Source organism: Rhipicephalus microplus, unplaced genomic scaffold (genome assembly GCF_043290135.1).
Source record: "Rhipicephalus microplus isolate Deutch F79 unplaced genomic scaffold, USDA_Rmic scaffold_12, whole genome shotgun sequence".
Classification (NCBI taxonomy): domain Eukaryota; kingdom Metazoa; phylum Arthropoda; class Arachnida; order Ixodida; family Ixodidae; genus Rhipicephalus; species Rhipicephalus microplus.
Genome location: NW_027464585.1, coordinates 11,284,133 through 11,353,582, shown reverse-complemented (window position 1 = coordinate 11,353,582; position 69,450 = coordinate 11,284,133).

Sequence of the window (69,450 nt, the reverse complement as noted above, 5' to 3'; positions counted from 1 at the left end):
ACCGAAAAGTTAGTGGTTCGAGCCCACCCGGGGGTGGTGCGGCTCTTTTTTTTCTTTGGGCTGATAGCTTTGAAGATATGTTCTGATGGTGGTGAAAGTGGGGCATGACTGTCTCCGTGGCGCAATGGGCTTGCACGATCGGCTGTTAACCGAAAGGTTGGAGGTTCGAGCCCACCCGGTGGTGGTGCGGCGCTTTTTTTTCTTTGGGCTGATAGCTCTGAAGAAATGTTCTGACGGTGGTGAGAGTGGAGCACGACTGTCTCCGTGGCGCAAATGGCTAGCGCGATCGGCTGTTAACCGAAAGGATGGAGGTTCGAGCCCACACGGTGGTCGGGCGGCGCTTTTTTTTCTTTGGGCTGATAGCTTTGAAGATATGTTCTTATGGCAGTGAGAGTGGAGCAGGACTGTCTCCGTGGGGCAATTGGCTAGCGCGATCGGCTGTTAACCGAAAGGTTGGAGTTTCGAGCCCACCCGGTGATAGTGCGGCGCTTTTTTTTCTTTTGGCTGATAGCTTTGAAGTTATGTTCTGATGGTGGTGAGAATGGAGCAGGACTGTCTCCGTGGCGCAATTGGCTAGCGCGATCGGCTGTTAACCGAACCGTTGGAGGTTCGAGCCCACCCGGTGGTGGTGCGGCGCTTTTTTTCTTTGGGCTGATAGCTTTGAAGATATGTTCTGATGGTGGTGAGAGTGGAGCAAGACTGTCTCTGTTGCGCAATTGACTAGCTGAATCGGCTGTCTACCGAAAGGTTGGAGTTTCGAGCCCTCCCTGGAGTGGTGTGTTGCTTTTTTCTTTGCGCTGATAGCTTTAAAGATATGTTCTGGTGGTGGTGAGTGTGGAGCACGACTGTCTCCATGGCGCAATTAGCTAGCGCTATCGGCTGTTAACTGAAAGGTTGGAGGTTCGAGCCGACCCGGTGGTGGTTCGGCGCTTTTTATTTTTTGGGCTGATAGCTTTGAAGATATGTTCTGATGGTGGTGAGAGTGGAGCAGGACTGTCTCCGTGGCGCAATAGGCTAGCGCGATCGGCTGTTAACCGAAAGGTTGGAGTTTCGAGCCCACCCAGTGGTAGTGCGGCGCTTTTTTTTCTTTGGGCTGATAGCTTTGAAGTTATGTTCTGATGGTGGTGAGAATGGAGCAGGACTGTCTCCGTGCCGCAAATGGCTAGCGCGATCGGCTCTTAACCGAAAGGTTGGAGGTTCGAGCCCACCCGGTGGTGGTGCGGCGCTTTTTTTTCTTTGGGCTGATAGCTCTGAAGAAATGTTGTGACGGTGGTGAGAGTGGAGCACGACTGTCTCCGTGGCGCAAAAGGCTAGCGCGATCGGCTGTTAACCGAAAGGTTGGAGGTTCGAGCCCACATGGTGGTCGGGCGGCGCTTTTTTTTCTTTGGGCTGATAGCTTTGAAGATATGTTCTTATGGCAGTGAGAGTGGAGCAGGACTGTCTCCGTGGGGCAATTGGCTAGCGCGATCGGCTGTTAACCGTAAAGTTGGAGGCTGGAGCCCTCCCGAGAGTGGTGTGTTGCTTTTTTCTTTGCGCTGATAGCTTTGAAGATATGTTCTGATGGTGGTGAAAGTGGAGCACGACTGTCTCCGTGGCGCAATTAGCTAGCGCGATCGGCTTTTAACCGAAAAGTTTGAGGTTCGAGCTTTCCTGGGAGTGGTGTGTTGCTTTTTTTTCTTTGGGCTGATAGCTTTGAAGATATGTTATGATGGTGGTGAGAGTGGAGCAAGACTGTCTCTGTTGCGCAATTGACTAGCTGAATCGGCTGTCCACCGAAAGGTTGGAGTTTCGAGCCCTCCCTGGAGTGGTGTGTTGCTTTTTTCTTTGCGCTGATAGCTTTAAAGATATGTTCTGGTGGTGGTTAGTGTGGAGCACGACTGTCTCCATGGCGCAATTAGCTAGCGCTATCGGCTGTTAACTGAAAGGTTGGAGGTTCGAGCCCACCCGGTGGTGGTGCGGCGCTTTTTATTTTTTGGGCTGATAGCTTTGAAGATATGTTCTGATGGTGGTGAGAGTGGAGCAGGACTGTCTCCGTGGCGCAATTGGCTAACGTGATCGGCTGTTAACCGAAAGGTTGGAGGTTCGAGCTCACCCAGTGGTGGTGCGGCGCTTTTTTTTCTTTGGGCTGATAGCTTTGAAGATATGTTCTGATGGTGGTGAGAGTGGAGCAGGACTGTCTCCGTGGCGCAGTTGGCTAGCGTGATCGGCTGTTATCAAAAAGGTCGGAGTTTCGAGCCCACCCGGTGGTGGTGCGGCGCTTTTTTTTTCTTTGGGCTGATAGCTTTGAAGCTATGTCCTAATGGTGGTGAGAGTGGAGCAGGACTGTCTCGGTGGCGCAATTGGCTAGCGCGATCGGCTGTTAACCGAAAGGTTGGAGTTTCAAGACCTCCAGGGAGTGGTTTGTTGCTTTTTTCTTTGTACTGATAGCTTTGAAGATATGTTTTGATGGTGGGGAGACCGGAGCACGACTGTCTCCGTGGGGCAATTGGCTAGCGCGATCGGCTGTTAACCAAAAGGTTGGAGGTTCGAGCCCACCCGGTGGTGGTGCGGCGCTTTTATTTTCTTTAGGCTCATAGCTTTGAAGATATGTTTTGATGGTGGTGAGAGTGGAGCAGGACTGTCTCCGTGGCGCAAATGGCTAGCGCGATCGGCTCTTAACCGAAAAATTGGAGGTTCGAGCCCACAAAGTGGTGGTGCGGTGCTTTTTTTTTGGGCTGATAGGTTTGAAGATATGTTCTGATAGTGGGGAGAGAGGAGCAGGACTGTCTCCGTGGCGCAATTGGCTAGCGCGATCGGCTTTTAACGGAAAGGTTGGAGGTTCGAGCCCACCCGGTGGTGGTGCGGCGCTTTTTTTCTTTGCGCTGATAGCTTTGAAGATATGTTCTGATGGTGGTGAGAGTGGAGCACGACTGTCTCCGTGGCGCAATTGGCTAGCACGATCGGTTGTTAACCGAAAAGTTAGTGGTTCGAGCCCACCCGGGGTGGTGCGGCTCTTTTTTTTCTTTGGGCTGATAGCTTTGAAGATATGTTCTGATGGTGGTGAAAGTGGGGCATGACTGTCTCCGTGGCGCAATGGCCTTGCACGATCGGCTGTTAACCGAAAGGTTGGAGGTTCGAGCCCACCCGGTGGTGGTGCGGCGCTTTTTTTTCTTTGGGCTGATAGCTCTGAAGAAATGTTCTGACGGTGGTGAGAGTGGAGCACGACTGTCTCCGTGGCGCAAATGGCTAGCGCGATCGGCTGTTAACCGAAAGGATGGAGGTTGGAGCCCACACGGTGGTCGGGCGGCGCTTTTTTTTCTTTGGGCTGATAGCTTTGAAGATATGTTCTTATGGCAGTGAGAGTGGAGCAGGACTGTCTCCGTGGGGCAATTGGCTAGCGCGATCGGCTGTTAACCGAAAGGTTGGAGTTTCGAGCCCACCCGGTGATAGTGCGGCGCTTTTTTTTTCTTTTGGCTGATAGCTTTGAAGTTATGTTCTGATGGTGGTGAGAATGGAGCAGGACTGTCTCCGTGGCGCAATTGGCTAGCGCGATCGGCTGTTAACCGAACGGTTGGAGGTTCGAGCCCACCCGGTGGTGGTGCGGCGCTTTTTTTCTTTGGGCTGATAGCTTTGAAGATATGTTCTGATGGTGGTGAGAGTGGAGCAAGACTGTCTCTGTTGCGCAATTGACTAGCTGAATCGGCTGTCCACCGAAAGGTTGGAGTTTCGAGCCCTCCCTGGAGTGGTGTGTTGCTTTTTTCTTTGCGCTGATAGCTTTAAAGATATGTTCTGGTGGTGGTGAGTGTGGAGCACGACTGTCTCCATGGCGCAATTAGCTAGCGCTATCGGCTGTTAACTGAAAGGTTGGAGGTTCGAGCCCACCCGGTGGTGGTTCGGCGCTTTTTATTTTTTGGGCTGACAGCTTTGAAGATATGTTCTGATGGTGGTGAGAGTGGAGCAGGACTGTCTCCGTGGCGCAATAGGCTAGCGCGATCGGCTGTTAACCGAAAGGTTGGAGTTTCGAGCCCACCCAGTGGTAGTGCGGCGCTTTTTTTTCTTTGGGCTGATAGCTTTGAAGTTATGTTCTGATGGTGGTGAGAATGGAGCAGGACTGTCTCCGTGCCGCAAATGGCTAGCGCGATCGGCTCTTAACCGAAAGGTTGGAGGTTCGAGCCCACCCGGTGGTGGTGCGGCGCTTTTTTTTCTTTGGGCTGATAGCTCTGAAGAAATGTTGTGACGGTGGTGAGAGTGGAGCACGACTGTCTCCGTGGCGCAAAAGGCTAGCGCGATCGGCTGTTAACCGAAAGGTTGGAGGTTCGAGCCCACATGGTGGTCGGGCGGCGCTTTTTTTTCTTTGGGCTGATAGCTTTGAAGATATGTTCTTATGGCAGTGAGAGTGGAGCAGGACTGTCTCCGTGGGGCAATTGGCTAGCGCGATCGGCTGTTAACCGTAAAGTTGGAGGTTGGAGCCCTCCCGAGAGTGGTGTGTTGCTTTTTTCTTTGCGCTGATAGCTTTGAAGATATGTTCTGATGGTGGTGAAAGTGGAGCACGACTGTCTCCGTGGCGCAATTAGCTAGCGCGATCGGCTTTTAACCGAAAAGTTTGAGGTTCGAGCTTTCCTGGGAGTGGTGTGTTGCTTTTTTTTCTTTGGGCTGATAGCTTTGAAGATATGTTATGATGGTGGTGAGAGTGGAGCAAGACTGTCTCTGTTGCGCAATTGACTAGCTGAATCGGCTGTCCACCGAAAGGTTGGAGTTTCGAGCCCTCCCTGGAGTGGTGTGTTGCTTTTTTCTTTGCGCTGATAGCTTTAAAGATATGTTCTGGTGGTGGTGAGTGTGGAGCACGACTGTCTCCATGGCGCAATTAGCTAGCGCTATCGGCTGTTAACTGAAAGGTTGGAGGTTCGAGCCCACCCGGTGGTGGTGCGGCGCTTTTTATTTTTTAGGCTGATAGCTTTGAAGATATGTTCTGATGGTGGTGAGAGTGGAGCAGGACTGTCTCCGTGGCGCAATTGGCTAACGTGATCGGCTGTTAACCGAAAGGTTGGAGGTTCGAGCTCACCCAGTGGTGGTGCGGCGCTTTTTTTTCTTTGGGCTGATAGCTTTGAAGATATGTTCTGATGGTGGTGAGAGTGGAGCAGGACTGTCTCCGTGGCGCAGTTGGCTAGCGTGATCGGCTGTTATCAAAAAGGTCGGAGTTTCGAGCCCACCCGGTGGTGGTGCGGCGCTTTTTTTTTCTTTGGGCTGATAGCTTTGAAGCTATGTCCTAATGGTGGTGAGAGTGGAGCAGGACTGTCTCGGTGGCGCAATTGGCTAGCGCGATCGGCTGTTAACCGAAAGGTTGGAGTTTCAAGACCTCCAGGGAGTGGTTTGTTGCTTTTTTCTTTGCACTGATAGCTTTGAAGATATGTTTTGATGGTGGGGAGACCGGAGCACGACTGTCTCCGTGGGGCAATTGGCTAGCGCGATCGGCTGTTAACCAAAAGGTTGGAGGTTCGAGCCCACCCGGTGGTGGTGCGGCGCTTTTATTTTCTTTAGGCTCATAGCTTTGAAGATATGTTCTGATGGTGGTGAGAGTGGAGCAGGACTGTCTCCGTGGCGCAAATGGCTAGCGCGATCGGCTCTTAACCGAAAAATTGGAGGTTCGAGCCCACAAAGTGGTGGTGCGGTGCTTTTTTTTGGGCTGATAGGTTTGAAGATATGTTCTGATAGTGGGGAGAGAGGAGCAGGACTGTCTCCGTGGCGCAATTGGCTAGCGCGATCGGCTTTTAACGGAAAGGTTGGAGGTTCGAGCCCACCCGGTGGTGGTGCGGCGCTTTTTTTCTTTGCGCTGATAGCTTTGAAGATATGTTCTGATGGTGGTGAGAGTGGAGCACGACTGTCTCCGTGGCGCAATTGGCTAGCGCGATCGGTTGTTAACCGAAAAGTTAGTGGTTCGAGCCCACCCGGGGTGGTGCGGCTCTTTTTTTTCTTTGGGCTGATAGCTTTGAAGATATGTTCTGATGGTGGTGAAAGTGGGGCATGACTGTCTCCGTGGCGCAATGGGCTTGCACGATCGGCTGTTAACCGAAAGGTTGGAGGTTCGAGCCCACCCGGTGGTGGTGCGGCGCTTTTTTTTCTTTGGGCTGATAGCTCTGAAGAAATGTTCTGACGGTGGTGAGAGTGGAGCACGACTGTCTCCGTGGCGCAAATGGCTAGCGCGATCGGCTGTTAACCGAAAGGATGGAGGTTGGAGCCCACACGGTGGTCGGGCGGCGCTTTTTTTTCTTTGGGCTGATAGCTTTGAAGATATGTTCTTATGGCAGTGAGTGTGGAGCACGACTGTCTCCATGGCGCAATTAGCTAGCGCTATCGGCTGTTAACTGAAAGGTGGGAGGTTCGAGCCCACCCCGTGGTGGTGCGGCGCTTTTTATTTTTTGGGCTGATAGCTTTGAAGATATGTTCTGATGGTGGTGAGAGTGGAGCAGGACTGTCTCCGTGGCGCAATTGGCTAGCGCGATCGGCTGTTAACCGAAAGGTTGGAGGTTCGAGCTCACCCAGTGGTGGTGCGGCGCTTTTTTTTCTTTGGGCTGATAGCTTTGAAGATATGTTCTGATGGTGGTGAGAGTGGAGCAGGACTGTCTCCGTGGCGCAGTTGGCTAGCGTGATCGGCTGTTATCAAAAAGGTCGGAGTTTCGAGCCCACCCGGTGGTGGTGCGGCGCTTTTTTTTTCTTTGGGCTGATAGCTTTGAAGCTATGTCCTAATGGTGGTGAGAGTGGAGCAGGACTGTCTCGGTGGCGCAATTGGCTAGCGCGATCGGCTGTTAACCGAAAGGTTGGAGTTTCAAGACCTCCAGGGAGTGGTTTGTTGCTTTTTTCTTTGCACTGATAGCTTTGAAGATATGTTTTGATGGTGGGGAGACCGGAGCACGACTGTCTCCGTGGGGCAATTGGCTGGCGCGATCGGCTGTTAACCAAAAGGTTGGAGGTTCGAGCCCACCCGGTGGTGGTGCGGTGCTTTTATTTTCTTTAGGCTCATAGCTTTGAAGATATGTTCTGATGGTGGTGAGAGTGGAGCAGGACTGTCTCCGTGGCGCAATTGGCTAGCGCGATCGGCTGTTAACCGAAAAATTGGAGGTTCGAGCCCACCCGGTGGTGTTGCGGCGCTTTTTTTTCTTTGGGCTGATAGCTTTGAAATTATGTTCTGATGGTGGTGAAAATGGAGCAGGACTGTCTCCGTGCCGCAAATGGCTAGCGCGATCGGCTCTTAACCGAAAAATTGGAGGTTCGAGCCCACAAAGTGGTGGTGCGGTGCTTTTTTTTGGGCTGATAGGTTTGAAGATATGTTCTGATAGTGGGGAGAGAGGAGCAGGACTGTCTCCGTGGCGCAATTGGCTAGCGCGATCGGCCTTTAACGGAAAGGTTGGAGGTTCGAGCCCACCCGGTGGTGGTGCGGCGCTTTTTTTCTTTGCGCTGATAGCTTTGAAGATATGTTCTGATGGTGGTGAGAGTGGAGAACGACTGTCTCCGTGGCGCAATTGGCTAGCGCGATCGGTTGTTAACCGAAAAGTTAGTGGTTCGAGCCCACCCGGGGGTGGTGCGGCTCTTTTTTTTCTTTGGGCTGATAGCTTTGAAGATATGTTCTGATGGTGGTGAAAGTGGGGCATGACTGTCTCCGTGGCGCAATGGGCTTGCACGATCGGCTGTTAACCGAAAGGTTGGAGGTTCGAGCCCACCCGGTGGTGGTGCGGCGCTTTTTTTTCTTTGGGCTGATAGCTCTGAAGAAATGTTCTGACGGTGGTGAGAGTGGAGCACGACTGTCTCCGTGGCGCAAATGGCTAGCGCGATCGGCTGTTAACCGAAAGGATGGAGGTTCGAGCCCACACGGTGGTCGGGCGGCGCTTTTTTTTCTTTGGGCTGATAGCTTTGAAGATATGTTCTTATGGCAGTGAGAGTGGAGCAGGACTGTCTCCGTGGGGCAATTGGCTAGCGCGATCGGCTGTTAACCGAAAGGTTGGAGTTTCGAGCCCACCCGGTGATAGTGCGGCGCTTTTTTTTTCTTTTGGCTGATAGCTTTGAAGTTATGTTCTGATGGTGGTGAGAATGGAGCAGGACTGTCTCCGTGGCGCAATTGGCTAGCGCGATCGGCTGTTAACCGAAGGGTTGGAGGTTCGAGCCCACCCGGTGGTGGTGCGGCGCTTTTTTTCTTTGCGCTGATAGCTTTGAAGATATGTTCTGATGGTGGTGAGAGTGGAGCACGACTGTCTACGTGGCGGAATTGGCTAGCGCGATCGGTTGTTAACCGAAAAGTTGGAGGTTCGAGCCCACCCGGTGGTGGTGCGGCTCTTTTTTTTCTTTGGGCTGATAGCTTTGAAGATATGTTCTGATGGTGGTGAAAGTGGGGCATGACTGTCTCCGTGGTGCAATTGGCTTGCATGATCGGCTGTTAACCGAAAGGTTGGAGGTTCGAGCCCACCCGGCGGTGGTGCGGCGCTTTTTTTTTCTTTGGGCTGATAGCTCTGAAGAAATGTTCTGACTGTGGTGAGAGTGGAGCACGACTGTCTCCGTGGCGCAAATGGCTAGCGCGATCGGCTGTTAACCGAAAGGTTGGAGGTACGAGCCCACACGGTGGTCGGGCGGCGCTTTTTTTTGGGCTGATAGCTTTGAAGATATGTTCTTATGGCAGTGAGAGTGGAGAAGGACTGTCTCCGTGGGGCAATTGGCTAGCGCGAACGGCTGTTAACCGTAAAGTTGGAGGTTGGAGCCCTCCCGAGAGTGGTGTGTTTCTTTTTTCTTTGCGCTGTTAGCTTTGAAGATATGTTCTAATGGTGGTGAGTGTGGAGCACGACTGTCTCCGTGGCGCGATTGGCTTGCGCGATCGGCTGTTAACCGAAAGGTTGGAGGTTCGAGCCCACCCGGTGGTTGTGTGGCTTTTTTTTCTTTGGGCTGATAGCTTTGAAGATATGTTCTGATGGTGGTGAAAGTGGAGCACGACTGTCTCCGTGGCGCAATTAGCTAGTGCGATCGGCTTTTAACCGAAAAGTTTGAGGTTCGAGCTTTCCCGGGAGTGGTGTGTTGCTTTTTTTTTCTTTGGGCTGATAGCTTTGAAGATATGTTCTGATGGTGGTGAGAGTGGAGCAAGACTGTCTCTTTTGCGCAATTAACTAGCTGAATCGGCTGTCAACCGAAAGGTTGGAGTTTCGAGCCCTCCCTGGAGTGGTGTGATGCTTTTTTCTTTGCGCTGATAGTTTTAAAGATATGTTCTGATGGTGGTGAGTGTGGAGCACGACTGTCTCCATGGCGCAATTAGCTAGCGCGATCGGCTGTTAACTGAAAGGTTGGAGGTTTGAGCCCATCCGGTGGTGGTGCGGCGCTTTTTATTTTTTGGGCTGATAGCTTTGAAGATATTGTACAGAAGCCGCCGAACACTGAAGTGGGTCGAACTCTTATGTGCTTTCTAGTGGGGCTGCCCAAAGAGAACGCCGCTCGCGCGGAGACCCCGTGTTTTGGCCGTTACTGTCGCCATTGTGTAGACTCGCTGTGTGCCGGCTAATAAACGCCATAACAAATTGGTGGAGAGTGCTACGATCCCCTTCGATGCCCTTGGAACTACGCTCACGTACGCTTCAATCTACCATGTCCCACGACGCCTCTCAGCAAACGCCTCCTCCCATGCCACCCCCTTGTCCCGGTGTCCCCAGGATCCGCGATCCACCCATCTTCACGGGCGCCGATGGCACTGACGTGGAGGACTGGCTCGCCATTTACGAGCGCGTGAGCGTCCCCAACAAATGGGACGAGGACGGCAAGTTGACAAACTTGGTGTTCTACCTTGCGGGCGTTGCAAGTTTGTGGTACACCAACCACGCGTCCGAGTTTGCAACCTGGTCCGGTTTCAAGACTGCTATCACCAACGTTTTTGGCCGCCCTGCCGTTCGCAAGCTGCAAGCCGAGCAGCGCTTACGCGAACGCGCTCAGCAGGCCGGTGAGTCATTCACCAGTTACATTGAAGATGTCCTGGACTTGTGCAAGAAGTCGAACGACAGCATGTCCGAATCAGACAAGATCCGGAACGTCATGAAGGGCATTGACGATGATGCCTTCACGATGCTGCTTGCCAAAAACCCAGGCACAGTAGCTGAGGTCATCACGCTGTGCCAGAGCTACGAGAAGCTCCGCCGGCAGCGTTCGATGACCCGTCGCTCCACATCACGAGATGCAGGGCTTGCAGGCTTGGAAGCGAGCTGTGATCAGGTGGCACTGCTGGCAGAACTCAAGTCCTTCATACGTGAGGAAATCGCGCGGCAGTTCTCTCTCCTGCCCTTTGCCCACCCACCGGCTGCTCAACAATCGGCCCCTACCATTCTTCCACCCATCCGCCGAGCGATTGAGCAGGAGATAGCGGAGGTCATGCCTGCGTACCACCCACAACAACTTCCGGCCCCTGCACCCCCAAGTTACGCCCAAGTGGTCGCAAGGCCGCCTCCAGTCGTTCAAGCGCCTGCACCAGTGACTTACGCCGAAGCTGCCGCACGACCTCCGTCCTTTGCAGCGGGTATGCCGGCTGCATATGTTGGCGCAACCCCTCAGCCTCATTTTCAGCCAACCATGCAGCCTTTCCAGACACCGTTCCGGGCGAGACCCACCCCGGCAAACCGATGGCGCACACCCGACAACCGGCCCATCTGCTTTGTTTGCGGTTACGCCGGTCACGTAGCCCGTTATTGCTCTCGACTACAGCCGGCTCCCACTTCTCCTGTTGCTGGCCACCTTAGCCGTTCCTATAACGAGGAACTGCCGTCTGTGCCACTGTCGTCTCGCCCAGGTCCGTCTGCTCGAAGGTCGCCGTCTCCACGACGTCAGTCTCTGTCCCCCATGTGGCCAAGTTCTTCTGCTCATGAGCGGGAAAACTAGTCGTCGCAGTCCCAGAGGCAAGGACTGCGACGCTATCGCATTGTGAAAGCCCTCAGAGCCGCCCATCTAATGTCATTGACGTGCTTGTGGACGGTGTTCATGCATCTGCTCTTATTGACACTGGAGCTGCGGTATCAGTTATGAGCGAAAACCTTTGCCGCTTGCTTCGAAAAGTGACGACGCCGATTTCTGGACTGTCCCTTCGTACCGCTAGCTCACATCGTATTAATCCTACAGCAGGCTGCACAGCTCGCGTTGTCGTTCAGGACGTTCTCTATGTCGCCCAATTCATCATCATTCCTGCATGCTCTCATGACGTCATCTTGGGATGGGATTTTCTCTCCCGCAACGACGCCGTCATTCATTGTGCCGCCGCCGAAATTGAACTCTCGCCCTTCTCGCATTTGACGCCAGAAGATGGTCCCTCGACACTGAACAAGATTCTTGTGAAAGACGATACTATAGTGCCTCCAAGCTCGACGATGGGCGTATCGGTCTACTGCACCGGTCTCTCCGACACAATTGCACTTGTTTCGCCATCTTACCGTGCTTCCAGGAGGAAAGGGTTGCTAGTACCTTTCGCGACCGTGCAAATCACCCAAGGCAACGCCGCTATTTTTGTGACCAACCCATCCCCGTACACTGTTACCTTGGTTCAAGGGGAATGTCTCGGCAGAGTGGAAGCAGTCGACGACGCACAAGTCCTGGACGTACCCGAAAACTCGCGTTGTCCCGATTCACATACCATCAGTGCTGTTTCTACTTCTGACCCATCATCTCCTGATGTATTTGGCCCATTCATTGATGACAACCTTACGTCAGTGCAGCGTTCCCAGCTTCTAGACCTGTTGCAAGAATACCGTTCTTCTTTCGATGTCGGGCGAAGTTCTCTCGGTCGCGCGTCCACTGTTACGCATCGTATTGACACTGGTGCCCATCCACCATTACGGCAACGTCCATACCGCGTGTCGCCTGCTGAACGCCGGCAAATTAACGAGCAGGTTGACGATATGCTCCGACGCGACGTCATTCGGCCCTCGGACAGTCCATGGGCATCTCCTGTTGTTCTTGTTGCGAAGAAAGATGGTTCTGTGCGGTTCTGTGTGGACTACAGACGGCTCAATAAGATCACTCGCAAGGATGTCTACCCACTGCCGCGCATCGACGACGCAATTGACAGCCTTCATGGAGCCCAATTTTTTTCTTCTCTCGATCTGCGCTCGGGGTACTGGCAAGTACCCCTGGCTGATGACGCTCGACCGAAGACTGCCTTCATCACACCCGACGGCTTGTACGAATTCAACGTCATGCCGTTTGGTCTGTGTAATGCACCTGCGACATTTGAGCGCATGATGGACACCGTACTGCGCAACTTGAAATGGCACACGTTCTTGTGTTACCTCGATGACGGTGTTGTCTTCGCTCCAGATTTCTCCACCCATCTCCAACGTCTAAAACAAGTTTTCGCACGTGTGAGCAATGCCGGCTTGCAACTAAATCTGAAGAAGTGCCGCTTTGCAGCACGCCAACTCACCATCCTAGGGTACGTCGTGTCCAAGGATGGCATTCTTCCTGACCCAGCCAAGCTTCGGGCCGTGGCCGAATCCCCAAAACCTGCGTCCGTCAAAGAACTGCGTAGTTTCGTGGGCCTGTGCTCATACTTCCGACGCTTTATACGAAACTTCGCCACGATTATATCACCGCTGACGAAGCTTCTCGGAGGTAACGGGCCCCTCAATTCGTGGTCGTGAGAGTGCGACAACGCGTTCTTGAAGCTCCGCCAATTGTTGACGTCTCCTCCCATTCTCCGCCACTATGACCCTACGGCCCCAACAGAAGTGCACACGGACGCCAGTGGTGTAGGCCTCGGCGCTGTCCTGGCGCAGCGCAAACCCGGGTTCCCTGATTATGTTGTGGCATATGCAAGCCGTACGCTCACAAGAGCCGAGACAAACTACACCGTCACGGAAAAAGAGTGCCTGGCGATCGTCTGGGCTCTTACAAAGTTTCGACCTTATTTGTATGGTCGCCCATTCGATGTCGTCACTGACCATCATGCACTATGCTGGCTGTCATCATTGAAGGATTTCTCAGGCCGCCTCGCCCGTTGGGCTCTTCGCTTACAAGATTACGACATCCGCGTCCTCTACCGCAACGGACGCCAGCATGCTGACGCCGACGCCCTCTCGCGCTCCCCTCTGCCTGAAGCTAACGTGCTCTGCTCAGTATCCTCGGTTGTTGTTTCTGCCATTGATGTTGACATCATCGCTACCGAACAGCGAAAGGATAATTGGATCGCCCAACTGATCGACTTGCTCTCTGAACCGTCCGCAACGCCATCCACGCGTGCCTTGCGTCGTCGAGCTCACCATTTCGCCATTCGTGACGGCCTCCTACACCGACGCAATTAAGACGCCGATGGCCGGCAGTGGCTACTCGTGATACCCCACAGTCTGCGGTCGGAGATATGTGAATCCTTCCATTCTGATCCACAGTGCGCGCACTCTGGGGTATTCAAAACCTACCATCGCATTAGACAACGCTACTTCTGGCGCGGGATGTACCGCTACGTCCAGCAGTTCGTTCGCTCCTGTCTCGCTTGCCAACGCCGCAAACCGTCCGCACACATGTCACCAGCCGGTCTGCAACCGCTACCTTGCCCTGACCGTCCGTTTGGGCGCATAGGTATCGATTTGTACGGACCACTTCCTCTGACGTCCACTGGCAACCGCTGGGCCATCGTCGCCGTAGATCATTTAACGCGATACGCCGAAACCGCCGCTCTCCCTGCGGCTACTGCGCGTGATGTTGCGTCCTTCCTACTACATCGATTTATATTGCGCCACGCTCCACCCCAGGAGCTTCTCAGCGACCGAGGCCGTGTCTTCTTGTCAGAAGTCGTCGATGCCATTCTCACTGAGTGCCATTCTGTCCATCGCAAAACTACTGCTTACCACCCGCAGACGAATGGTCTGACAGAACGCTTTAACCGCACCCTCGGCGACATGCTGTCGATGTACGTCGCCGCCAACCACACGAATTGGGATACCATACTGCCCTTCGTCACTTACGCCTACAACACCGCCCCTCAGAGCACGACTGGTTTTTCACCTTTCTTTTTGCTGTACGGAAGGCACCCGTCACACACAATCGACACGATACTCCCGTACACGCCGGATCCATCTGAGTGTACACCTATTTCCGAGACCGCCAGGCTTGCTGAAGAGTGTCGCGAGCTTGCCAAGACTTTTACGACGCATGAGCAAGAGCGGCAGAAGAGTATTCGTGATGGCTCCGCCACTTCTGAGCCCACCTTCCTTCCTGGTTCCCTTGTATGGCTTTCAATCCCGACCTCTGTAGCTGGCCTTTCTTCCAAACTACTCCCGAAATATGAAGGTCCCTACCGTGTGATCGAGCGCACATCTCCGGTCAACTATCTTATCGAGCCAATTGAACAATCTTCGGACATGCGCCGCCGCGGGCGCGACATAGTCAACGTGGAGCGCCTGAAGGCTTACTATGACCCGCTCGTAGTGACAAGCTGTTAGGTCGCCAGGCGGCTCCCTCTTCGACCCCGGGGTAATTGTACAGAAGCCGCCGAACACTGAAGTGGGTCGAACTCTTATGTGCTTTCTAGTGGGGCTGCCCAAAGAGAACGCCGCTCGCGCGGAGACCCCGTGTTTTGGCCGTTACTGTCGCCATTGTGTAGACTCGCTGTGTGCCGGCTAATAAACGCCATAACAATATGTTCTGATGGTGGTGAGAGTGGAGCAGGACTGTCTCCGTGGCGCAATTGGCAAGCGCGATCGGCTGTTAACCGAAAGGTTGGAGGTTCGAGCTCACCCGGTGGTGGTGCGGCGCTTTTTTTTCTTTGGGCTGATAGCTTTGAAGATATGTTCTGATGGTGGTGAGAGTGGAGCACGACTGTCTCCGTGGCGCAATTAGCTAGCGCGATCGGCTTTAACCGAAAAGTTGGAGTTTCGAGCCCTCCCTGGAGTGGAGTGTTGCTTTTTTCTTTGCGCTGATAGCTTTAAAGATGTGTTCTGATGGTGGTGAGTGTGGAGCACGACTGTCTCCATGGCGCAATTAGCTAGCGCGATCGGCTGTTAACTGAAAGGTTGGAGGTTCGAGCCCACCCGGTGGTGGTGCGGCGCTTTTTATTTTTTGGGCTGATAGCTTTGAAGATATGTTCTGATGGTGGTGAGAGTGGAGCAGGACTGTCTCCGTGGCGCAATTGGCTAGCGCGATCGGCTGGTAACCGAAAGGTTGGAGGTTCGAGCTCACCCGGTGGTGGTGCGGCGCTTTTTTTTCTTTGCGCTGATAGCTTTGAAGATATGTTCTTATGGTGGTGAGAATGGAGCAGGACTTTCTCCGTGGCGCAATTGGCTAGCGTGATCGGCTGTTAACCTAAAGGTCGGAGTTTCGAGCCCACCCGGTGGTGGTGCGGCGCTTTTTTTTTTCTTTGGGCTGATAGCTTTGAAGCTATGTCCTAATAGTGGTGAGAGTGGAGCAGGACTGTCTCGGTGGCGCAATTGGCTAGCGCGATCGGCTGTTGACCGAAAGGTTGGAGTTTCGAGACCTCCAGGGAGTGGTTTGTTGCTTTTTTCTTTGCACTGATAGATTTGAAGATATGTTTTGATGGTGGGGAGAGTGGAGCACGACTGTCTCCGTGGCGCAATTGGCTAGCGCAATCGGCTGTTAACCAAAAGGTTGGAGGTTCGAGCCCACCCGGTGGTGGTGCGGCGCTTTTATTTTCTTTAGGCTGATAGCTTTAAGATATGTTCTGATGGTGGTGAGAGTGGAGCAGGACTGTCTCCGTGGCGCAATTGGCTAGCGCGATCGGCTGGTAACCGAAAAATTGGAGGTTCGAGCCCACCCGGTGGTGGTGCGGCGCTTTTTTTTTCTTTGCGCTGATAGCTTTGAAGCTATGTCCTAATAGTGGTGAGAGTGGAGCAGGACTGTCTCGGTGGCGCAATTGGCTAGCGCGATCGGCTGTTGACCGAAAGGTTGGAGTTTCGAGACCTCCAGGGAGTGGTTTGTTGCTTTTTTCTTTGCACTGATAGATTTGAAGATATGTTTTGATGGTGGGGAGAGTGGAGCACGACTGTCTCCGTGGCGCAATTGGCTAGCGCAATCGGCTGTTAACCAAAAGGTTGGAGGTTCGAGCCCACCCGGTGGTGGTGCGGCGCTTTCATTTTCTTTAGGCTGATAGCTTTGAAGATATGTTCTGATGGTGGTGAGAGTGGAGCAGGACTGTCTCCGTGGCGCAATTGGCTAGCGCGATCGGCTGTTAACCGAAAAATTGGAGGTTCGAGCCCACCCGGTGGTGGTGCGGCGCTTTTTTTTCTTTTCGCTGATAGCTTTGAAGATATGTTCCGATGGTGGTGAAAGTGGGGCACGACTGTCTCCGTGACGCAATTGGCTAGCGCGATCGGCTGTTAACCGAAAGGTTGGAGGTTCGAGCCCACCCGGTGGTGGTGCGGCGCTTTTTTTTTGGGCTGATAGCTTTGAAGATATGTTCTGATGGTGGTGAGAGTGGAGCAGGGCTGTCTCCGTGGCGCAATTGGCTAGCGCGATCAGCTGTTAACCGAAAGGTTGGAGTTTCGAGCCCACCCGGTGGTAGTGCGGCGCTTTTTTTTCTTTGGGCTGATAGCTTTGAAGATATGTTCTGATGGTGGTGAGAGTGGAGCAGGACTGCCTCGGTGGCGCAATTGGCTAGCGCGATCGGCTGTTAACGGAAAGGTTGGAGTTTCGAGCCCACCCGGTGGTAGTGGGGCGCTTTTTTTTCTTTGGGCTGATAGCTTTGAAGCTATGTCCTAATGGTGGTGAGAGTGGAGCAGGACTGTCTCGGTGGCGCAATTGGCTAGCGCGATCGGCTGTTAACCGAAAGGTTGGAGTTTCGAGACCTCCAGGGAGTGGTTTGTTGCTTTTTTCTTTGCACTGATAGATTTGAAGATATGTTTTGATGGTGGGGAGAGTGGAGCACGACTGTCTCCGTGGCGCAATTGGGTAGCGCGATCGGTTGTTAACCAAAAAGTTGGAGGTTCGAGCCCACCCGTGGTGGTGCGGCGCTTTTATTTTCTTTAGGCTGATAGCTTTGAAGATATGTTCTGATGGTGGTGAGAGTGGAGCAGGACTGTCTCCGTGGCGCAATTGGCTAGCGCGATCGGCTGTTAACCGAAAAATTGGAGGTTCGAGCCCACCCGGTGGTGGTGCGGCGCTTTTTTTTCTTTTCGCTGATAGCTTTGAAGATATGTTCTGATGGTGGTGAGAGTGGAGCACGACTGTCTCCGTGGCGCAATTGGGTAGCGCGATCGGTTGTTAACCAAAATGTTGGAGGTTCGAGCCCACAGGATGGTGGTGCGGCGCTTTTTTTTGTTTGGGCTGATAGCTTTGAAGATATGTTCTGATGGTGGTGAAAGTGGGGCACGACTGTCTCCGTGACGCAATTGGCTAGCGCGATCGGCTGTTAACTGAAAGGTTGGAGGTTCGAGCCCACCCGGTGGTGGTGCGGCGCTTTTTTTTTCTTTGGGCTGATAGCTTTGAAAATATGTTCTGATGGTGGTGAGAGTGGAGCAGGACTGTCTCCGTGGCGCAATTGGCTAGCGCGATCGGCTGTTAACCGAAAGGTTGGAGGTTCGAGCTCACCCGGTGGTGGTGCGGCGCTTTTTTTTCTTTGGGCTGATAGCTTTGAAGATATGTTCTGATGGTGGTGAGAGTGGAGCACGACTGTCTCCGTGGCGCAATTAGCTAGCGCGATCGGCTTTAACCGAAAAGTTGGAGTTTCGAGCCCTCCCTGGAGTGGAGTGTTGCTTTTTTCTTTGCGCTGATAGCTTTAAAGATATGTTCTGATGGTGGTGAGTGTGGAGCACGACTGTCTCCATGGCGCAATTAGCTAGCGCGATCGGCTGTTAACTGAAAGGTTGGAGGTTCGAGCCCACCCGGTGGTGGTGCGGCGCTTTTTATTTTTTGGGCTGATAGCTTTGAAGATATGTTCTGATGGTGGTGAGAGTGGAGCAGGGCTGTCTCCGTGGCGCAATTGGCTAGCGCGATCAGCTGTTAACCGAAAGGTTGGAGTTTCGAGCCCACCCGGTGGTAGTGCGGCGCTTTTTTTTCTTTGGGCTGATAGCTTTGAAGATATGTTCTGATGGTGGTGAGAGTGGAGCAGGACTGCCTCGGTGGCGCAATTGGCTAGCGCGATCGGCTGTTAACGGAAAGGTTGGAGTTTCGAGCCCACCCGGTGGTAGTGGGGCGCTTTTTTTTCTTTGGGCTGATAGCTTTGAAGCTATGTCCTAATGGTGGTGAGAGTGGAGCAGGACTGTCTCGGTGGCGCAATTGGCTAGCGCGATCGGCTGTTAACCGAAAGGTTGGAGTTTCGAGACCTCCAGGGAGTGGTTTGTTGCTTTTTTCTTTGCACTGATAGATTTGAAGATATGTTTTGATGGTGGGGAGAGTGGAGCACGACTGTCTCCGTGGCGCAATTGGGTAGCGCGATCGGTTGTTAACCAAAAAGTTGGAGGTTCGAGCCCACCCGTGGTGGTGCGGCGCTTTTATTTTCTTTAGGCTGATAGCTTTGAAGATATGTTCTGATGGTGGTGAGAGTGGAGCAGGACTGTCTCCGTGGCGCAATTGGCTAGCGCGATCGGCTGTTAACCGAAAAATTGGAGGTTCGAGCCCACCCGGTGGTGGTGCGGCGCTTTTTTTCTTTTCGCTGATAGCTTTGAAGATATGTTCTGATGGTGGTGAGAGTGGAGCACGACTGTCTCCGTGGCGCAATTGGGTAGCGCGATCGGTTGTTAACCAAAATGTTGGAGGTTCGAGCCCACAGGATGGTGGTGCGGCGCTTTTTTTTGTTTGGGCTGATAGCTTTGAAGATATGTTCTGATGGTGGTGAAAGTGGGGCACGACTGTCTCCGTGACGCAATTGGCTAGCGCGATCGGCTGTTAACTGAAAGGTTGGAGGTTCGAGCCCACCCGGTGGTGGTGCGGCGCTTTTTTTTTCTTTGGGCTGATAGCTTTGAAGATATGTTCTGATGGTGGTGAGAGTGGAGCAGGACTGTCTCCGTGGCGCAATTGGCTAGCGCGATCGGCTGTTAACCGAAAGGTTGGAGTTTCGAACCCACCCGGTGGTAGTGCGGCGCTTTTTTTTTCTTTAGGCTGATAGCTTTGAAGATATGTTCTGATGGTGGTGAAAGTGGGGCACGACTGTCTCCGTGACGCAATTGGCTAGCGCGATCGGCTGTTAACCGAAAGGTTGGAGGTTCGAGCCCACCCGGTGGTTGTGCGGCGCTTTTTTTTTGGGCTGATAGCTTTGAAGATATGTTCTGATGGTGGTGAGAGTGGAGCAGGGCTGTCTCCGTGGCGCAATTGGCTAGCGCGATCAGCTGTTAACCGAAAGGTTGGAGTTTCGAGCCCACCCGGTGGTAGTGCGGCGCTTTTTTTTCTTTGGGCTGATAGCTTTGAAGATATGTTCTGATGGTGGTGAGAGTGGAGCAGGACTGCCTCGGTGGCGCAATTGGCTAGCGCGATCGGCTGTTAACGGAAAGGTTGGAGTTTCGAGCCCACCCGGTGGTAGTGGGGCGCTTTTTTTTCTTTGGGCTGATAGCTTTGAAGCTATGTCCTAATGGTGGTGAGAGTGGAGCAGGACTGTCTCGGTGGCGCAATTGGCTAGCGCGATCGGCTGTTAACCGAAAGGTTGGAGTTTCGAGACCTCCAGGGAGTGGTTTGTTGCTTTTTTCTTTGCACTGATAGATTTGAAGATATGTTTTGATGGTGGGGAGAGTGGAGCACGACTGTCTCCGTGGCGCAATTGGGTAGCGCGATCGGTTGTTAACCAAAAAGTTGGAGGTTCGAGCCCACCCGGTGGTGGTGCGGCGCTTTTATTTTCTTTAGGCTGATAGCTTTGAAGATATGTTCTGATGGTGGTGAGAGTGGAGCAGGACTGTCTCCGTGGCGCAATTGGCTAGCGCGATCGGCTGTTAACCGAAAAATTGGAGGTTCGAGCCCACCCGGTGGTGGTGCGGCGCTTTTTTTTCTTTTCGCTGATAGCTTTGAAGATATGTTCTGATGGTGGTGAGAGTGGAGCACGACTGTCTCCGTGGCGCAATTGGGTAGCGCGATCGGTTGTTAACCAAAATGTTGGAGGTTCGAGCCCACAGGATGGTGGTGCGGCGCTTTTTTTGTTTGGGCTGATAGCTTTGAAGATATGTTCTGATGGTGGTGAAAGTGGGGCACGACTGTCTCCGTGACGCAATTGGCTAGCGCGATCGGCTGTTAACTGAAAGGTTGGAGGTTCGAGCCCACCCGATGGTGGTGCGGCGCTTTTTTTTTCTTTGGGCTGATAGCTTTGAAGATATGTTCTGATGGGGGTGAGAGTGGAGCAGGACTGTCTCCGTGGCGCAATTGGCTAGCGCGATCGGCTGTTAACCGAAAGGTTGGAGTTTCGAACCCACCCGGTGGTAGTGCGGCGCTTTTTTTTTCTTTGGGCTGATAGCTTTGAAGATATGTTCTGACGGTGGTGAAAGTGGGGCACGACTGTCTCCGTGACGCAATTGGCTAGCGCGATCGGCTGTTAACCGAAAGGTTGGAGGTTCGAGCCCACCCGGTGGTTGTGCGGCGCTTTTTTTTTCTTTGGGCTGATAGCTCTGAAGAAATGTTCTGACGGTGGTGAGAGTGGAGCATGACTGTCTCCGTGGCGCAAATGGCTAGCGTGATCGGCTGTTAACCGAAAGGTTGGAGGTTCGAGCCCACACGGTGGTCGGGCGGCGCTTTTTTTTCTTTGGGCTGATAGCTTTGAAGATGTGTTCTTATGGCAGTGAGAGTGGAGCAGGACTGTCTCCGTGGGGCAATTGGCTAGCGCGATCGGCTGTTAACCGTAAAGTTTGAGGTTGGAGCCCTCCCGAGAGTGGTGTGTTGCTTTTTTCTTTGCGCTGATAGCTTTGAAGATATGTTCTAATGGTGGTGAGTGTGGAGCACGACTGTCTCCGTGGCGCAATTGGCTAGCGCGATCGGCTGTTAACCGAAGGGTTGGAGGTTCGAGCTTTCCCGGGAGTTGTGTGTTGCTTTTTTTTCTTTGGGCTGATAGCTTGGAAGATATGTTCTGATGGTGGTGAGAGTGGAGCAAGACTGTCTCTGTTGCGCAATTGACTAGCTGAATCGGCTGTCAACCGAAAGGTTGGAGTTTCGAGCCCTCCCTGGAGTGGTGTGTTGCTTTTTTCTTTGCGCTGATAGCTTTAAAGATATGTTCTGATGGTGGTGAGTGTGGAGCACGACTGTCTCCATGGCGCAATTAGCTAGCGCGATCGGCTGTTAACTGAAAGGTTGGAGGTTCGAGCCCACCCGGTGGTGGTGCGGCGCTTTTTATTTTTTGGGCTGATAGCTTTGAAGATGTGTTCTGATGGTGGTGAGAGTGGAGCAGGACTGTCTCCGTGGCGCAATTGGCTAGCGCGATCGGCTGTTAACCGAAAGGTTGGAGGTTCGAGCTCACCCGGAGGTGGTGCGGCGCTTCTTTTCTTTGGGCTGATAGCTTTGAAGATATGTTCTGATGGTGGTGAGAGTGGAGCAGGACTGTCTCCGTGGCACAATTGGCTAGCGTGATCGGCTGTTATCCGAAAGGTCGGAGTTTCGAGCCCACCCGGTGGTGGTGCGGCGCTTTTTTTTTCTTTGGGCTGATAGCTTTGAAGCTATGTCCTAATGGTGGTGAGAGTGGAGCAGGACTGTCTCGGTGGCGCAATTGGCTAGCGCGATCGGCTGTTAACCGAAAGGTTGGAGTTTCGAGACCTCGAGGGGGTGGTTTGTTGCTTTTTTCTTTGCATTGATAGCTTTGAAGATATGTTTTGATGGTGGGGAGACTGGAGCACGACTGTCTCCGTGGCGCAATTGGCTAGCGCGATCGGCTGTTAACCAAAAGGTTGGAGGTTCGAGCCCACCCGGTGGTGGTGCGGCACTTTTATTTTCTTTAGGCTGATAGCTTTGAAGATATGTTCTGATGGTGGTGAGAGTGGAGCAGGACCGTCTCCGTGGCGCAATTGGCTAGCGCGATCGGCTGTTAACCGAAAAATTGGAGGTTCGAGCCCACCCGGTGGTGGTGCGGCGCTTTTTTTTCTTTGGGCTGATAGCTCTGAAGAAATGTTCTGACGGTGGTGAGAGTGGAGCACGACTGTCTCCGTGGCGCAAATGGCTAGCGCGATCGGTTGTTAACCAAAAGTTGGAGGTTCGAGCCCACACGGTGGTGGTGCGGCGCTTTTTTTTCTTTGGGCTGATAGCTTTGAAGATATGTTCTGATGGTGGTGAAAGTGGGGCACGACTGTCTCCGTGGCGCAAATGGCTAGCGCGATCGGCTGTTAACCGAAAGGTTGGAGGTTCGAGCCCACACGGTGGTCGGGCGGCGCTTCTTTTTGTGCTGATAGCTTTGAAGATATGTTCTTATGGCAGTGAGAGTGCAGCAGGACTGTCTCCGTGGGGTAATTGGCTAGCGCGATCGGCTGTTAACCGTAAAGTTGGAGGTTGGAGCCCTCCCGAGAGTGGTGTGTTTCTTTTTTCTTTGCGCTGATAGCTTTGAAGATATGTTCTAATGGTGGTGAGTGTGGAGCACGACTGTCTCCGTGGAGCGATTGGCTTGCGAGATCGGCTGTTAACCGAAAGGTTGGAGGTTCCAGCCCACCCGGTGGTTGTGCGGCTTTTTTTTTTCTTTGGGCTGATAGCTTTGAAGATATGTTCTGATGGTGGTGAAAGTGGAGCACGACTGTCTCTGTGGCCCAATTAGCTAGCGCGATCGGCTTTTAACCGAAAAGTTTGAGGTTCGAGCTTTCCCGGGAGTGGTGTGTTGCTTTTTTTTTCTTTGGGCTGATAGCTTTGAAGATATGTTCTGATGGTGGTGAGAGTGGAGCAAGACTGTCTCTGTTGCGCAATTGACTAGCTGAATCGGCTGTCAACCGAAAGGTTGGAGCTTCGAGCCCTCCCTGGAGGGGTGTGATGCTTTTTTCATTGCGCTGATAGTTTTAAAGATATGTTCTGATGGTGGTGAGTGTGGAGCACGACTGTCTCCATGGCGCAATTAGCTAGCGCGATCGGCTGTTAACTGAAAGGTTGGAGGTTTGAGCCCATCCGGTGGTGGTGCGGCGCTTTGTATTTTTTGGGCTGATAGCTTTGAAGATATGTTCTGATGGTGGTGAGAGTGGAGCAGGACTGTCTCCGTGGCGCAATTGGCTAGCGCGATCGGCTGTTAACCGAAAGGTTGGAGGTTCGAGCTCACCCGGTGGTGGTGCGGCGCTTTTTTTTCTTTGGGCTGATAGCTTTGAAGATATGTTCTTATGGTGGTGAGTGTGGAGCACGACTGTCTCCATGGCGCAATTAGCTAGCGCGATCGGCTGTTAACTGAAAGGTTGGAGGTTTGAGCCCATCCGGTGGTGGTGCGGCGCTTTTTATTTTTTCGGCTGATAGCTTTGAAGATATGTTCTGATGGTGGTGAGAGTGGAGCAGGACTGTCTCCGTGGCGCAATTGGCTAGCGCGATCGGCTGTTAACCGAAAGGTTGGAGGTTCGAGCTCACCCGGTGGTGGTGCGGCGCTTTTTTTTTCTTTGGGCTGATAGCTTTGAAGATATGTTCTGATGGTGGTGAGAGTGGAGCACGACTGTCTCCGTGGCGCAATTAGCTAGCGCGATCCGCTTTAACCGAAAAGTTTGAGGTTCGAGCTTTCCCGGGAGTGGTGTGTTGCTTTTTTTTCTTTGGGCTGATAGCTTTGAAGATATGTTTTGATGGTGGTGAGAGTGGAGCAAGACTGTCTCTGTTGCGCAATTGACTAGCTGAATCGGCTGTCAACCGAAAGGTTGGAGTTTCGAGCCCTCCCTGGAGTTGTGTGTTGCTTTTTTCTTTGCGCTGATAGCTTTAAAGATATGTTCTGATGGTGGTGAGTGTGGAGCACGACTGTCTCCATGGCGCAATTAGCTAGCGCGATCGGCTGTTAACTGAAAGGTTGGAGTTTCGAGCCCACCCGGTGGTGGTGCGGCACTTTTTTTTCTTTGGGCTGATAGCTTTGAAGCTATGTCCTAATGGTGGTGAGAGTGGAGCAGGACTGTCTCGGTGGCGCAATTGGCTAGCGCGATCGGCTGTTAACCGAAAGGTTGGAGTTTCGAGACCTCCAGGGAGTGGTTTGTTGCTTTTTTCTTTGCACTGATAGCTTTGAAGATATGTTTTGATGGTGGGGAGAGTGGAGCACGACTGTCTCCGTGGCGCAATTGGCTAGCGCAATCGGCTGTTAACCAAAAGATTGGAGGTTCGAGCCCACCCGGTGGTGGTGCGGCGCTTTTATTTTCTTTAGGCTGATAGCTTTGAAGATATGTTCTGATGGTGGTGAGAGTGGAGCAGGACTGTCTCCGTGGCGCAATTGGCTAGCGCGATCGGCTGTTAACCGAAAAATTGGAGGTTCGAGCCCACCCGGTGGTGGTGCGGCGCTTTTTTTTCTTTGCGCTGATAGCTTTGAAGATATGTTCTGATGGTGGTGAGAGTGGAGCACGACTGTCTCCGTGGCGCAATTGGGTAGCGCGATCGGTTGTTAACCAAAAAGTTGGAGGTTCGAGCCCACACGGTGGTGGTGCGGCGCTTTTTTTTCTTTGGGCTGATAGCTTTGAAGATATGTTCTGATGGTGGTGAAAGTGGGGCACGACTGTCTCCGTGGCGCAATTGGCTAGCGCGATCGGCTGTTAACCGAAATGTTGGAGGTTCGAGCCCACCCGGTGGTGGTGCGGCGCTTTTTTTTTCTTAGGGCTGATAGATTTGAAGATATGTTCTGATGGTGGTGAGAGTGGAGCAGGACTGTCTCCGTGGCGCAATTGGCTAGCGCGATCGGCTGTTAACCGAAAGGTTGGAGTTTCGAGCCCACCCGGTGGTAGTGCGGCGCTTTTTTTTCTTTGGGCTGATAGCTTTGAAGATATGTTCTGATGGTGGTGAGAGTGGAGCACGACTGTCTCCGTGGCGCAATTGGCTAGCGCGATCGGTTGTTAACCGAAAAGTTGGAGGTTCGAGCCCACCCGGGGGTGGTGCGGCTCTTTTTTTTCTTTGGGCTGAGAGCTTTGAAGATATGTTCTGATGGTGGTGAAAGTGGGGCATGACTGTCTCCGTGGCGCAATCGGCTTGCACGATCGGCTGTTAACCGAAAGGTTGGAGGTTCGAGCCCACCCGGTGGTGGTGCGGCGCTTTTTTTTCTTTGGGCTGATAGCTCTGAAGAAATGTTCTGACGGTGGTGAGAGTGGAGCACGACTGTCTCCGTGGCGCAAATGGCTAGCGCGATCGGCTGTTAACCGAAACGTTGGAGGTTCAAGCCCACACGGTGGTCGGGCGGCGCTTTTTTTTCTTTGGGCTGATAGCTTTGAAGATATGTTCTTATGGCACTGAGAGTGGAGCAGGACTGTCTCCGTGGGGCAATTGGCTAGCGCGATCGGCTGTTAACCGTAAAGTTTGAGGTTGGAGCCCTCCCTGGAGTGGTGTGTTGCTTTTTTCTTTGCGCTGATAGCTTTAAACATATGTTCTGATGGTGGTGAGTGTGGAGCACGACTGTCTCCGTGGCGCAATAGCTAGCGTGATCGGCTGTTAACTGAAAGGCTGGAGGTTCGAGCCCACCCGTGGTGGTGCGGCGCTTTTATTTTCTTTAGGCTGATAGCTTTGAAGATATGTTCTGATGGTGGTAAGAGTGGAGCAGGACTGTCTCCGTGGCGCAATTGGCTAGCGCGATCGGCTGTTAACCGAAAAATTGGAGGTTCGAGCCCACCCGGTGGTGGTGCGGCGCTTTTTTTCTTTTCGCTGATAGCTTTGAAGATATGTTCTGATGGTGGTGAGAGTGGAGCACGACTGTCTCCGTGGCGCAATTGGGTAGCGCGATCGGTTGTTAACCAAAATGTTGGAGGTTCGAGCCCACAGGATGGTGGTGCGGCGCTTTTTTTTGTTTGGGCTGATAGCTTTGAAGATATGTTCTGATGGTGGTGAAAGTGGGGCACGACTGTCTCCGTGACGCAATTGGCTAGCGCGATCGGCTGTTAACTGAAAGGTTGGAGGTTCGAGCCCACCCGGTGGTGGTGCGGCGCTTTTTTTTTCTTTGGGCTGATAGCTTTGAAGATATGTTCTGATGGTGGTGAGAGTGGAGCAGGACTGTCTCCGTGGCGCAATTGGCTAGCGCGATCGGCTGTTAACCGAAAGGTTGGAGTTTCGAACCCACCCGGTGGTAGTGCGGCGCTTTTTTTTTCTTTAGGCTGATAGCTTTGAAGATATGTTCTGATGGTGGTGAAAGTGGGGCACGACTGTCTCCGTGACGCAATTGGCTAGCGCGATCGGCTGTTAACCGAAAGGTTGGAGGTTCGAGCCCACCCGGTGGTTGTGCGGCGCTTTTTTTTGGGCTGATAGCTTTGAAGATATGTTCTGATGGTGGTGAGAGTGGAGCAGGGCTGTCTCCGTGGCGCAATTGGCTAGCGCGATCAGCTGTTAACCGAAAGGTTGGAGTTTCGAGCCCACCCGGTGGTAGTGCGGCGCTTTTTTTTCTTTGGGCTGATAGCTTTGAAGATATGTTCTGATGGTGGTGAGAGTGGAGCAGGACTGCCTCGGTGGCGCAATTGGCTAGCGCGATCGGCTGTTAACGGAAAGGTTGGAGTTTCGAGCCCACCCGGTGGTAGTGGGGCGCTTTTTTTTCTTTGGGCTGATAGCTTTGAAGCTATGTCCTAATGGTGGTGAGAGTGGAGCAGGACTGTCTCGGTGGCGCAATTGGCTAGCGCGATCGGCTGTTAACCGAAAGGTTGGAGTTTCGAGACCTCCAGGGAGTGGTTTGTTGCTTTTTTCTTTGCACTGATAGATTTGAAGATATGTTTTGATGGTGGGGAGAGTGGAGCACGACTGTCTCCGTGGCGCAATTGGGTAGCGCGATCGGTTGTTAACCAAAAAGTTGGAGGTTCGAGCCCACCCGGTGGTGGTGCGGCGCTTTTATTTTCTTTAGGCTGATAGCTTTGAAGGTATGTTCTGATGGTGGTGAGAGTGGAGCAGGACTGTCTCCGTGGCGCAATTGGCTAGCGCGATCGGCTGTTAACCGAAAAATTGGAGGTTCGAGCCCACCCGGTGGTGGTGCGGCGCTTTTTTTTCTTTTCGCTGATAGCTTTGAAGATATGTTCTGATGGTGGTGAGAGTGGAGCACGACTGTCTCCGTGGCGCAATTGGGTAGCGCGATCGGTTGTTAACCAAAATGTTGGAGGTTCGAGCCCACAGGATGGTGGTGCGGCGCTTTTTTTGTTTGGGCTGATAGCTTTGAAGATATGTTCTGATGGTGGTGAAAGTGGGGCACGACTGTCTCCGTGACGCAATTGGCTAGCGCGATCGGCTGTTAACCGAAAGGTTGGAGGTTCGAGCCCACCCGGTGGTTGTGCGGCGCTTTTTTTTTGGGCTGATAGCTTTGAAGATATGTTCTGATGGTGGTGAGAGTGGAGCAGGGCTGTCTCCGTGGCGCAATTGGCTAGCGCGATCAGCTGTTAACCGAAAGGTTGGAGTTTCGAGCCCACCCGGTGGTAGTGCGGCGCTTTTTTTTCTTTGGGCTGATAGCTTTGAAGATATGTTCTGATGGTGGTGAGAGTGGAGCAGGACTGCCTCGGTGGCGCAATTGGCTAGCGCGATCGGCTGTTAACGGAAAGGTTGGAGTTTCGAGCCCACCCGGTGGTAGTGGGGCGCTTTTTTTTCTTTGGGCTGATAGCTTTGAAGCTATGTCCTAATGGTGGTGAGAGTGGAGCAGGACTGTCTCGGTGGCGCAATTGGCTAGCGCGATCGGCTGTTAACCGAAAGGTTGGAGTTTCGAGACCTCCAGGGAGTGGTTTGTTGCTTTTTTCTTTGCACTGATAGATTTGAAGATATGTTTTGATGGTGGGGAGAGTGGAGCACGACTGTCTCCGTGGCGCAATTGGGTAGCGCGATCGGTTGTTAACCAAAAAGTTGGAGGTTCGAGCCCACCCGGTGGTGGTGCGGCGCTTTTATTTTCTTTAGGCTGATAGCTTTGAAGATATGTTCTGATGGTGGTGAGAGTGGAGCAGGACTGTCTCCGTGGCGCAATTGGCTAGCGCGATCGGCTGTTAACCGAAAAATTGGAGGTTCGAGCCCACCCGGTGGTGGTGCGGCGCTTTTTTTTCTTTTCGCTGATAGCTTTGAAGATATGTTCTGATGGTGGTGAGAGTGGAGCACGACTGTCTCCGTGGCGCAATTGGGTAGCGCGATCGGTTGTTAACCAAAATGTTGGAGGTTCGAGCCCACAGGATGGTGGTGCGGCGCTTTTTTTGTTTGGGCTGATAGCTTTGAAGATATGTTCTGATGGTGGTGAAAGTGGGGCACGACTGTCTCCGTGACGCAATTGGCTAGCGCGATCGGCTGTTAACTGAAAGGTTGGAGGTTCGAGCCCACCCGATGGTGGTGCGGCGCTTTTTTTTTCTTTGGGCTGATAGCTTTGAAGATATGTTCTGATGGGGGTGAGAGTGGAGCAGGACTGTCTCCGTGGCGCAATTGGCTAGCGCGATCGGCTGTTAACCGAAAGGTTGGAGTTTCGAACCCACCCGGTGGTAGTGCGGCGCTTTTTTTTTCTTTGGGCTGATAGCTTTGAAGATATGTTCTGACGGTGGTGAAAGTGGGGCACGACTGTCTCCGTGACGCAATTGGCTAGCGCGATCGGCTGTTAACCGAAAGGTTGGAGGTTCGAGCCCACCCGGTGGTTGTGCGGCGCTTTTTTTTTCTTTGGGCTGATAGCTCTGAAGAAATGTTCTGACGGTGGTGAGAGTGGAGCATGACTGTCTCCGTGGCGCAAATGGCTAGCGTGATCGGCTGTTAACCGAAAGGTTGGAGGTTCGAGCCCACACGGTGGTCGGGCGGCGCTTTTTTTTCTTTGGGCTGATAGCTTTGAAGATGTGTTCTTATGGCAGTGAGAGTGGAGCAGGACTGTCTCCGTGGGGCAAATGGCTAGCGCGATCGGCTGTTAACCGTAAAGTTTGAGGTTGGAGCCCTCCCGAGAGTGGTGTGTTGCTTTTTTCTTTGCGCTGATAGCTTTGAAGATATGTTCTAATGGTGGTGAGTGTGGAGCACGACTGTCTCCGTGGCGCAATTGGCTAGCGCGATCGGCTGTTAACCGAAGGGTTGGAGGTTCGAGCTTTCCCGGGAGTTGTGTGTTGCTTTTTTTTTCTTTGGGCTGATAGCTTGGAAGATATGTTCTGATGGTGGTGAGAGTGGAGCAAGACTGTCTCTGTTGCGCAATTGACTAGCTGAATCGGCTGTCAACCGAAAGGTTGGAGTTTCGAGCCCTCCCTGGAGTGGTGTGTTGCTTTTTTCTTTGCGCTGATAGCTTTAAAGATATGTTCTGATGGTGGTGAGTGTGGAGCACGACTGTCTCCATGGCGCAATTAGCTAGCGCGATCGGCTGTTAACTGAAAGGTTGGAGGTTCGAGCCCACCCGGTGGTGGTGCGGCGCTTTTTATTTTTTGGGCTGATAGCTTTGAAGATGTGTTCTGATGGTGGTGAGAGTGGAGCAGGACTGTCTCCGTGGCGCAATTGGCTAGCGCGATCGGCTGTTAACCGAAAGGTTGGAGGTTCGAGCTCACCCGGAGGTGGTGCGGCGCTTCTTTTCTTTGGGCTGATAGCTTTGAAGATATGTTCTGATGGTGGTGAGAGTGGAGCAGGACTGTCTCCGTGGCACAATTGGCTAGCGTGATCGGCTGTTATCCGAAAGGTCGGAGTTTCGAGCCCACCCGGTGGTGGTGCGGCGCTTTTTTTTTCTTTGGGCTGATAGCTTTGAAGCTATGTCCTAATGGTGGTGAGAGTGGAGCAGGACTGTCTCGGTGGCGCAATTGGCTAGCGCGATCGGCTGTTAACCGAAAGGTTGGAGTTTCGAGACCTCGAGGGGGTGGTTTGTTGCTTTTTTCTTTGCATTGATAGCTTTGAAGATATGTTTTGATGGTGGGGAGACTGGAGCACGACTGTCTCCGTGGCGCAATTGGCTAGCGCGATCGGCTGTTAACCAAAAGGTTGGAGGTTCGAGCCCACCCGGTGGTGGTGCGGCACTTTTATTTTCTTTAGGCTGATAGCTTTGAAGATATGTTCTGATGGTGGTGAGAGTGGAGCAGGACCGTCTCCGTGGCGCAATTGGCTAGCGCGATCGGCTGTTAACCGAAAAATTGGAGGTTCGAGCCCACCCGGTGGTGGTGCGGCGCTTTTTTTTCTTTGGGCTGATAGCTCTGAAGAAATGTTCTGACGGTGGTGAGAGTGGAGCACGACTGTCTCCGTGGCGCAAATGGCTAGCGCGATCGGTTGTTAACCAAAAGTTGGAGGTTCGAGCCCACACGGTGGTGGTGCGGCGCTTTTTTTTCTTTGGGCTGATAGCTTTGAAGATATGTTCTGATGGTGGTGAAAGTGGGGCACGACTGTCTCCGTGGCGCAAATGGCTAGCGCGATCGGCTGTTAACCGAAAGGTTGGAGGTTCGAGCCCACACGGTGGTCGGGCGGCGCTTCTTTTTGTGCTGATAGCTTTGAAGATATGTTCTTATGGCAGTGAGAGTGCAGCAGGACTGTCTCCGTGGGGTAATTGGCTAGCGCGATCGGCTGTTAACCGTAAAGTTGGAGGTTGGAGCCCTCCCGAGAGTGGTGTGTTTCTTTTTTCTTTGCGCTGATAGCTTTGAAGATATGTTCTAATGGTGGTGAGTGTGGAGCACGACTGTCTCCGTGGAGCGATTGGCTTGCGAGATCGGCTGTTAACCGAAAGGTTGGAGGTTCCAGCCCACCCGGTGGTTGTGCGGCTTTTTTTTTTTCTTTGGGCTGATAGCTTTGAAGATATGTTCTGATGGTGGTGAAAGTGGAGCACGACTGTCTCTGTGGCCCAATTAGCTAGCGCGATCGGCTTTTAACCGAAAAGTTTGAGGTTCGAGCTTTCCCGGGAGTGGTGTGTTGCTTTTTTTTTCTTTGGGCTGATAGCTTTGAAGATATGTTCTGATGGTGGTGAGAGTGGAGCAAGACTGTCTCTGTTGCGCAATTGACTAGCTGAATCGGCTGTCAACCAAAAGGTTGGAGCTTCGAGCCCTCCCTGGAGGGGTGTGATGCTTTTTTCATTGCGCTGATAGTTTTAAAGATATGTTCTGATGGTGGTGAGTGTGGAGCACGACTGTCTCCATGGCGCAATTAGCTAGCGCGATCGGCTGTTAACTGAAAGGTTGGAGGTTTGAGCCCATCCGGTGGTGGTGCGGCGCTTTGTATTTTTTGGGCTGATAGCTTTGAAGATATGTTCTGATGGTGGTGAGAGTGGAGCAGGACTGTCTCCGTGGCGCAATTGGCTAGCGCGATCGGCTGTTAACCGAAAGGTTGGAGGTTCGAGCTCACCCGGTGGTGGTGCGGCGCTTTTTTTTCTTTGGGCTGATAGCTTTGAAGATATGTTCTTATGGTGGTGAGTGTGGAGCACGACTGTCTCCATGGCGCAATTAGCTAGCGCGATCGGCTGTTAACTGAAAGGTTGGAGGTTTGAGCCCATCCGGTGGTGGTGCGGCGCTTTTTATTTTTTCGGCTGATAGCTTTGAAGATATGTTCTGATGGTGGTGAGAGTGGAGCAGGACTGTCTCCGTGGCGCAATTGGCTAGCGCAATTGGCTGTTAACCGAAAGGTTGGAGGTTCGAGCTCACCCGGTGGTGGTGCGGCGCTTTTTTTTTCTTTGGGCTGATAGCTTTGAAGATATGTTCTGATGGTGGTGAGAGTGGAGCACGACTGTCTCCGTGGCGCAATTAGCTAGCGCGATCCGCTTTAACCGAAAAGTTTGAGGTTCGAGCTTTCCCGGGAGTGGTGTGTTGCTTTTTTTTCTTTGGGCTGATAGCTTTGAAGATATGTTTTGATGGTGGTGAGAGTGGAGCAAGACTGTCTCTGTTGCGCAATTGACTAGCTGAATCGGCTGTCAACCGAAAGGTTGGAGTTTCGAGCCCTCCCTGGAGTGGTGTGTTGCTTTTTTCTTTGCGCTGATAGCTTTAAAGATATGTTCTGATGGTGGTGAGTGTGGAGCACGACTGTCTCCATGGCGCAATTAGCTAGCGCGATCGGCTGTTAACTGAAAGGTTGGAGTTTCGAGCCCACCCGGTGGTGGTGCGGCACTTTTTTTTCTTTGGGCTGATAGCTTTGAAGCTATGTCCTAATGGTGGTGAGAGTGGAGCAGGACTGTCTCGGTGGCGCAATTGGCTAGCGCGATCGGCTGTTAACCGAAAGGTTGGAGTTTCGAGACCTCCAGGGAGTGGTTTGTTGCTTTTTTCTTTGCACTGATAGCTTTGAAGATATGTTTTGATGGTGGGGAGAGTGGAGCACGACTGTCTCCATGGCGCAATTGGCTAGCGCAATCGGCTGTTAACCAAAAGATTGGAGGTTCGAGCCCACCCGGTGGTGGTGCGGCGCTTTTATTTTCTTTAGGCTGATAGCTTTGAAGATATGTTCTGATGGTGGTGAGAGTGGAGCAGGACTGTCTCCGTGGCGCAATTGGCTAGCGCGATCGGCTGTTAACCGAAAAATTGGAGGTTCGAGCCCACCCGGTGGTGGTGCGGCGCTTTTTTTTCTTTGCGCTGATAGCTTTGAAGATATGTTCTGATGGTGGTGAGAGTGGAGCACGACTGTCTCCGTGGCGCAATTGGGTAGCGCGATCGGTTGTTAACCAAAAAGTTGGAGGTTCGAGCCCACACGGTGGTGGTGCGGCGCTTTTTTTCTTTGGGCTGATAGCTTTGAAGATATGTTCTGATGGTGGTGAAAGTGGGGCACGACTGTCTCCGTGGCGCAATTGGCTAGCGCGATCGGCTGTTAACCGAAATGTTGGAGGTTCGAGCCCACCCGGTGGTGGTGCGGCGCTTTTTTTTTCTTAGGGCTGATAGATTTGAAGATATGTTCTGATGGTGGTGAGAGTGGAGCAGGACTGTCTCCGTGGCGCAATTGGCTAGCGCGATCGGCTGTTAACCGAAAGGTTGGAGTTTCGAGCCCACCCGGTGGTAGTGCAGCGCTTTTTTTTCTTTGGGCTGATAGCTTTGAAGATATGTTCTGATGGTGGTGAGAGTGGAGCACGACTGTCTCCGTGGCGCAATTGGCTAGCGCGATCGGTTGTTAACCGAAAAGTTGGAGGTTCGAGCCCACCCGGGGGTGGTGCGGCTCTTTTTTTTTCTTTGGGCTGAGAGCTTTGAAGATATGTTCTGATGGTGGTGAAAGTGGGGCATGACTGTCTCCGTGGCGCAATCGGCTTGCACGATCGGCTGTTAACCGAAAGGTTGGAGGTTCGAGCCCACCCGGTGGTGGTGCGGCGCTTTTTTTTCTTTGGGCTGATAGCTCTGAAGAAATGTTCTGACGGTGGTGAGAGTGGAGCACGACTGTCTCCGTGGCGCAAATGGCTAGCGCGATCGGCTGTTAACCGAAACGTTGGAGGTTCAAGCCCACACGGTGGTCGGGCGGCGCTTTTTTTTCTTTGGGCTGATAGCTTTGAAGATATGTTCTTATGGCACTGAGAGTGGAGCAGGACTGTCTCCGTGGGGCAATTGGCTAGCGCGATCGGCTGTTAACCGTAAAGTTTGAGGTTGGAGCCCTCCCTGGAGTGGTGTGTTGCTTTTTTCTTTGCGCTGATAGCTTTAAACATATGTTCTGATGGTGGTGAGTGTGGAGCACGACTGTCTCCGTGGCGCAATAGCTAGCGTGATCGGCTGTTAACTGAAAGGCTGGAGGTTCGAGCTCACCCGGTGGTGGTGCGGCGCTTTTTTTTCTTTGGGCTGATAGCTTTGAAGATATGTTCTGATGGTGGTGTGAGTGGAGCAAGACTGTCTCCGTGGCGCAATGCTATCGTGATCGGCTGTTAACCGAAAGGTCGGAGTTTCGAGCCCACCCGGTGGTGGTGCGGCGCTTTTTTTTCTATGGGCTGATAGCTTTGAAGCTATGTCCTAATGGTGGTGAGAGTGGAGCAGGACTATCTCGGCGGCGCAATGGGCTAGCGCGATCGGCTGTTAACCGAAAGGTTGGAGTTTCGAGACCTCCAGGGAGTGGTTTGTTGCTTTTTTCTTTGCACTGATAGCTTTGAAGATATGTTTTGATGGTGAGGAGAGTTGAGCAGGAGTGTCTCCGTGCCGCAATTGGCTAGCGCGATCGGCTGTTAACTGAAAGGTTGGAGGTTTAAGCCCATCCGGTGGTGGTGCGGCGCTTTTTATTTTTTGAGCTGATAGCTTTGAAGATATGTTCTGATGGTGGTGAGAGTGGAGCAGGACTGTCTCTGTTGCGCAATTGACTAGCTGAATCGGCTGTCAACCGAAAGGTTGGAGTTTCGAGCCCTCCCTGGAGTGGTGTGATGCTTTTTTCTTTGCGCTGATAGCTTTAAAGATATGTTCTGATGGTGGTGAGTGTGGAGCACGACTGTCTCCATGGCGCAATTAGCTAGCGCGATCGGCTGTTAACTGAAAGGTTGGAGGCTTGAGCCCATCCGGTGGTGGTGCGGCGCTTTTTATTTTTTCGGCTGATAGCTTTGAAGATATGTTCTGATGGTGGTGAGAGTGGAGCAGGACTGTCTCCGTGGCGCAATTGGCTAGCGCGATCGGCTGTTAACCGAAAGGTTGGAGGTTCGAGCTCACCCGGTGGTGGTGCGGCGCTTTTTTTTCTTTGGGCTGATAGCTTTGAAGATATGTTCTGATGGTGGTGAGAGTGGAGCACGACTGTCTCCGTGGCGCAATTAGCTAGCGCGATCCGCTTTAACCGAAAAGTTTGAGGTTCGAGCTTTCCCGGGAGTGGTGTGTTGCTTTTTTTTCTTTGGGCTGATAGCTTTGAAGATATGTTCTTATGGTGGTGAGAGTGGAGCAAGACTGTCTCTGTTGCGCAATTGACTAGCTGAATCGGCTGTCAACCGAAAGGTTGGAGTTTCGAGCCCTCCCTGGAGTGGTGTGTTGCTTTTTTCTTTGCGCTGATAGCTTTAAAGATATGTTCTGATGGTGGTGAGTGTGGAGCACGACTGTCTCCATGGCGCAATTGGCTAGCGCAATCGGCTGTTAACCAAAATATTGGAGGTTCGAGCCCACTCGGTGGTGGTGCGGCGCTTTTATTTTCTTTAGGCTGATAGCTTTGAAGATATGTTCTGATGGTGGTGAGAGTGGAGCAGGACTGTCTCCGTGGCGCAATTGGCTAGCGCGATCGGCTGTTAACCGAAAAATTGGAGGTTTGAGCCCACCCGGTGGTGGTGCGGCGCTTTTTTTTCTTTGCGCTGATAGCTTTGAAGATATGTTCTGATGGTGGTGAGAGTGGAGCACGACTGTCTCCGTGGCGCAATTGGGTAGCGTGATCGGTTGTTAACCAAAAAGTTGGAGGTTCGAGCCCACACGGTGGTGGTGCGGCGCTTTTTTTTCTTTGGGCTGATAGCTTTGAAGATATGTTCTGATGGTGGTGAAAGTGGGGCACGACTGTCTCCGTGGCGCAATTGGCTAGCGCGATCGGCTGTTAACCGAAATGTTGGAGGTTCGAGCCCACCCGGTGGTGGTGCGGCGCTTTTTTTTTCTTTGGGCTGATAGATTTGAAGATATGTTCTGATGGTGGTGAGAGTGGAGCAGGACTGTCTCCGTGGCGCAATTGGCTAGCGCGATCGGATGTTAACCGAAAGGTTGGAGTTTCGAGCCCACCCGGTGGTAGTGCGGCGCTTTTTTTTCTTCGGGCTGAAAGCTTTGAAGTTATGTTCTGATGGTGGTGAGAATGGAGCAGGACTGTCTCCGTGCCGCAAATGGCTAGCGCGATCGGCTCTTAACCGAAAAATTGGAAGTTCGAGGCCACAAGGTGGTGGTGCGGCGCTTTTTTTTGGGCTGATAGCTTTGAAGATATGTTCTGATAGTGGGGAGAGAGGAGCAGGACTGTCTCCGTGGCGCAATTAGCTAGCGCGATCAGCTGTTAACCGAAAGGTTGGAGGTTCGAGCCCACGCGGTGGTGGTGCGGCGCTTTTTTTCTTTGCGCTGATAGCTTGGAAGATATGTTCTGATGGTGGTGAGAGTGGAGCACGACTGTCTCCGTGGCGCAATTGGCTAGCGCGATCGGTTGTTAACCGAAAAGTTGGAGGTTCGAGCCCACCCGGGGGTGGTGCGGCTCTTTTTTTTCTTTGGGCTGAGAGCTTTGAAGATATGTTCTGATGGTGGTGAAAGTGGGGCATGACTGTCTCCATGGCGCAATCGGCTTGCACGATCGGCTGTTAACCGAAAGGTTGGAGGTTCGAGCCCACCCGGTGGTGGTGCGGCGCTTTTTTTTCTTTGGGCTGATAGCTCTGAGGAAATGTTCTGACGGTGTTGAGAGTGGAGCACGACTGTCTCCGTGGCGCAAATGGCTAGCGCGATCGGCTGTTAACCGAAACGTTGGAGGTTCGAGCCCACACGGTGGTCGGGCGGCGCTTTTTTTTCTTTGGGCTGTTAGCTTTGAAGATATGTTCTTATGGCAGTGAGAGTGGAGCAGGACTGTCTCCGTGGGGCAATTGGCTAGCGCGATCGGCTGTTAACCGTAAAGTTTGAGGTTGGAGCCCTCCCGAGAGTGGTGTGTTGCTTTTTTCTTTGCGCTGATAGCTTTGAAGATATGTTCTAATGGTGGTGAGTGTGGAGCACGACTGTCTCCGTGGCGCAATTGGCTAGCCCGATCGGCTGTTAACCGAAAGGTTGGAGGTTCGAGCCCACCTGGTGGTTGTGCGACTTTTTTTTTCTTTGGGCTGATAGCTTTGAAGATATGTTCTGATAGTGGTGAAAGTGGAGCACGACTGTCTCCGTGGCGCAATTAGCTAGCGCGATCGGCTTTTAACCGAAAAGTTTGAGGTTCGAGCTTTCCCGGGAGTGGTGTGTTGCTTTTTTTTCTTTGGGCTGATAGCTTTGAAGATATGTTCTGATGGTGGTGAGAGTGGAGCAAGACTGTCTCTGTTGCGCAATTGACTAGCTGAATCGGCTGTCAACCGAAAGGTTGGAGTCTCGAGCCCTCCCTGGAGTGGTGTGTTGCTTTTTTCTTTGCGCTGATAGCTTTAAAGATATGTTCTGATGGTGGTGAGTGTGGAGCACGACTGTCTCCGTGGCGCAATAGCTAGCGTGATCGGCTGTTAACTGAAAGGCTGGAGGTTCGAGCTCACCCGGTGGTGGTGCGGCGCTTTTTTTTCTTTGGGCTGATAGGTTTGAAGATATGTTCTGATGGTGGTGAGAGTGGAGCAGGACTGTCTCCGTGGCGCAATGCTAGCGTGATCGGCTGTTAACCGAAAGGTCGGAGTTTCGAGCCTACCCGGTGGTGGTGCGGCGCTTTTTTTTCTATGGGCTGATAGCTTTGAAGCTATGTCCTAATGGTGGTGAGAGTGGAGCAGGACTATCTCGGTGGCGCAATTGGCTAGCGCGATCGGCTGTTAACCGAAAGGTTGGAGTTTCGAGACCTCCAGGGAGTGGTTTGTTGCTTTTTTCTTTGCACTGATAGCTTTGAAGATATGTTTTGATGGTGAGGAGAGTTGAGCAGGACTGTCTCCGTGGCGCAATTGGCTAGCGCGATCGGCTATTAACCAAAAAATTGGAGGTTCGAGCCCACCCAGTGGTGGTGCGGCGCTTTTTTTTCTTTGCGCTGATAGCTTTGAAGATATGTTCTGATGGTGGTGAGCGTGGAGCACGACTGTCTCCGTGGCGCAATTGGGTAGCGCGATCGGTTGTTAACCAAAAAGTAGGAGGTTCGAGCCCACACGGTGGTGGTGCGGCGCTTTTTTTCTTTGGGCTGATAGCTTTGAAGATATGTTCTGATAGTGGTGAAAGTGGGGCACGACTGTCTCCGTGGCGCAATTGGCTGGCGCGATCGGCTGTTTACCGAAAGGTTGGAGGTTCGAGCCCCCCCGGTGGTGGTGCGGCGCCTTTTTTTTTTCTTTGGGCTGATCACTTTGAAGATATGTTCTGATGGTGGTGAGAGTGGAGCAGGACTGTCTCCGTGGCGCAATTGGCTAGCGCGATCGGCTGTTAACCGAAAGGTTGGAGGTTCGAGCCCACAAGGTGGTGGTTCGGCGCTTTTTTTGGGCTGATAGCTTTGAAGATATGTTCTGATAGTGGTGAGAGAGGAGCAGGACTGTCTCCGTGGCGCAATTGGCTAGCGCGATCGGCTGTTAACCGAAAGGTTCGAGGTTCGAGCCCACCCGGTTGTGGTACGGCGCTTTTTTTCTTTGTGCTGATAGCTTTGAAGATATGTTCTGATGGTGGTGAGAGTGGAGCACGACTGTCTCCGTGGCGCAATTGGCTAGCGCGATCGGTTGTTAACCAAAAGTTGGAGGTTCGAGCCCACCCGGTGGTGGTGCGGCTCTTTTTTTTCTTTGGGCTGATAGCTTTGAAGATATGTTCTGATGGTGGTGAAAGTGGGGCATGACTGTCTCCGTAACGCAATTGGCTTGCACGATCGGCTGTTAACCGAAAGGTTGGAGGTTCGAGCCCACCCGGTGGTGGTGCGGCGCTTTTTTTTCTTTGGGCTGATAGCTCTGAAGAAATGTTCTGACGGTGGTGAGAGTGGCGCACGACTGTCTCCGTGGCGCAAATGGCTAGCGTGATCGGCTGTTAACCGAAAGGTTGGAGGTTCGAGCCCACACGGTGGTCGGGCGGCGCTTTTTTTTTCTTTGGGCTGATAGCTTTGAAGATATCTTCTTATGGCAGTGAGAGTGGAGCAGGACTGTCTCCGTGGCGCAATTGGCTAGCGCGATCGGCTCTTAACCGAAAGGTTGGAGTTTCGAGCTCACCCGGTGGTGGTGCGGCGCTTTTTTTGCTTTGGGCTGATAGCTTTGAAGATATGTTCTGATCGTGGTGAGAGTGGAGCAGGACTGTCTCCGTGGCGCAAAGCTAGCGTGATCGGCTGTTAACCGAAAGGTCGGAGTTTCGAGCCCACCCGGTGGTGGTGCGGCGCTTTTTTTTCTTTGGGCTGATAGCTTTGAAGCTATGTCCTAATGGTGGTGAGAGTGGAGCAGGACTATCTCGGTGGCGCAATTGGCTAGCGCGATCGGCTGTTAACCGAAAGGTTGGAGTTTCGAGACCTCCAGGGAGTGGTTTGTTGCTTTTTTCTTTGCACTGATAGCTTTGAAGATATGTTTTGATGGTGAGGAGAGTGGAGCAGGACTGTCTCCGTGGCGCAATTGGCTAGCGCGATCGGCTATTAACCGAAAAGTTGGAGGTTCGAGCCCACCCGGTGGTGGTTCGGCGCTTTTTTTTCTTTGCGCTGATAGCTTTGAAGATATGTTCTTATGGTGGTGAGAGTGGAGCACGACTGTCTCCGTGGCGCAATTGGGTAGCGCGATCGGCTGTTAACCAAAAAGTTGGAGGTTTGAGCCCACACGGTGGTGGTGCGGCGCTTTTTTTTCTTTGGGCTGATAGCTATGAAGATATGTTCTGATAGTGGTGAAAGTGGGGCACGACTGTCTCCGTGGCGCAATTGGCTGGCGCGATCGGCTGTTAACCGAAAGGTTGGAGGTTCGAGCCCACCCGGTGGTGGTGCGGCGCTTTTTTTTGGGCTGATAACTTTGAAGATATGTTCTGATGGTGGTGAGAGTGGAGCAGGACTGTCTCCGTGGCGCAATTGGCTAGCGCGATCGGCTGTTAACCGAAAGGTTGGAGGTTCGAGCCCACAAGGTGGTGGTGCGGCGCTTTTTTTTGGGCTGATAGCTTTGAAGATATGTTCTGATAGTGGTGAGAGAGGAGCAGGACTGTCTCCGTGCCGCAAATGGCTAGCGCGATCGGCTCTTAACCGAAAAAATGGAGGTTCGAGCCCACAAGGTGGTGGTGCGGCGCTTTTTTTGGGCTGATAGCTTTGAAGATATGTTCTGATAGTGGTGAGAGAGGAGCAGGACTGTCTCCGTGGCGCAATTGGCTAGCGCGATCGGCTGTTAACCAAAAAGTTGGAGGTTCGAGCCCACACGGTGGTGGTGCGGCGCTTTTTTTTCTTTGGGCTGATAGCTTTGAAGATATGTTCTGATAGTGGTGAAAGTGGGGCATGACTGTCTCCGTGGCACAATTGGCTTGCACGATCGGCTGTTAACCGAAAGGTTGGAGGTTCAAGCCCACCCGGTGGTGGTGCGGCGCTTTTTTTTCTTTGGGCTGATAGCTTTGAAGATATGTTCTTATGGCAGTGAGAGTGGAGCAGGACTGTCTCCGTGGGGCAATTGGCTAGCGCGATCGGCTGTTAACCGTAAATTTGGAGGTTGGAGCCCTCCCGAGAGTGGTGTGTTGCTTTTTTCTTTGCGTTGATAGCTTTGAAGATATGTTCTAATGGTGGTGAGGGTGGAGCACGACTGTCTCCGTGGCGCGATTGGCTTGCGCGATCGGCTGTTAACCGAAAGGTTGGAAGTTCGAGCCCACCCGGTGGTTGTGCGGCTTTTTTTTCTTTGGGCTGATAGCTTTGAAGATATGTTCTGATGGTGGTGAAAGTGGAGCACGACTGTCTCCGTGGCGCAATTAGCTAGCGCGATCGGCTTTTAACCGAAAAGATTGAGGTTCGAGCTTTCCCGGAAGTGGTATGTTGCTTTTTTTTTCTTTGGGCTGATAGCTTTGAAGATATGTTCTGATGGTGGTGAGAGTGGAGGAAGACTGTCTCTGTTGCGCAATTGACTAGCTGAATCGGCTGTCAACCGAAAGGTTGGAGTTTCGAGCCCTCCCTGGAGCGGTGTGTTGCTTTTTTCTTTTCGCTGATAGCTTTAAAGATATGTTCTGATGGTGGTGAGTGTGGAGCACGACTGTCTCCGTGGCGCAATAGCTAGCTTGATCGGCTGTTAACTGAAAGGTTGGAGGTTCGAGCTCACCCGGTGGTGGTGCGGCGCTTTTTTTTCTTTGGGCTGATAGCTTTGAAGCTATGTCCTAATGGTGGTGAGAGTGGAGCAGGACTATCTCGGTGGCGCAATTGGCTAGCGCGATCGGCTGTTAACCGAAAGGTTGGAGTTTCGAGACCTCCAGGGAGTGGTTTGTTGCTTTTTTCTTTGCACTGATAGCTTTGAAGATATGTTTTGATGGTGAGGAGAGTTGAGCAGGACTGTCTCCGTGGCGCAATTGGCTAGCGCGATCGGCTATTAACCGAAAAATTGGATGTTCGAGCCCACCCGGTGGTGGTGCGGCGCTTTTTTTTCTTTGCGCTGATAGCTTTGAAGATATGTTCTGATGGTGGTGAAAGTGAAGCACGACTGTCTCCGTGGCGCAATTGGGTAGCGCTATCGGTTGTTAACCAAAACGTTGGAGGTTCGAGCCCACACGGTGGTGGTGCGGCGCTTTTTTTTTCTTTGGGCTGATAACTTTGAAGATATGTTCTGATGGTGGTGAGTGTGGAGCAGGACTGTCTCCGTGGCGCAATTGGCTAGCGCGATCGGCTGTTAACCGAAAGGTTGGAGGTTCGAGCCCACAAGGTGGTGGTGCGGCGCTTTTTTTTGGGCTGATAGCTTTGAAGACATGTTCTGATAGTGGTGAGAGAGGAGCAGGACTGTCTCCGTGGCGCAATTGGCTAGCGCGATCAGCTGTTAACCGAAAGGTTGGAGGTTCGAGCCCACCCGGTGGTGGTGCGGCGCTTTTTTTTCTTTGGGCTGATAGCTTTGAAGAAATGTTCTGACGGTGGTGAGAGTGGCGCACGACTGTTTCCGTGGCGCAAATGGCTAGCGCGATCGGCTCTTAACCGAAAGGTTGGAGGTTCGAGCTCACCCGGTGGTGGTGCGGCGCTTTTTTTTCTTTGGGCTGATAGCTTTGAAGATATGTTCTGATGGTGGTGAGAGTGGAGCAGGACTGTCTCCGTGGCGCAATGCTAGCGTGATCGGCTGTTAACCGAAAGGTCGGAGTTTCGAGCCCACCCGGTGGTGGTGCGGCGCTTTTTTTTCTTTGGGCTGATAGCTTTGAAGCTATGTCTTAATGGTGGTGAGAGTGGAGCAGGACTATCTCGGTGGCGCAATTGGCTTGCGCGATCGGCTGTTAACCGAAAGGTATGAGTTTCGAGACCTCCAGGGAGTGGTTTGTTGCTTTTTTCTTTGCACTGATAGCTTTGAAGATATGTTTTGATGGTGTGGAGAGTGGAGCAGGACTGTCTCCGTGGCGCAATTGGCTAGCGCGATCGGCTATTAACCGAAAAACTGGAGGTTCGAGCCCACTCGGTGGTGGTTCGGCGCTTTTTTTTCTTTGCGCTGATAGCTTTGAAGATATGTTCTGATGGTGGTGAGAGTGGAGCACGACTGTCTCCGTGGCGCAATTGGGTAGCGCGATCGGCTGTTAACCAAAAAGTTGGAGGTTCGAGCCCACACGGTGGTGGTGCGGCGCTTTTTTTTCTTTGGGCTGATAGCTTTGAAGATATGTTCTGATAGTGGTAAAAGTGGGGCACGACTGTCTCCGTTGCGCAATTGGCTGGCGCGATCGGCTGTTAACCGAAAGGTTGGAGGTTCGAGCCCACCCGGTGGTGGTGCGGCGCTTTTTTTTTGGGCTGATAACTTTGAAGATATGTTCTGATGGTGGTGAGAGTGGAGCAGGACTGTCTCCGTGGCGCAATTGGCTAGCGCGATCGGCTGTTAACCGAAAGGTTGGAGGTTCGAGCCCACAAGGTGGTGGTGCGGCGCTTTTTTTGGCTGATAGCTTTGAAGATATGTTCTGATAGTGGTGAGAGAGGAGCAGGACTGTCTCCGTGCCGCAAATGGCTAGCGCGATCGGCTCCTAACCGAAAAAATGGAGGTTCGAGCCCACAAGGTGGTGGTGCGGCGCTTTTTTTTGGGGCTGATAGCTTTGAAGATATGTTCTGATAGTGGTGAGAGTGGAGCACGACTGTCTCTGTGGCGCATTTGGCTAGCGCGATCGGTTGTTAACCGAAAAGTTGGAGGTTCGAGCCCACCCGGTGGTGGTGTGGCTCTTTTTTTTTTTGGGCTGATAGCTTTGAAGATATGTTCTGATGGTGGTGAAAGTGGGGCATGACTGTCTCCGTGGCACAATTGGCTTGCACGATCGGCTGTTAACCGAAAAGATTGAGGTTCGAGCTTTCCCGGGAGTGGTATGTTGCTTTTTTTCTTTGGGCTGATAGCTTTGAAGATATGTTCTGATGGTGGTGAGAGTGGAGCAAGACTGTCTCTGTTGCGCAATTGACTAGCTGAATCGGCTGTCAACCGAAAGGTTGGAGTTTCGAGCCCTCCCTGGAGCGGTGTGTTGCTTTTTTCTTTGCGCTGATAGCTTTAAAGCTATGTTCTGATGGTGGTGAGTGTGGAGCATGACTGTCTCCGTGGCGCAATAGCTAGCGTGATCGGCTGTTAACTGAAAGGTTGGAGGTTCGAGTTCACCCGTTGGTGGTGCGGCGCTTTTTTTTCTTTGGGCTGATAGCTTTGAAGATATGTTCTGATGGTGGTGAGAGTGGAGCAGGACTGTCTCCGTGGCGCCATGCTAGCGTGATCGGCTGTTAACCGAAAGGTCGGAGTTTCGAGCCCACCCGGTGGTGGTGCGGCGCTTTTTTTTCTTTGGGCTGATAGCTTTGAAGCTATGTCCTAATGTTGGTGAGTGTGGAGCAGGACTATCTCGGTGGCGCAATTGGCTAGCGCGATCGGCTGTTAACCGAAAGGTTGGAGTTTCGAGACCTCCAGGGAGTGGTTTGTTGCTTTTTTCTTTGCACTGATAGCTTTGAAGATATGTTTTGATGGTGAGGAGAGTTGAGCAGGACTGTCTCCGTAGCGCAATTCGCTAGCGCGATCGGCTATTAACCGAAAAATTGGAGGTTCGAGCCCACCCGGTGGTGGTGCGGCGCTTTTTTTTCTTTGCGCTGATAGCTTTGAAGATATGTTCTGATGGTGGTGAGAGTGGAGCACGACTGTCTCCGTGGCGCAATTGGGTAGCGCGATCGGTTGTTAACCAAAACGTTGGAGGTTCGAGCCCACACGGTGGTGGTGCGGCGCTTTTTTTTCTTTGGGCTGATAGCTTTGAAGATATGTTCTGATAGTGGTGAAAGTGGGGCACGACTGTCTCCGTGGCGCAATTGGCTGGCGCGATCGGCTGTTAACCGAAAGGTTGGAGGTTCGAGCCCACCCGGTGGTGGTGCGGCGCTGTTTTTTTCTTTGGGCTGATAGCTTTGAAGATATGTTCTGATGGTGGTGAGAGTGGAGCACGACTGTCTCCGTGGCGCAATTGGGTAGCGCGATCGGCTGTTAACCAAAAAGTTGGAGGTTCGAGCCCACACGGTGGTGGTGCGGCGCTTTTTTTTCTTTGGGCTGATAGCTTTGAAGATATGTTCTGATAGTGGTAAAAGTGGGGCACGACTGTCTCCGTTGCGCAATTGGCTGGCGCGATCGGCTGTTAACCGAAAGGTTGGAGGTTCGAGCCCACCCGGTGGTGGTGCGGCGCTTTTTTTTTGGGCTGATAACTTTGAAGATATGTTCTGATGGTGGTGAGAGTGGAGCAGGACTGTCTCCGTGGCGCAATTGGCTAGCGCGATCGGCTGTTAACCGAAAGGTTGGAGGTTCGAGCCCACAAGGTGGTGGTGCGGCGCTTTTTTTGGCTGATAGCTTTGAAGATATGTTCTGATAGTGGTGAGAGAGGAGCAGGACTGTCTCCGTGCCGCAAATGGCTAGCGCGATCGGCTCCTAACCGAAAAAATGGAGGTTCGAGCCCACAAGGTGGTGGTGCGGCGCTTTTTTTTGGGGCTGATAGCTTTGAAGATATGTTCTGATAGTGGTGAGAGTGGAGCACGACTGTCTCTGTGGCGCATTTGGCTAGCGCGATCGGTTGTTAACCGAAAAGTTGGAGGTTCGAGCCCACCCGGTGGTGGTGTGGCTCTTTTTTTTTTTGGGCTGATAGCTTTGAAGATATGTTCTGATGGTGGTGAAAGTGGGGCATGACTGTCTCCGTGGCACAATTGGCTTGCACGATCGGCTGTTAACCGAAAAGATTGAGGTTCGAGCTTTCCCGGGAGTGGTATGTTGCTTTTTTTCTTTGGGCTGATAGCTTTGAAGATATGTTCTGATGGTGGTGAGAGTGGAGCAAGACTGTCTCTGTTGCGCAATTGACTAGCTGAATCGGCTGTCAACCGAAAGGTTGGAGTTTCGAGCCCTCCCTGGAGCGGTGTGTTGCTTTTTTCTTTGCGCTGATAGCTTTAAAGCTATGTTCTGATGGTGGTGAGTGTGGAGCATGACTGTCTCCGTGGCGCAATAGCTAGCGTGATCGGCTGTTAACTGAAAGGTTGGAGGTTCGAGTTCACCCGTTGGTGGTGCGGCGCTTTTTTTTCTTTGGGCTGATAGCTTTGAAGATATGTTCTGATGGTGGTGAGAGTGGAGCAGGACTGTCTCCGTGGCGCCATGCTAGCGTGATCGGCTGTTAACCGAAAGGTCGGAGTTTCGAGCCCACCCGGTGGTGGTGCGGCGCTTTTTTTTCTTTGGGCTGATAGCTTTGAAGCTATGTCCTAATGTTGGTGAGTGTGGAGCAGGACTATCTCGGTGGCGCAATTGGCTAGCGCGATCGGCTGTTAACCGAAAGGTTGGAGTTTCGAGACCTCCAGGGAGTGGTTTGTTGCTTTTTTCTTTGCACTGATAGCTTTGAAGATATGTTTTGATGGTGAGGAGAGTTGAGCAGGACTGTCTCCGTAGCGCAATTCGCTAGCGCGATCGGCTATTAACCGAAAAATTGGAGGTTCGAGCCCACCCGGTGGTGGTGCGGCGCTTTTTTTTCTTTGCGCTGATAGCTTTGAAGATATGTTCTGATGGTGGTGAGAGTGGAGCACGACTGTCTCCGTGGCGCAATTGGGTAGCGCGATCGGTTGTTAACCAAAACGTTGGAGGTTCGAGCCCACACGGTGGTGGTGCGGCGCTTTTTTTTCTTTGGGCTGATAGCTTTGAAGATATGTTCTGATAGTGGTGAAAGTGGGGCACGACTGTCTCCGTGGCGCAATTGGCTGGCGCGATCGGCTGTTAACCGAAAGGTTGGAGGTTCGAGCCCACCCGGTGGTGGTGCGGCGCTGTTTTTTTCTTTGGGCTGATAACTTTGAAGATATGTTCTGATGGTGGTGAGAGTGGAGCAGGACTGTCTCCGTGGCGCAATTGGCTAGCGCGATTGGCTGTTAACCGAAAGTTGGAGGTTCGAGCCCACCCGGTGGTGGTGCGGCTCTTTTTTTTCTTTGGGCTGATAGCTTTGAAGATATGTTCTGATGGTGAGGAGAGTTGAGCAGGACTGTCTCCGTAGCGCAATTCGCTAGCGCGATCGGCTATTAACCGAAAAATTGGAGGTTCGAGCCCACCCGGTGGTGGTGCGGCGCTTTTTTTTCTTTGCGCTGATAGCTTTGAAGATATGTTCTGATGGTGGTGAGAGTGGAGCACGACTGTCTCCGTGGCGCAATTGGGTAGCGCGATCGGTTGTTAACCAAAACGTTGGAGGTTCGAGCCCACAAGGTGGTGGTGCGGCGCTTTTTTTTGGGCTGATAGCTTTGAAGATATGTTCTGATAGTGGTGAGAGAGGAGCAGGACTGTCTCCATGGTGCAATTGGCTAGCGCGATCGGCTGTTAACCGAAAGGTTGGAGGTTCGAGCCCACCGGGTGGTGGTGCGGCGCTTTTTTTCTTTGCGCTGATAGCTTTGAAGATATGTTCCGATGGTGGTGAGAGTGGAGCACGACTGTCTCCGTGGCGCAATTGGCTAGCGCGATCGGTTGTTAACCGAAAGTTGGAGGTTCGAGCCCACCCGGTGGTGGTGCGGCTCTTTTTTTTCTTTGGGCTGATAGCTTTGAAGATATGTTCTGATGGTGGTGAAAGTGGGGCATGACTGTCTCCGTGGCGCAATTGGCTTGCACGATCGGCTGTTAACCGAAAGGTTGGAGGTTCGAGCCCACCCGGTGGTGGTGCGGCGCTTTTTTTTCTTTGGGCTGATAGCTCTGAAGAAATGTTCTGACGGTGGTGAAAGTGGCGCACGACTGTCTCCGTGGCGCAAATGGCTAGCGTGATCGGCTGTTAACCGAAAGGTTGGAGGTTCGAGCCCACACGGTGGTCGGGCGGCGCTTTGTTTTCTTTGGGCTGATAGCTTTGAAGATATGTTCTTATGGCAGTGAGAGTGGAGCAGGACTGTCTCCGTGGCGCAATTGGCTAGCGCGATCGGCTCTTAACCGAAACGATGGAGGTTCGAGCTCACCCGGTGGTGGTGCGGCGCTTTTTTTTCTTTGGGCTGATAGCTTTGAAGATATGTTCTGATGGTGGTGAGAGTGGAGCAGGACTGTCTCCGTGGCGCAATGCTAGCGTGATCGGCTGTTAACCGAAAGGTCGGAGTTTCGAGCCCACCCGGTGGTGGTTCGGCGCTTTTTTTTCTTTGGGCTGATAGCTTTGAAGCTATGTCCTAATGGTGGTGAGAGTGGAGCAGGACTATCTCGGTGGCGCAATTGGCTTGCGCGATCGGCTGTTAACCGAAAGGTTGGAGTTTCGAGACCTCCAGGGAGTGGTTTGTTGCTTTTTTCTTTGCACTGATAGCTTTGAAGATATGTTTTGATGGTGTGGAGAGTGGAGCAGGACTGTCTCCGTGGCGCAATTGGCTAGCGCGATCGGCTATTAACCGAAAAATTGGAGGTTCGAGCCCACCCGGTGGTGGTTCGGCGCTTTTTTTTCTTTGCGCTGATAGCTTTGAAGATATGTTCTGATGGTGGTGAGAGTGGAGCACGACTGTCTCCGTGGCGCAATTGGGTAGCGCGATCGGCTGTTAACCAAAAAGTTGGAGGTTCGAGCCCACACGGTGGTGGTGCGGCGCTTTTTTTTCTTTGGGCTGATAGCTTTGAAGATATGTTCTGATAGTGGTAAAAGTGGGGCACGACTGTCTCCGTTGCGCAATTGGCTGGCGCGATCGGCTGTTAACCGAAAGGTTGGAGGTTCGAGCCCACCCGGTGGTGGTGCGGCGCTTTTTTTTTGAGCTGATAACTTTGAAGATATGTTCTGATGGTGGTGAGAGTGGAGCAGGACTGTCTCCGTGGCGCAATTGGCTAGCGCGATCGGCTGTTAACCGAAAGGTTGGAGGTTCGAGCCCACAAGGTGGTGGTGCGGCGCTTTTTTTGGCTGATAGCTTTGAAGATATGTTCTGATAGTGGTGAGAGAGGAGCAGGACTGTCTCCGTGCCGCAAATGGCTAGCGCGATCGGCTCTTAACCGAAAAAATGGAGGTTCGAGCCCCCAAGGTTGTGGTGCGGCGCTTTTTTTTTGGGCTGATAGCTTTGAAGATATGTTCTGATAGTGGTGAGAGTGGAGCACGACTGTCTCTGTGGCGCAATTGGCTAGCGCGATCGGTTGTTAACCGAAAAGTTGGAGGTTCGAGCCCACCCGGTGGTGGTGTGGCTCTTTTTTTTCTTTGGGCTGATAGCTTTGAAGATATGTTCTGATGGTGGTGAAAGTGGGGCATGACTGTCTCCGTGGCACAGTTGGCTTGCACGATCGGCTGTTAACCGAAAAGATTGAGGTTCGAGCTTTCCCGGGAGTGGTATGTTGCTTTTTTTTCTTTGGGCTGATAGTTTGAAGATATGTTCCGATGGTGGTGAGAGTGGAGCACGACTGTCTCCGTGGCGCAATTGGCTAGCGCGATCGGTTGTTAACCGAAAGTTGGAGGTTCGAGCCCACCCGGTGGTGGTGCGGCTCTTTTTTTTCTTTGGGCTGATAGCTTTGAAGATATGTTCTGAAGGTGGTGAAAGTGGGGCATGACTGTCTCCGTGGCGCAATTGGCTTGCACGATCGGCTGTTAACCGAAAGGTTGGAGGTTCGAGCCCACCCGGTGGTGGTGCGGCGCTTTTTTTTCTTTGGGCTGATAGCTCTGAAGAAATGTTCTGACGGTGGTGAAAGTGGCGCACGACTGTCTCCGTGGCGCAAATGGCTAGCGTGATCGGCTGTTAACCGAAAGGTTGGAGGTTCGAGCCCACACGGTCGTCGGGCGGCGCTTTTTTTTCTTTGGGCTGATAGCTTTGAAGATATGTTCTTATGGCAGTGAGAGTGGAGCAGGACTGTCTCCGTGGCGCAATTGGCTAGCGCGATCGGCTCTTAACCGAAAGGTTGGAGGTTCGAGCTCACCCGGTGGTGGTGCGGCGCTTTTTTTTCTTTGGGCTGATAGCTTTGAAGATATGTTCTGATGGTGGTGAGAGTGGAGCAGGACTGTCTCCGTGGCGCAATGCTAGCGTGATCGGCTGTTAACCGAAAGGTCGGAGTTTCGAGCCCACCCGGTGGTGGTGCGGCGCTTTTTTTTCTTTGGGCTGATAGCTTTGAAGCTATGTCCTAATGGTGGTGAGAGTGGAGCAGGACTATCTCGGTGGCGCAATTGGCTTGCGCGATCGGCTGTTAACCGAAAGGTTGGAGTTTCGAGACCTCCAGGGAGTGGTTTGTTGCTTTTTTCTTTGCACTGATAGCTTTGAAGATATGTTTTGATGGTGTGGAGAGTGGAGCAGGACTGTCTCCGTGGCGCAATTGGCTAGCGCGATCGGCTATTAACCGAAAAATTGGAGGTTCGAGCCCACCCGGTGGTGGTTCGGCGCTTTTTTTTCTTTGCGCTGATAGCTTTGAAGATATGTTCTGATGATGGTGAGAGTGGAGCACGACTGTCTCCGTGGCGCAATTGGGTAGCGCGATCGGCTGTTAACCAAAAAGTTGGAGGTTCGAGCCCACACGGTGGTGGTGCGGCGCTTTTTTTTCTTTGGGCTGATAGCTTTGAAGATATGTTCTGATAGTGGTAAAAGTGGGGCACGACTGTCTCCGTTGCGCAATTGGCTGGCGCGATCGGCTGTTAACCGAAAGGTTGGAGGTTCGAGCCCACCCGGTGGTGGTGCGGCGCTTTTTTTTTTTGAGCTGATAACTTTGAAGATATGTTCTGATGGTGGTGAGAGTGGAGCAGGACTGTCTCCGTGGCGCAATTGGCTAGCGCGATCGGCTGTTAACCGAAAGGTTGGAGGTTCGAGCCCACAAGGTGGTGGTGCGGCGCTTTTTTTGGCTGATAGCTTTGAAGATATGTTCTGATAGTGGTGAGACAGGAGCAGGACTGTCTCCGTGCCGCAAATGGCTAGCGCGATCGGCTCTTAACCGAAAAAATGGAGGTTCGAGCCCACAAGGTGGTGGTGCGGCGCTTTTTTTTGGGCTGATAGCTTTGAAGCTATGTCCTAATGGTGGTGAGAGTGGAGCAGGACTATCTCGGTGGCGCAATTGGCTAGCGCGATCGGCTGTTAACCGAAAGGTTGGAGGTTCGAGCTTACAAGGTGGTGGTGCGGCGCTTTTTTTTGGGCTGATAGCTTTGAAGATATGTTCTGATAATGGTGAGAGAGGAGCAGGACTGTCTCCATGGCGCAATTGGCTTGCACGATCGGCTGTTAACCGAAAGGTTGGAGTTTCGAGACCTCCAGGGAGTGGTTTGTTGCTTTTTTCTTTGCGCTGATAGCTTTAAAGATATGTTCTGATGGTGGTGAGTGTGGAGCACGACTGTCTCCGTGGCGCAATAGCTAGCGTGATCGGCTGTTAACTGAAAGGTTGGAGGTTCGAGCCCACACGGTGGTGGTGCGGCGCTTTTTTTTCTTTGGGCTGATAGCTTTGAAGATATGTTCTGATAGTGGTAAAAGTGGGGCACGACTGTCTCCGTTGCGCAATTGGCTGGCGCGATCGGCTGTTAACCGAAAGGTTGGAGGTTCGAGCCCACCCGGTGGTGGTGCGGCGCTTTTTTTTTGGGCTGATAACTTTGAAGATATGTTCTGATGGTGGTGAGAGTGGAGCAGGACTGTCTCCGTGGCGCAATTGGCTAGCGCGATCGGCTGTTAACCGAAAGGTTGGAGGTTCGAGCCCACAAGGTGGTGGTGCGGCGCTTTTTTTGGCTGATAGCTTTGAAGATATGTTCTGATAGTGGTGAGAGAGGAGCAGGACTGTCTCCGTGCCGCAAATGGCTAGCGCGATCGGCTCCTAACCGAAAAAATGGAGGTTCGAGCCCACAAGGTGGTGGTGCGGCGCTTTTTTTTGGGGCTGATAGCTTTGAAGATATGTTCTGATAGTGGTGAGAGTGGAGCACGACTGTCTCTGTGGCGCATTTGGCTAGCGCGATCGGTTGTTAACCGAAAAGTTGGAGGTTCGAGCCCACCCGGTGGTGGTGTGGCTCTTTTTTTTTTTGGGCTGATAGCTTTGAAGATATGTTCTGATGGTGGTGAAAGTGGGGCATGACTGTCTCCGTGGCACAATTGGCTTGCACGATCGGCTGTTAACCGAAAAGATTGAGGTTCGAGCTTTCCCGGGAGTGGTATGTTGCTTTTTTTCTTTGGGCTGATAGCTTTGAAGATATGTTCTGATGGTGGTGAGAGTGGAGCAAGACTGTCTCTGTTGCGCAATTGACTAGCTGAATCGGCTGTCAACCGAAAGGTTGGAGTTTCGAGCCCTCCCTGGAGCGGTGTGTTGCTTTTTTCTTTGCGCTGATAGCTTTAAAGCTATGTTCTGATGGTGGTGAGTGTGGAGCATGACTGTCTCCGTGGCGCAATAGCTAGCGTGATCGGCTGTTAACTGAAAGGTTGGAGGTTCGAGTTCACCCGTTGGTGGTGCGGCGCTTTTTTTTCTTTGGGCTGATAGCTTTGAAGATATGTTCTGATGGTGGTGAGAGTGGAGCAGGACTGTCTCCGTGGCGCCATGCTAGCGTGATCGGCTGTTAACCGAAAGGTCGGAGTTTCGAGCCCACCCGGTGGTGGTGCGGCGCTTTTTTTTCTTTGGGCTGATAGCTTTGAAGCTATGTCCTAATGTTGGTGAGTGTGGAGCAGGACTATCTCGGTGGCGCAATTGGCTAGCGCGATCGGCTGTTAACCGAAAGGTTGGAGTTTCGAGACCTCCAGGGAGTGGTTTGTTGCTTTTTTCTTTGCACTGATAGCTTTGAAGATATGTTTTGATGGTGAGGAGAGTTGAGCAGGACTGTCTCCGTAGCGCAATTCGCTAGCGCGATCGGCTATTAACCGAAAAATTGGAGGTTCGAGCCCACCCGGTGGTGGTGCGGCGCTTTTTTTTCTTTGCGCTGATAGCTTTGAAGATATGTTCTGATGGTGGTGAGAGTGGAGCACGACTGTCTCCGTGGCGCAATTGGGTAGCGCGATCGGTTGTTAACCAAAACGTTGGAGGTTCGAGCCCACACGGTGGTGGTGCGGCGCTTTTTTTTCTTTGGGCTGATAGCTTTGAAGATATGTTCTGATAGTGGTGAAAGTGGGGCACGACTGTCTCCGTGGCGCAATTGGCTGGCGCGATCGGCTGTTAACCGAAAGGTTGGAGGTTCGAGCCCACCCGGTGGTGGTGCGGCGCTGTTTTTTTCTTTGGGCTGATAACTTTGAAGATATGTTCTGATGGTGGTGAGAGTGGAGCAGGACTGTCTCCGTGGCGCAATTGGCTAGCGCGATTGGCTGTTAACCGAAAGTTGGAGGTTCGAGCCCACCCGGTGGTGGTGCGGCTCTTTTTTTTCTTTGGGCTGATAGCTTTGAAGATATGTTCTGATGGTGAGGAGAGTTGAGCAGGACTGTCTCCGTAGCGCAATTCGCTAGCGCGATCGGCTATTAACCGAAAAATTGGAGGTTCGAGCCCACCCGGTGGTGGTGCGGCGCTTTTTTTTCTTTGCGCTGATAGCTTTGAAGATATGTTCTGATGGTGGTGAGAGTGGAGCACGACTGTCTCCGTGGCGCAATTGGGTAGCGCGATCGGTTGTTAACCAAAACGTTGGAGGTTCGAGCCCACAAGGTGGTGGTGCGGCGCTTTTTTTTGGGCTGATAGCTTTGAAGATATGTTCTGATAGTGGTGAGAGAGGAGCAGGACTGTCTCCATGGTGCAATTGGCTAGCGCGATCGGCTGTTAACCGAAAGGTTGGAGGTTCGAGCCCACCGGGTGGTGGTGCGGCGCTTTTTTTCTTTGCGCTGATAGCTTTGAAGATATGTTCCGATGGTGGTGAGAGTGGAGCACGACTGTCTCCGTGGCGCAATTGGCTAGCGCGATCGGTTGTTAACCGAAAGTTGGAGGTTCGAGCCCACCCGGTGGTGGTGCGGCTCTTTTTTTTCTTTGGGCTGATAGCTTTGAAGATATGTTCTGATGGTGGTGAAAGTGGGGCATGACTGTCTCCGTGGCGCAATTGGCTTGCACGATCGGCTGTTAACCGAAAGGTTGGAGGTTCGAGCCCACCCGGTGGTGGTGCGGCGCTTTTTTTTCTTTGGGCTGATAGCTCTGAAGAAATGTTCTGACGGTGGTGAAAGTGGCGCACGACTGTCTCCGTGGCGCAAATGGCTAGCGTGATCGGCTGTTAACCGAAAGGTTGGAGGTTCGAGCCCACACGGTGGTCGGGCGGCGCTTTGTTTTCTTTGGGCTGATAGCTTTGAAGATATGTTCTTATGGCAGTGAGAGTGGAGCAGGACTGTCTCCGTGGCGCAATTGGCTAGCGCGATCGGCTCTTAACCGAAACGATGGAGGTTCGAGCTCACCCGGTGGTGGTGCGGCGCTTTTTTTTCTTTGGGCTGATAGCTTTGAAGATATGTTCTGATGGTGGTGAGAGTGGAGCAGGACTGTCTCCGTGGCGCAATGCTAGCGTGATCGGCTGTTAACCGAAAGGTCGGAGTTTCGAGCCCACCCGGTGGTGGTTCGGCGCTTTTTTTTCTTTGGGCTGATAGCTTTGAAGCTATGTCCTAATGGTGGTGAGAGTGGAGCAGGACTATCTCGGTGGCGCAATTGGCTTGCGCGATCGGCTGTTAACCGAAAGGTTGGAGTTTCGAGACCTCCAGGGAGTGGTTTGTTGCTTTTTTCTTTGCACTGATAGCTTTGAAGATATGTTTTGATGGTGTGGAGAGTGGAGCAGGACTGTCTCCGTGGCGCAATTGGCTAGCGCGATCGGCTATTAACCGAAAAATTGGAGGTTCGAGCCCACCCGGTGGTGGTTCGGCGCTTTTTTTTCTTTGCGCTGATAGCTTTGAAGATATGTTCTGATGGTGGTGAGAGTGGAGCACGACTGTCTCCGTGGCGCAATTGGGTAGCGCGATCGGCTGTTAACCAAAAAGTTGGAGGTTCGAGCCCACACGGTGGTGGTGCGGCGCTTTTTTTTCTTTGGGCTGATAGCTTTGAAGATATGTTCTGATAGTGGTAAAAGTGGGGCACGACTGTCTCCGTTGCGCAATTGGCTGGCGCGATCGGCTGTTAACCGAAAGGTTGGAGGTTCGAGCCCACCCGGTGGTGGTGCGGCGCTTTTTTTTTGAGCTGATAACTTTGAAGATATGTTCTGATGGTGGTGAGAGTGGAGCAGGACTGTCTCCGTGGCGCAATTGGCTAGCGCGATCGGCTGTTAACCGAAAGGTTGGAGGTTCGAGCCCACAAGGTGGTGGTGCGGCGCTTTTTTTGGCTGATAGCTTTGAAGATATGTTCTGATAGTGGTGAGAGAGGAGCAGGACTGTCTCCGTGCCGCAAATGGCTAGCGCGATCGGCTCTTAACCGAAAAAATGGAGGTTCGAGCCCCCAAGGTTGTGGTGCGGCGCTTTTTTTTTGGGCTGATAGCTTTGAAGATATGTTCTGATAGTGGTGAGAGTGGAGCACGACTGTCTCTGTGGCGCAATTGGCTAGCGCGATCGGTTGTTAACCGAAAAGTTGGAGGTTCGAGCCCACCCGGTGGTGGTGTGGCTCTTTTTTTTCTTTGGGCTGATAGCTTTGAAGATATGTTCTGATGGTGGTGAAAGTGGGGCATGACTGTCTCCGTGGCACAGTTGGCTTGCACGATCGGCTGTTAACCGAAAAGATTGAGGTTCGAGCTTTCCCGGGAGTGGTATGTTGCTTTTTTTTCTTTGGGCTGATAGTTTGAAGATATGTTCCGATGGTGGTGAGAGTGGAGCACGACTGTCTCCGTGGCGCAATTGGCTAGCGCGATCGGTTGTTAACCGAAAGTTGGAGGTTCGAGCCCACCCGGTGGTGGTGCGGCTCTTTTTTTTCTTTGGGCTGATAGCTTTGAAGATATGTTCTGAAGGTGGTGAAAGTGGGGCATGACTGTCTCCGTGGCGCAATTGGCTTGCACGATCGGCTGTTAACCGAAAGGTTGGAGGTTCGAGCCCACCCGGTGGTGGTGCGGCGCTTTTTTTTCTTTGGGCTGATAGCTCTGAAGAAATGTTCTGACGGTGGTGAAAGTGGCGCACGACTGTCTCCGTGGCGCAAATGGCTAGCGTGATCGGCTGTTAACCGAAAGGTTGGAGGTTCGAGCCCACACGGTCGTCGGGCGGCGCTTTTTTTTCTTTGGGCTGATAGCTTTGAAGATATGTTCTTATGGCAGTGAGAGTGGAGCAGGACTGTCTCCGTGGCGCAATTGGCTAGCGCGATCGGCTCTTAACCGAAAGGTTGGAGGTTCGAGCTCACCCGGTGGTGGTGCGGCGCTTTTTTTTCTTTGGGCTGATAGCTTTGAAGATATGTTCTGATGGTGGTGAGAGTGGAGCAGGACTGTCTCCGTGGCGCAATGCTAGCGTGATCGGCTGTTAACCGAAAGGTCGGAGTTTCGAGCCCACCCGGTGGTGGTGCGGCGCTTTTTTTTCTTTGGGCTGATAGCTTTGAAGCTATGTCCTAATGGTGGTGAGAGTGGAGCAGGACTATCTCGGTGGCGCAATTGGCTTGCGCGATCGGCTGTTAACCGAAAGGTTGGAGTTTCGAGACCTCCAGGGAGTGGTTTGTTGCTTTTTTCTTTGCACTGATAGCTTTGAAGATATGTTTTGATGGTGTGGAGAGTGGAGCAGGACTGTCTCCGTGGCGCAATTGGCTAGCGCGATCGGCTATTAACCGAAAAATTGGAGGTTCGAGCCCACCCGGTGGTGGTTCGGCGCTTTTTTTTCTTTGCGCTGATAGCTTTGAAGATATGTTCTGATGATGGTGAGAGTGGAGCACGACTGTCTCCGTGGCGCAATTGGGTAGCGCGATCGGCTGTTAACCAAAAAGTTGGAGGTTCGAGCCCACACGGTGGTGGTGCGGCGCTTTTTTTTCTTTGGGCTGATAGCTTTGAAGATATGTTCTGATAGTGGTAAAAGTGGGGCACGACTGTCTCCGTTGCGCAATTGGCTGGCGCGATCGGCTGTTAACCGAAAGGTTGGAGGTTCGAGCCCACCCGGTGGTGGTGCGGCGCTTTTTTTTTTTGAGCTGATAACTTTGAAGATATGTTCTGATGGTGGTGAGAGTGGAGCAGGACTGTCTCCGTGGCGCAATTGGCTAGCGCGATCGGCTGTTAACCGAAAGGTTGGAGGTTCGAGCCCACAAGGTGGTGGTGCGGCGCTTTTTTTGGCTGATAGCTTTGAAGATATGTTCTGATAGTGGTGAGACAGGAGCAGGACTGTCTCCGTGCCGCAAATGGCTAGCGCGATCGGCTCTTAACCGAAAAAATGGAGGTTCGAGCCCACAAGGTGGTGGTGCGGCGCTTTTTTTTGGGCTGATAGCTTTGAAGCTATGTCCTAATGGTGGTGAGAGTGGAGCAGGACTATCTCGGTGGCGCAATTGGCTAGCGCGATCGGCTGTTAACCGAAAGGTTGGAGGTTCGAGCTTACAAGGTGGTGGTGCGGCGCTTTTTTTTGGGCTGATAGCTTTGAAGATATGTTCTGATAATGGTGAGAGAGGAGCAGGACTGTCTCCATGGCGCAATTGGCTTGCACGATCGGCTGTTAACCGAAAGGTTGGAGTTTCGAGACCTCCAGGGAGTGGTTTGTTGCTTTTTTCTTTGCGCTGATAGCTTTAAAGATATGTTCTGATGGTGGTGAGTGTGGAGCACGACTGTCTCCGTGGCGCAATAGCTAGCGTGATCGGCTGTTAACTGAAAGGTTGGAGGTTCGAGCTCACCCGGTGGTGGTGCGGCGCTTTTTTTTCTTTGGGCTGATAGCTTTAAAGATATGTTCTGATGGTGGTGAGTGTGGAGCACGACTGTCTCCGTGGCGCAATAGCTAGCGTGATCGGCTGTTAACTGAAAGGTTGGAGGTTCGAGCTCACCCGGTGGTGGTGCGGCGCTTTTTTTTCTTTGGGCTGATAGCTCTGAAGAAATGTTCTGACGGTGGTGAAAGTGGCGCACGACTGTCTCCGTGCCGCAAATGGCTAGCGTGATCGGCTGTTAACCGAAAGGTTGGAGGTTCGAGCCCACACGGTGGTCGGGCGGCGCTTTTTTTTCTTTGGGCTGATAGCTTTGAAGATATGTTCTTATGGCAGTGAGAGTGGAGCAGGACTGTCTCCGTGGCGCAATACGCTAGCGCGATCGGTTCTTAACCGAAAGGTTGGAGGTTCGAGCTCACCCGGTGGTGGTGGGGCGCTTTTTTTTCTTTGGGCTGATAGCTTTGAAGATATGTTCTGATGGTGGTGAGAGTGGAGCAGGACTGTCTCCGTGGCGCAATTGGCTAGCGCGATCGGCTGTTAACCGAAAGGTTGGACTTTCGAGACCTCCAGGGAGTGGTTTGTTGCTTTTTTCTTTGCACTGATAGCTTTGAAGATATGTTTTGATGGTGAGGAGAGTGGAAGAGGATTGTCTCCGTGGCGCAATTGGCTAGCGCGATCGGCTATTAACCGAAATATTGAAGGTTCAAGCCCACCCGGTGGTGGTTCGGCGCTTTTTTTTCTTTGCGCTGATAGCTTTGAAGATATGTTCTGATGGTGGTGAGAGTGGAGCACGACTGTCTCCGTGGCGCAATTGGGTAGCGCGATCGGCTGTTAACCAAAAAGTTGGAGGTTCGAGCCCACACGGTGGTGGTGCGGCGCTTTTTTTTCTTTCGGCTGATAGCTTTGAAGATATGTTCTGATAGTTTTGAAAGTGGGGCACGACTGTCTCCGTGGCGCAATTGGCTGGCGCGATCGGCTGTTAACCGAAAGGTTGGAGGTTCGAGCCCACCCGGTGGTGGTGCGGCGCTTTTTTTTTGGGCTGATAACTTTGAAGATATGTTCTGATGGTGGTGAGAGTGGAGCAGGACTGTCTCCGTGGCGCAATTGGCTAGCGCGATCGGCTGTTAACCGAAAGGTTGGAGGTTCGAGCCCACAAGGTGGTGGTGCGGCGCTTTTTTTTTGGGCTGATAGCTTTGAAGATATGTTCTGATAGTGGTGAGAGAGGAGCAGGACTGTCTCCGTGGCGCAATTGGCTAGCGCGATCGGCTGTTAACCGAAAGGTTGGAGGTTCGAGCCCACCCGGTGGTGGTAAGGCGCTTTTTTTCTTTGCGCTGATAGCTTTGAAGATATGTTCTGATGGTGGTGAGAGTGGAGCACGACTGTCTCCGTGGCGCAATTGGCTAGCGCGATCGGTTGTTAACCGAAAGTTGGAGGTTCGAGCCCTCCCGAGAGTGGTGTGTTGCTTTTTTCTTTGCGCTGATAGCTTTAAAAATATGTTCTGATGGTGGTGAGAGTGGAGCAGGACTGTCTCCGTGGCGCAATTGGCTAGCGCGATCGGCTCTTAACCGAAAGGTTGGAGGTTCGAGCTCACCCGGTGGTGGTGCGGCGCTTTTTTTTCTTTGGGCTGATAGCTTTGAAGATATGTTCTGATGGTTGTGAAAGAAGAGCACGACTGTCTCCGTGGCGCAATTAGCTAGCGCGATCGGCTTTTAACCGAAAAGTTTGAGGTTCGAGCTTTCCCGAGGTGGTGTGTTGCTTTTTTTTTCTTTGGGCTGATAGCTTTGAAGATATGTTCTGATGGTGGTGAGAGTGAAAGCAAGACTGTCTCTGTGGCGCAATTGACTAGCTGAATCGGCTGTCAACCGAAAGGTTGGAGTTTCGAGCCCTCCCTGGAGCGGTGTGTTGCTTTTTTTCTTTGCGCTGATAGCTTTAAAAATATGTTCTGATGGTGGTGAGAGTGGAGCAGGACTGTCTCCGTGGCGCAATTGGCTAGCGCGATCGGCTCTTAACCGAAAGGTTGGAGGTTCGAGCTCACCCGGTGGTGGTGCGGCGCTTTTTTTTCTTTGGGCTGATAGCTTTGAAGATATGTTCTGATGGTTGTGAGAGTGGAGCAGGACTGTCTCCGTGGCGCAATGCTAGCGTGATCGGCTGTTAACCGAAAGGTCGGAGTTTCGAGCCCACCCGGTGGTGGTGCGGCGCTTTTTTTTCTTTGGGCTGATAGCTTTTAAGCTATGTCCTAATGGTGGTGAGAGTGGAGCAGGACTATCTCGGTGGCGCAATTGGCTAGCGCGATCGTCTGTTAACCGAAAGGTTGGAGTTTCGAGACCTCCAGGGAGTGGTTTGTTGCTTTTTTCTTTGCACTGATAGCTTTGAAGATATGTTTTGATGGTGAGGAGAGTGGAAGAGGATTGTCTCCGTGGCGCAATTGGCTAGCGCGATCGGCTATTAACCGAAAAATTGAAGGTTCCAGCCCACCCGGTGGTGGTTCGGCGCTTTTTTTTCTTTGCGCTGATAGCTTTGAAGATATGTTCTGATGGTGGTGAGAGTGGAGCACGACTGTCTCCGTGGCGCAATTGGGTAGCGCGATCGGCTGTTAACCAAAAAGTTGGAGGTTCGAGCCCACACGGTGGTGGTGCGGCGCTTTTTTTTCTTTGGGCTGATAGCTTTGAAGATATGTTCTGATAGTGGTGAACGTGGGGCACGACTGTCTCCGTGGCGCAATTGGCTAGCGCGATCGGCTGTTAACCGAAAGGTTGGAGGTTCGAGCCCACAAGGTGGTGGTGCGGCGCTTTTTTTTGGGCTGATAGCCTTGAAGATTTGTTCTGATAGTGGTGAGAGAGGAGCAGGACTGTCTCCGTGGCGCAATTGGCTAGCGCGATCGGCTGTTAACCGAAAGGTTGGAGGTTCGAGCCCACAAGGTGGTGGTGCGGCGCTTTTTTTTGGGCTGATAGCCTTGAAGATATGTTCTGATAGTGGTGAGAGAGGAGCAGGACTGTCTCCGTGGCGCAATTGGCTAGCGCGATCGGTTGTTAACCGAAAGTTGGAGGTTCGAGCCCACCCGGTGGTGGTGCGGCTCTTTTTTTTCTTTGGGCTGATAGCTTTGAAGATTTGTTCTGATGGTGGTGAAAGTGGGGCATGACTGTCTCCGTGGCGCAATTGGCTTGCACGATCGGCTGTTAACCGAAAGGTTAGAGGTTCGAGCCCACCCGGTGGTGGTGCGGGGCTTTTTTTTGGGCTGATAGCTCTGAAGAAATGTTCTGACGGTGGTGAGAGTGGCACACGACTGTCTCCGTGGCGCAAATGGCTAGCGCGATCGGCTGTTAACCGAAAGGTTGGAGGTTCGAGCCCACACGGTGGTTGGGCGGCGCTTTTTTTTCTTTGGGCTGATAGCCTTGAAGATATGTTCTGATAGTGGTGAGAGAGGAGCAGGACTGTCTCCGTGGCGCAATTGGCTAGCGCGATCGGCTGTTAACCGAAAGGTTGGAGGTTCGAGCCCACCCGGTGGTGGTAAGGCGCTTTTTTTCTTTGCGCTGATAGCTTTGAAGATATGTTCTGATGGTGGTGAGAGTGGAGCACGACTGTCTCCGTGGCGCAATTGGCTAGCGCGATCGGCTGTTGACCGTAAAGTTGGAGGTTGGAGCCCTCCCGAGAGTGGTGTGTTGCTTTTTTCTTTGCGCTGATAGCTTTGAAGATATGTTCTAATGGTGATGAGTGTGGAGCACGACTGTCTCCGTGGCGCGATTTGCTTGCGCGATCGGCTGTTAACCAAAAGGTTGGAGGTTCGAGCCCACCTGGTGGTTGTGCGGCTTTTTTTTCTTTGGGCTGATAGCTTTGAAGATATGTTCTGATGGTAGTGAAAGTAGAGCACGACTGTCTCCGTGGCGCAATTAGCTAGCGCGATCGGCTTTTAACCGAAAAGTTTGAGGTTCGAGCTTTCCCGGGAGTGGTTTGTTGCTTTTTTTTCTTTGGGCTGATAGCTTTGAAGATATGTTCTGATGGTGGTGACAGTGGAGCAAGACTGTCTCTGTGGCGCAATTGACTAGCTGAATCGGCTGTCAACCGAAAGGTTGGAGTTTCGAGCCCTCCCTGGAGTGGTGTGTTGCTTTTTTCTTTGCGCTGATAGCTTTAAAGATATGTTGTGATGGTGGTGAGTGTGGAGCACGACTGTCTCCATGGCGCAATTAACCAGCGCGATCGGCTGTTAACTGAAAGGTTGAAGGTTTGAGCCCACCCGGTGGTGGTGTGGCGCTTTTTTTTCTTTGGGCTGATAGCTTTGAAGATATGTTCTGATGGTGGTGAGAGGTGAGCAGGACTGTCTCCGTGGCGCAATTGGCTAGCGCGATCGGCTGTTAACCGAAAGGTTGGAGGTTCGAGCTCACCCGGTGGTGGTGCGGTGCTTTTCTTTCTTTGGGCTGATAGCTTTGAAGATATGTTCTGATGGTGGTGAGAGTGGAGCACGACTGTCTCCGTGGCGCAATTGGCTAGCGCGATCGGCTGTTAACCGAAAGGTTGGAGGTACGAGCCCACCCGGTGAAGGCGGGGCACTTTTTTTTCTTTAGGCTGATAGCTTTGAAGATATGTTCTGATGGTGGTGAGAGTGGAGCACGACTGTCTCCGTGGCGCAATTGGCTAGCTCGATCGGCTGTTAACCGAAAGGTTTGAGGTTCGAGCCCTCCCGGGAGTGGTGTGTTGCTTTTTTTATTTTGGGCTGATAGCTTTGAAGATATGTTCTAATGGTGGTGAGTGTGGAGCGCGACTGTCTCCGTGGCGCAATTAGCTAGCGCGATAGGCTGTTAACTGAAAGGTTGGAGGTTCGAGCCCACCCGGTGATGGTGCGGCGCTTTTTTTTTCTTTGGGCTGATAGCATTGAAGATATGTTCTGATGGTGGTGAGAGTGGAGCATGACTGTCTCTGTGGCGCAATCGGCTAGCGCGATCGGCTGTTAACCGAGAGGTTGGAGGTTCGAGCCCACCCGGTGGTGGTGCGGCGCTTTTTTTCCTAAGGGCTGATAGCTCTGAAGAAATGTTCTGATGGTTGTGAGAGCGGAGCACGACTGTCTTCGTGGCGCAGTTGGCTAGCGCGATCGGCTGTTAACCGAAAGGTTGGAGTTTCGAGCCCACCCGGTGGTAGTGCGGCTCTTTTTTTTCTTTGGGCTGATAGCTTTGAAGTTATGTTCTGATGGGGGTGAGAATGGAGCAGGACTGTCTCCGTGCCGCAAATGGCTAGCGCGATCGGCTCTTAACCGAAAGGTTTGAGGTTCGAGCCCTCCCGGGAGTGGTGTGTTGTTTTTTTTATTTTGCGCTGATAGCTTTGAAGATATGTTCTAATGGTGGTGAGTGTGGAGCACGACTGTCTCCGTGGCGCAATTGGCTAGCGCGATCGGCTGTTAACCGAAAGGTTGGAGGTTCGAGCCACCCCGGTGGTGGTGCGGCGCTTTTTTTCTTTGCGCTGATAGCTTTGAAGATATGTTCTGATGGTGGTGAGAGTGGAGCATGACTGTCTCCGTGGCGCAACTGGCTAGCGCGATCGGTTGTTAACCGAAAAGTTGGAGGTTCGAGCCCACCCGGTGGTGGTGTGGCTCTTTTTTTTCTTTGGGCTGATAACTTTGAAGATATGTTCTGATGGTGGTGAAAGTGGGGCATGACTGTCTCCGTGGCACAATTGGCTTGCGCGATCGGCTGTTAACCGAAAGGTTGGAGTTTCGCGACCTCCAGGGAGTGGTTTGTTGCTTTTTTCTTTGCACTGATAGCTTTGAAGATATGTTTTGATGGTGTGGAGAGTGGAGCAGGACTGTCTCCGTGGCGCAATTGGCTAGCGCGATCGGCTATTAACCGAAAAATTGGAGGTTCGAGCCCACCCGGTGGTGGTTCGGCGCTTTTTTTTCTTTGCGCTGATAGCTTTGAAGATATGTTCTGATGGTGGTGAGAGTGGAGCACGACTGTCTCCGTGGCGCAATTGGGTAGCGCGATCGGCTGTTAACCAAAAAGTTGGAGGTTCGAGCCCACACGGTGGTGGTGCGGCGCTTTTTTTTCTTTGGGCTGATAGCTTTGAAGATATGTTCTGATAGTGGTAAAAGTGGGGCACGACTGTCTCCGTTGCGCAATTGGCTGGCGCGATCGGCTGTTAACCGAAAGGTTGGAGGTTCGAGCCCACCCGGTGGTGGTGCGGCGCTTTTTTTTTTGAGCTGATAACTTTGAAGATATGTTCTGATGGTGGTGAGAGTGGAGCAGGACTGTCTCCGTGGCGCAATTGGCTAGCGCGATCGGCTGTTAACCGAAAGGTTGGAGGTTCGAGCCCACAAGGTGGTGGTGCGGCGCTTTTTTTGGCTGATAGCTTTGAAGATATGTTCTGATAGTGGTGAGAGAGGAGCAGGACTGTCTCCGTGCCGCAAATGGCTAGCGCGATCGGCTCTTAACCGAAAAAATGGAGGTTCGAGCCCACAAGGTGGTGGTGCGGCTTTTTTTTTGGGCTGATAGCTTTGAAGATATGTTCTGATAGTGGTGAGAGTGGAGCACGACTGTCTCTGTGGCGCAATTGGCTAGCGCGATCGGTTGTTAACCGAAAAGTTGGAGGTTCGAGCCCACCCGGTGGTGGTGTGGCTCTTTTTTTTCTTTGGGCTGATAGCTTTGAAGATATGTTCTGATGGTGGTGAAAGTGGGGCATGACTGTCTCCGTGGCACAGTTGGCTTGCACGATCGGCTGTTAACCGAAAAGATTGAGGTTCGAGCTTTCCCGGGAGTGGTATGTTGCTTTTTTTTCTTTGGGCTGATAGCTTTGAAGATATGTTCTGATGGTGGTGAGAGTGGAGCAAGACTGTCTCTGTTGCGCAATTGACTAGCTGAATCGGCTGTCAACCGAAAGGTTGGAGTTTCGAGCCCTCCCTGGAGCGGTGTGTTGCTTTTTTCTTTGCGCTGATAGCTTTAAAGATATGTTCTGATGGTGGTGAGTGTGGAGCACGACTGTCTCCGTGGCGCAATAGCTAGCGTGATCGGCTGTTAACTGAAAGGTTGGAGGTTCGAGCTCACCCGGTGGTGGTGCGGCGCTTTTTTTTCTTTGGGCTGATAGCTTTGAAGATATGTTCTGATGGTGGTGAGAGTGGAGCAGGACTGTCTCCGTGGCGCCATGCTAGCGTGATCGGCTGTTAACCGAAAGGTCGGAGTTTCGAGCCCACCCGGTGGTGGTGCGGCGCTTTTTTTTCTTTGGGCTGATAGCTTTGAAGCTATGTCCTAATGGTGGTGAGAGTGGAGCAGGACTATCTCGGTGGCGCAATTGGCTAGCGCGATCGGCTGTTAACCGAAAGGTTGGAGGTTCGAGCCCACAAGGTGGTGGTGCGGCGCTTTTTTTTGGGCTGATAGCTTTGAAGATATGTTCTGATAATGGTGAGAGAGGAGCAGGACTGTCTCAATGGCGCAATTGGCTTGCACGATCGGCTGTTAACCGAAAGGTTGGAGTTTCGAGACCTCCAGGGAGTGGTTTGTTGCTTTTTTCTTTGCGCTGATAGCTTTAAAGATATGTTCTGATGGTGGTGAGTGTGGAGCACGACTGTCTCCGTGGCGCAATAGCTAGCGTGATCGGCTGTTAACTGAAAGGTTGGAGGTTCGAGCTCACCCGGTGGTGGTGCGGCGCTTTTTTTTCTTTGGGCTGATAGCTTTAAAGATATGTTCTGATGGTGGTGAGTGTGGAGCACGACTGTCTCCGTGGCGCAATAGCTAGCGTGATCGGCTGTTAACTGAAAGGTTGGAGGTTCGAGCTCACCCGGTGGTGGTGCGGCGCTTTTTTTTCTTTGGGCTGATAGCTCTGAAGAAATGTTCTGACGGTGGTGAAAGTGGCGCACGACTGTCTCCGTGGCGCAAATGGCTAGCGTGATCGGCTGTTAACCGAAAGGTTGGAGGTTCGAGCCCACACGGTGGTCGGGCGGCGCTTTTTTTTCTTTGGGCTGATAGCTTTGAAGATATGTTCTTATGGCAGTGAGAGTGGAGCAGGACTGTCTCCGTGGCGCAATTGGCTAGCGCGATCGGTTCTTAACCGAAAGGTTGGAGGTTCGAGCTCACCCGGTGGTGGTGGGGCGCTTTTTTTTCTTTGGGCTGATAGCTTTGAAGATATGTTCTGATGGTGGTGAGAGTGGAGCAGGACTGTCTCCGTGGCGCAATTGGCTAGCGCGATCGGCTGTTAACCGAAAGGTTGGAGTTTCGAGACCTCCAGGGAGTGGTTTGTTGCTTTTTTCTTTGCACTGATAGCTTTGAAGATATGTTTTGATGGTGAGGAGAGTGGAAGAGGATTGTCTCCGTGGCGCAATTGGCTAGCGCGATCGGCTATTAACCGAAATATTGAAGGTTCAAGCTCACCCGGTGGTGGTTCGGCGCTTTTTTTTCTTTGCGCTGATAGCTTTGAAGATATGTTCTGATGGTGGTGAGAGTGGAGCACGACTGTCTCCGTGGCGCAGTTGGGTAGCGCGATCGGCTGTTAACCAAAAAGTTGGAGGTTCGAGCCCACTCGGTGGTGGTGCGGCGCTTTTTTTTCTTTGGGCTGATAGCTTTGAAGATATGTTCTGATAGTTTTGAAAGTGGGGCACGACTGTCTCCGTGGCGCAATTGGCTGGCGCGATCGGCTGTTAACCGAAAGGTTGGAGGTTCGAGCCCACCCGGTGGTGGTGCGGCGCTTTTTTTTTGGGCTGATAACTTTGAAGATATGTTCTGATGGTGGTGAGAGTGGAGCAGGACTGTCTCCGTGGCGCAATTGGCTAGCGCGATCGGCTGTTAACCGAAAGGTTAGAGGTTCGAGCCCACAAGGTGGTGGTGCGGCGCTTTTTTTTTGGGCTGATAGCTTTGAAGATATGTTCTGATAGTGGTGAGAGAGGAGCAGGACTGTCTCCGTGGCGCAATTGGCTAGCGCGATCGGCTGTTAACCGAAAGGTTGGAGGTTCGAGCCCACCCGGTGGTGGTAAGGCGCTTTTTTTCTTTGCGCTGATAGCTTTGAAGATATGTTCTGATGGTGGTGAGAGTGGAGCACGACTGTCTCCGTGGCGCAATTGGCTAGCGCGATCGGTTGTTAACCGAAAGTTGGAGGTTCGAGCCCACCCGGTGGTGGTGCGGCTCTTTTTTTCTTTGGGCTGATAGCTTTGAAGATTTGTTCTGAATGTGGTGAAAGTGGGGCATGACTGTCTCCGTGGCGCAATTGGCTTGCACGATCGGCTGTTAACCGAAAGGTTGGAGGTTCGAGCCCACCCGGTGGTGGTGCGGCGCTTTTTTTTCTTTGGGCTGATAGCTCTGAAGAAATGTTCTGACGGTTGTGAGAGTGGCGCACGACTGTCTCCGTGGCGCAAATGGCTAGCGCGATCGGCTGTTAACCGAAAGGTTGGAGGTTCGAGCCCACACGGTGGTCGGGCGGCGCTTTTTTTTCTTTGGACTGATAGCTTTGAAGATATGTTCTTATGGCAGTGAGAGTGGAGCAGGACTGTCCCCGTGGGGCAATTGGCTAGCGCGATCGGCTGTTAACCGTAAAGTTGGAGGTTGGAGCCCTCCCGAGAGTGGTGTGTTGCTTTTTTCTTTGCGCTTATAGCTTTGAAGATATGTTCTAATGGTGATGAGTGTGGAGCACGACTGTCTCCGTGGCGCAATTTGCTTGCGCGATCGGCTGTTAACCAAAAGGTTGGAGGTTCGAGCCCACCTGGTGGTTGTGCGGCTTTTTTTTTCTTTGGGCTGATAGCTTTGAAGATATGTTCTGATGGTAGTGAAAGTAGAGCACGACTGTCTCCGTGGCGCAATTAGCTAGCGCGATCGGCTTTTAACCGAAAAGTTTGAGGTTCGAGCTTTCCCGAGGTGGTGTGTTGCTTTTTTTTCTTTGGGCTGATAGCTTTGAAGATATGTTCTGATGGTGGTGAGAGTGAAAGCAAGACTGTCTCTGTGGCGCAATTGACTAGCTGAATCGGCTGTCAACCGAAAGGTTGGAGTTTCGAGCCCTCCCTGGAGTGGTGTGTTGCTTTTTTTATTTTGGGCTGATAGCTTTGAAGATATGTTCTAATGGTGGTGAGTGTGGAGCGCGACTGTCTCCGTGGCGCAATTAGCTAGCGCGATCGGCTGTTAACTGAAAGGTTGAAGGTTCGAGCCCACCCGGTGGTGTTGTGACTCTTTTTTTCTTTGGGCTGATAACTTTGAAGATATGTTCTGATGGTGGTGAAAGTGGGGCATGACTGTCTCCGTGGCACAATTGGCTTGCACGATCGGCTGTTAACCGAAAGGTTGGAGGTTCAAGCCCACCCGGTGGTGGTGCAGCGCTTTTTTTTCTTTGGGCTGATAGCTTTGAAGATATGTTCTTATGGCAGTGAGAGTGGAGCACGACTGTCTCCGTGGCGCGATTGGCTTGCGCGATCGGCTGTTACCCGAAAGGTTGGAGGTTCGAGCCCACCCGGTGGTTGTGCGGCTTTTTTTTTCTTTGGGCTGATAGCTTTGAAGATATGTTCTGATGGTGGTGCAAGTGGAGCACGACTGTCTCCGTGGCGCAATTAGCTAGCGCGATCGGCTTTTAACCAAAAAGATTGAGGTTCGAGCTTTCCCGGGAGTGGTGTGTTGCTTTTTTTTCTTTGGGCTGATAGCTTTGAAGATATGTTCTGATGGTGGTGAGAGTGGAGCAAGACTGTCTCTGTTGCGCAATTGACTAGCTGAATCGGCTGTCAACTTAAAGGTTGGAGTTTCGAGCCCTCCCTGGAGCGGTGTGTTGCTTTTTTCTTTGCGCTGATAGCTTTAAAAATATGTTCTGATGGTGGTGAGAGTGGAGCAGGACTGTCTCCGTGGCGCAATTGGCTAGCGCGATCGGCTCTTAACCGAAAGGTTGGAGGTTCGAGCTCACCCGGTGGTGGTGCGGCGCTTTTTTTTCTTTGGGCTGATAGCTTTGAAGATATGTTCTGATGGTTGTGAGAGTGGAGCAGGACTGTCTCCGTGGCGCAATGCTAGCGTGATCGGCTGTTAACCGAGAGGTCGGAGTTTCGAGCCCACCCGGTGGTGGTGCGGCGCTTTTTTTTCTTTGGGCTGATAGCTTTGAAGCTATGTCCTAATGGTGGTTAGAGTGGAGCAGGACTATCTCGGTGGCGCAATTGGCTAGCGCGATCGTCTGTTAACCGAAAGGTTGGAGTTTCGAGACCTCCAGGGAGTGGTTTGTTGCTTTTTTTTTGCACTGATAGCTTTGAAGATATGTTTTGATGGTGAGGAGAGTGGAAGAGGATTGTCTCCGTGGCGCAATTGGCTAGCGCGATCGGCTATTAACCGAAAAATTGAAGGTTCGAGCCCACCCGGTGGTGGTTCGGCGCTTTTTTTTCTTTGCGCTGATAGCTTTGAAGATATGTTCTGATGGTGGTGAGAGTGGAGCACGACTGTCTCCGTGGCGCAATTGGGTAGCGCGATCGGCTGTTAACCAAAAAGTTGGAGGTTCGAGCCCACACGGTGGTGGTGCGGCGCTTTTTTTTCTTTGGGCTGATAGCTTTGAAGATATGTTCTGATAGTGGTGAAAGTGGGGCACGACTGTCTCCGTGGCGCAGTTGGCTAGCGCGATCGGCTGTTAACCGAAAGGTTGGAGGTTCGAGCCCACAAGGTGGTGGTGCGGCGCTTTTTTTGGGCTGATAGCCTTGAAGATATGTTCTGATAGTGGTGAGAGAGGAGCAGGACTGTTTCCGTGGCGCAATTGGCTAGCGCGATCGGCTGTTAACCGAAAGGTTGGAGGTTCGAGCCCACAAGGTGGTGGTGCGGCGCTTTTTTTTGGGCTGATAGCCTTGAAGATATGTTCTGATAGTGGTGAGAGAGGAGCAGGACTGTCTCCGTGGCGCAATTGGCTAGCGCGATCGGTTGTTAACCGAAAGTTGGAGGTTCGAGCCCACCCGGTGGTGGTGCGGCTCTTTTTTTTTCTTTGGGCTGATAGCTTTGAAGATTTGTTCTGATGGTGGTGAAAGTGGGGCATGACTGTCTCCGTGGCGCAATTGGCTTGCACGATCGGCTGTTAACCGAAAGGTTGGAGGTTCGAGCCCACCCGGTGGTGGTGCGGGGCTTTTTTTTGGGCTGATAGCTCTGAAGAAATGTTCCGACGGTGGTGAGAGTGGCACACGACTGTCTCCGTGGCGCAAATGGCTAGCGCGATCGGCTGTTAACCGAAAGGTTGGAGGTTCGAGCCCACACGGTGGTTGGGCGGCGCTTTTTTTTCTTTGGGCTGATAGCCTTGAAGATATGTTCTGATAGTGGTGAGAGAGGAGCAGGACTGTCTCCGTGGCGCAATTGGCTAGCGCGATCGGCTGTTAACCGAAAGGTTGGAGGTTCGAGCCCACCCGGTGGTGGTAAGGCGCTTTTTTTCTTTGCGCTGATAGCTTTGAAGATATGTTCTGATGGTGGTGAGAGTGGAGCACGACTGTCTCCGTGGCGCAATTGGCTAGCGCGATCGGCTGTTGACCGTAAAGTTGGAGGTTGGAGCCCTCCCGAGAGTGGTGTGTTGCTTTTTTCTTTGCGCTGATAGCTTTGAAGATATGTTCTAATGGTGATGAGTGTGGAGCACGACTGTCTCCGTGGCGCGATTTGCTTGCGCGATCGGCTGTTAACCAAAAGGTTGGAGGTTCGAGCCCACCTGGTGGTTGTGCGGCTTTTTTTTTCTTTGGGCTGATAGCTTTGAAGATATGTTCTGATGGTAGTGAAAGTAGAGCACGACTGTCTCCGTGGCGCAATTAGCTAGCGCGATCGGCTTTTAACTGAAAAGTTTGAGGTTCGAGCTTTCCCGGGAGTGGTTTGTTGCTTTTTTTTCTTTGGGCTGATAGCTTTGAAGAT